Source organism: Bos javanicus, chromosome 5 (genome assembly GCF_032452875.1).
Source record: "Bos javanicus breed banteng chromosome 5, ARS-OSU_banteng_1.0, whole genome shotgun sequence".
Lineage (NCBI taxonomy): Eukaryota > Metazoa > Chordata > Mammalia > Artiodactyla > Bovidae > Bos > Bos javanicus.
In genome coordinates, this window is record NC_083872.1 from 100,146,271 (window position 1) to 100,217,324 (window position 71,054).

Here is a 71,054-nt window from a genome sequence, read left to right on the forward strand (position 1 = left end):
TTGGGCTATGTTTTATTAGCTCTGCACCTCCCTCATTGAAGAGCAACAGCAGATGTTCATCTTCAGTTTTTACATTTATATGTTGTCTAAATATATACATAGAATCAGGCAATAATTAGATTTATAAAAAATTGAATGTCTCTTAACTAACAGGTCAGAATCGACACACCTGTCTTAGTAGCATGGAAACTGGATCAGTGAGAATATCTAATGAGAACAAGACATACAGAATATAGAAAAATAGCAGCACAGAGTTAAATTAGAGGATAATACAAATGTAGATTGTTTTGCCTTCAAAACTAATTTCTAACTGATACTCATCAGATGATTCTTCTCTGCCCTTCTTCAAGGTGCTAAATATGAGGTGTCAAAAGTCAATAGCTTTGGAATTCTCTGGTGGGCCAATGGTGAAGATTCCACCTGCCAGTGAAGGCAACAAGGGTTTGATCCCTAGGTTGGGAAGAGTCCACATGCCTCAGGACAACTAACCCTTGAGCCACGACTACTAAGCCTGCCCATCCCAGAGCCCATACCTGAAACATCAGAGGCCACCACAGTGAAAAGTCTATGAACTGCAACTGGAGAGAAGCCCACACTTGCTGCAACTTGAGAAAAGCCTGCACACAGCAATGAAAGCCCAGGACGGCCATAAATAAACCAATGAATCAAAATAATCTCATTAAAATGTGAATTTTTTGAGAAGAATTTTTTTTTAAGTCAGTAGCCTCAAGTGTCTGATTCTGTTTCTTGTTAGATTTGTAAACTTGAGTAGGTTACAAAACCCCTTTAATATTCATTTCCATCATCTGAAAAGGTGAAACATAATTATAAGTAGTTTTTTAGAAATGCTGTCTGGATTCTGACATGACCCTGCCCTCTTGGTCAGACCTCAGTCATCAGCTCAGTGTGCTCCATGTGTATACAGGTGTCCTGGACAGTACAGAATATTTCCAAGCTCAGACTTGCTGATGCTCGACATTGCACTTAACACCTACAGTAGGCATGATATGATCATACAGTCCTGGTGATGAGACGAGTGGATGTGGAGCTTATCTGTTAAGAAAAAAATAAGAAGCTACTATTAAAAATAGTGGGAATTGAAGCAGTTCATCTGGTCAAGGAACAGACTATAAGGCATAAGGAGGAGAAGAGAACAAAAGTGAGGTTTACAAGCCTAGATGTGGTGATCGTTATCACTTGAACTGCGTCACTATCATTCCGACAAATATGACCACAGGAAATAGCACTGAGTTCAGAATCATAACAGCATTTACCAAGAGAGGAGGAGGTAAGAGCCAAACACACACACACACACAAACATGAGGATCATAAAGCATCAATTGATTAGAGCGTAAATACTAGACTTGTATTTTACATAAAAATTTTTAACCTGAATTTTCTTCTGATAGAGTCAATAAAAGTATTTTGTAGATGGAAATAATGAACAAGTAAAGACACAAAAGAATAACTCTGAAGCTGCTTATGGGCAAAGGTGTTAATACCGTACAGACATAATTGGGGGTTCCTGTTTATACACAACTTTGTAACAGGAATTGTTTCTCCCTAACTTCCTCCAAGTGATGAAGAACTAAAGAGCCTTATGATGAATGTGAAAGAGGAGAGTGAAAAAGTTGGCTTAAAGCTCAACATTCAGAAAACTAAGATCATGGCATCCAGTCCCATTACTTTATGGCAAATAGATGGGAAAACAGTGGAAACAGTGTCAGACTTTATTTTTAGGGGCTCCAAAATCACTGCATATGGTGATCGCAGCCATGAAATTAAAAGACACTTACTCCTTGGAAGGAAAGTTATGACCAACCTAGACAGCATATTAAAAAGCAGAGACATTACTTTGTCAACAAAGGTCCGTCTAGTCAAGGCTATAGTTTTTCCAGTAGTCATGTATGGATGTGAGTTGGACTATAAAGAAAGCTGAGTGCTGAAGAATTGATGCTTTTGAACTGTGGTGTTGGAGAAGACTCCTGAGAGTCCCTTGGACTGCAAGGAGATCCAACCAGTCCATCCTAAAGGAAATCAGTCCTGAATATTCATTGGAAGGACTGGATGCTGAAGCTGAAACTCCAATATTTTGGCCACCTGATGCAAAGAACTGACTCACTGGAAAAGACCCTGATTCTGGGAAAGATTGAAGGCAGGAGGAGAAGGGGTGACAGAGGATGAGATGGTTGGATGCCATCACCAACTCGATGGCCATGAGTTTGAGTAAGCTCCAGGAGTTGGTGATGGACAAAGAGGCCTGGCATGCTGCGGTCCATGGGGTCACAAAGAATCAGACCCGACTAAGTGACTGAACTAAACTGAACTTCCTCCTGAACTAGTATTATGACAGAACAGTGAGGAGAACAGAAAGTCTTCAAGACAGCCAATTCACATGAGAGGAAAAAAAAGCAGGGATGTGGCAAAAATAATTTCAGAAGAAAATGTGAATCAAACAGTCATGATTTAAAAGCCACCTATTCTTAGCAAGACTATACTGTATTAAATGTCAGTTTTAGCAGGAACACAATCTGAAGTGAAAACTTATTTTACAAATAACAGTAAGGTGCTTTTAAAAATAAAGAAATGTTATTCTAATCCAGGTTAACATTAAATATCACCAGTATGGTTAAGCAGGTGACACCAATAGAAACCAAAGAGAGAAAAAGATAGACAGAGACAGGAAAATCAAGCAGAACACATGAGAGATTGTTCTTTTATATGATGTTTTCTTGCCATTTCTTTAAAGAGTTAAAATGGAAAATTAAATGCTATTTAAGATATAAATATAGTCTCTAATTTTGTATCCAAAATCCTTGGGGAGAAGTATAATTTAAGATTCACAGTTTTGCACTTTAAAATATAGTATGTACATATACATATATAAATTAACAATGCCAATGGAATTTGGTGGTTCACCTTATAACCAAGCACATCAATATTTCCTCAGAAAAATGCATCAAACAAAAAACATACTTAGTTCATATTTTGGCACCAAACTTGTAAAAATATTTTGCTTTATAAATATGTTGGTTTTAAGCATTGCAGAGGGCTTCCCTGGTGGCTCAGTGGTAAAGAATCTGCCTGCAAAGCAGGAGACATAGGTTTGATCCCTGAGTCAGGAAGATCCTCTGGAGGAGGGCATGGCAGCCCACTCCAGTATTCTTGCCTGGAGAATCCCATGGACAGAGGAGCCTGGTGGGTTACAGTCCATAGGGTCACACAGAGTCAGACATGACTGAAGCAACTTAATATGCACACATTGTAGATAAGTGATTAGAGACTTGTATCTCTCATGTCAGTATACTGAATAAATTATTCCCAATTCTTTCTTTACAAGACATGTTTGCAAACCCACCTCCTAATTATTGAACCCTTCTACACATGGTTCCATATTGATAATTAATCCGAGTGACCTTACCCACATTTACAGTAAAGAAGCTGACATATAGATTAGACAAGACAGGTTCAGTGAATCTCTGTTAAGTCATACTTCCATTTGGGTATAAGAAGCATCTCTTGCAAAACACTCTGGTCCTATGTCCTTGGAAGACCTGGTTTCTTTTATCCTGCATCAGTCACTATCCCTTTTCATCCTCCTTAGCCTTCCCCATGCTTTGCTCCTAACTCAGGTGCTGATTCTTGCAACATACGTTTCACGGTTTCCATGTGAACCAGCTTCCAGTTCAATCAATGGGAGGAATTGGCTTGATATTTGGAAGGTGAGAAGTGGGGGAGAAGCCTGGTGTTTTTGCTTTTCTCTCTTTGCTTCAGGCTACATCTCCTGCAGTGGCTACACCTGTCATGTGGCTTTAACTCCTGCAAACAGCAACAGCTTCCCACCAGATAGTGTCCACTGTGGTCTCAGGTCTCCTCAAGTGGCTCTGGGGGCACACCTGCTCCCTTGGCTCCTTCAGCCCTGGGAATGGTCCCATCTTTCTGTTTTACTCATCTCTGGACTGTCTTTCTCCTGTTTGTCTTTCAACCCTGCAACTGCTTTGTAACTATTTCTCTGCATTAAGTTCACTCTATTGAATGATCTGGCCTGGGCTTTGTTTATCTGCCTAGACCCTGACCAGTATTGCAAGGCACACAAAATCTTCCCCATGAAACTTCTAGTATTCTGCCACCAGAAGCTATGGTTCTAACATCTTTTTTCAGAACACCCCTTCCACATCCATTTCCAAGCATCTTTGCTGTACTCTGTGCCCCTGGAAGCTAAAGTCTAAAAATTACATCATTCAGGCTTTCTTGCCTTCTGGTTTCTGGCTGGTTTAAGCTCTTGGAAGATATTACCAAGAGATCAGAAGGTGAGAGGGAAAAAAACAGACAAATTATTTAATATTTTCCTTCTTGATGGATAAGTCCCAGCAATGCGTACAATCTGTCCCTTTAAATGCTTGGTCTTTTCTGACCGTTAACAGTGGAACACAATGTGGATCATATCCTGCTACTCTACACAGTGTTACCTAGGATATAGATAGCTTAAAAAATTTATTCATTAAGACATAAAGGGACTTCCCTGGTGGCTCAGTAGGAAAGAATCTGCAGGCCAACGCAGGAGACACAAGTAAAACCCTAATCCAGGAAGATCCTACATGCCTAGAAACGACAAAGGCCATGCGCCGGAACTGCTGAGCCTGTGCTCTAGAACCCAGAGCCACAACTTCTGAAGCCCGCCTGCCCTAGAGCCTGTGCTCCGCAACAAGAGAAGCCACCGCGATGAGAAGCCTGAACACTGCAACGAAGAGTAGTCCCCGCTCGCCGCCATTAGAGAAAAGCCCGCAGAGCAACAAACACTCAGCGCAGCCAAAAATAAACAAATAAACATTTTAAATATAAATTTTTAAGACATAAAAACTGAGTTCTGATAAAGTGCTCTCTGGAAGTCTTTTTTTCTTTTGACTGCTAAAAAAATTTGCTATGTAATTATTAAATAAATAAACCATCTGCATTCTGATATGACACATGTATTTTTTTTTTTTTCTGAAAGATTACTGGATTTTTTTCTGTGGTTATTTTTAATTTAAGTGTCACACATCTGGTCAACACACTCTAAATATATAAAGGTGTCGCTAACATATTCACTCACTGTACACCCCTCTGAACAGAATTTTCCAACCACAGCGTGACCAGCACTTGCCAGGGCTTTTAACACCTCGACCACTCTTGATGTTATTGTATTGCTTCTTGGGTAGTCTAAAAGGGCTTTAGGGAAAGGAGAAAGAAATTTCTGGAAAAAGGTAAGATTCTACTGCAGAAGATATTGAAAGGAAAAGCTGTAAGGATCTATGAAATTGGCCAAGAAGCAGTGTATTTAGCTTAAAGGTAGAGAAGCAAACCAGAATGGAAATTTACAAACTTGGACATGGGGATAACTGTCACTTTAACTGTCACATTAGTACTGTTATTCATTGGACATGCATCATCACAGTTAGCAACAATGGCTTTAGAATTAAGACTACATTTTCTTTTGAAGAGGAAGCAGGGAGAAATGAAGTAACACAAATGCAAGTATGACTATATAAATGTTACAGTCATGTTCTAAATGTGTACTTCTTGGAGATTTCTTCTCAATTAGGTATATTAAGGTAACATAGTTTGTAAAGAGAAATATTGGGCAACTAAATGCATATATAAAAACCTGTCATACTGTTTATGCAAAACAAAATATTTTGCAATTTTGAACTTCTGAAAAAAATAAAATGGGATGAGGTGAAAGAACATTTTAAGAAAACAAATTCAGGCATTCATATTATAGAAACAGAGAGCTAAACCATGATAAAATAATTCCTGAAATTATAAGTAAATTAAACAGCCATGATTTACAGAATGTATTGGAAAAAGTAATTTACTTTTGGCAATCAGTGGCAGAAACTGTACCCTTAAGTGGCAGTTTCAGGAAGAATATAGTTTAAAGCTAAGGAATTATTTTGTAAATATTACTAGGTGGGGTTTAAATTCATGGAATAGCCTATATGGGATACACAAGAGAGTAACTACAAGAAAATAAAAAGGAATCAAGACAGCACCAGTTCAGGAATTATTCTTAAGTACATGCTGAATGGAACAAGAGGAAGTGAGAAAGGTAGGGTCAAACATTTCTTTTGTGTATTTTTGAGGCGGTCATACCAAAGGCCAACAATACCAGGCACCTAGGTGTGGTTGGACGTGTGGAGATCCATCATATACTTTAAATATTAGCCACTTTGAATGGTTTTTCTTTCAATATAATGTGCACCAGCATCAGATTGCAAATGTTCTGGAAAGCTAAAAATTTGACAGGTTATTCTTGTGGAGACAAATTGGTATACTTAGAGATACTTGCTGTTGTATCTACCAAACTAAAGCCAATGATTTTAAAGGGACTACAAATATTTGAATATTAAGATTTTTAATACATGCAGGAATCCACATCAAGTAGGTATTTGCTACAGTATTTGCTATACATAGACATGTGAGTTTTGTAATATTTCATTTACTTATTTTTTTCTAATTTTTATTTTTATTTGATTTTGGTTTTAGTATGAATACAAATTTACTTAATTAGTATTATAAATTGGGCAGAAAATGTTTAGATTTGCATTAATTATATAAAAAAAGAAGTTATGTAAGAGTAGGCCTGCCCTTCCCAGGTGTCTCAGTAATAAAGAATCTGCCTGCCAATGTAGGAGATGCCGGTTTGATCCCTGGGTCAGGAAGATCTCCTGAAAAAGTATGGCAACCCACTCCACTATGCTTGCTTGGAGAATCCCACAGACAGAGGAGCAAGGCAGGCTATGGTACATGGTGTTGCAAAAGAGTAGGCACAACTTAGAGGCTAAACAACAACAACAAACAACAATAGGCACAGAAATGGGAGCCTAAAGGCATAGAACTGAATAGTTTTGTAAAGCATATTTTGATAGTCGAATTACATTTCTATTAAAGCTAAAAGACTGTATGGTGGCTAAGAAGTGCTTGGCATGATTTCTTGTGATCTGGATTCAAATTACCATTGACAGAGCAAAGGAGGTGGTTAGAGAAATATGTTCTTGAGTACAAAAATATCCAATTAGTGTGAACTATGTAATTAGACTAGGATTATACAACATTTTCTCAATATATGTAAACCAAAGAACTGTGTATCACAGAGTCACCAACAAAGCAAGTTAACAATTTGTATTAAACTTTGGATGACCACTTTATCTTCATTCCAGTCTTTTTTAAAGAGTAATCAGTAAAACGCCCACCTCAATATCACCTACTATACTTGCTTCTACTCCAGATTCCTCAGTTTCAGCCCAGATGTTGATTCACAGTTTCTCTAGTAGAACATGAGAATCTGAATTTTGGAAATTCTTAAGAATAATTAATACTGAAAAGCACTCTCTGCCTCCATAAACTTCTACCTGAGCTCCTTTAATTTAAATTTAAATTTTCTAACATAAGCCCATTCAGGTTTACCAGAGAAGTACAAAGTCAGTTGCAAAAGAATCAACAAAATAGCCATGTCAACATCTTGCCTTTGCCACTCTGCTTGTATCTCTAGTTCTCTTTCTGTGGAATCCCTTATTGACTGAGGACCATTCACATAGTCCTTCACATATTCAGTTTATTGCTTTAATTCTCTTACCTTCCTCCACCTTTCTGCTCTATTTCCAGAGTCTCACTGTCAAATTCTGCTGATAAGATCTGGTTTTCTATGACTGTTTAACTTGTAAAGAGATCCAGAATGTTAAGATTTCCTCCTGTACCAAACCAGGGCAAATGCCACTGCAGTGGAAAAATCAATTGAAATCCATAAAGATGGCAGAGATGAAGTCATCACAGCTAGAAATATGGCCCTGGAAACAGAGCTGCCAGAGGAGGTCCTAAGTAACCAGAAACAAAACACTGACCAAAATCAATACCTTTTACAAGAATGACAGTGAGGTTCTGGACAAAATTTTTCATCACTGCCTTAAAAAGATTCCCAAGTGACTGAGCCAGCAGGGGAGCCCAATTCTAGAAACAGAAATGCTTTTTTAAAATCATTTTAGTAACATTATATTTAAAAAGGCAAGTTATGATTACATTATGAATTAGAAATTAAAACATTTATTTATATTTTCCCTTAAATCACAGATTTCTGTAGGGATAATTTATTTTAGTCTCTTAAAAACTGTGGAATTATATAGGCATCTTTAATAGAAATCTACTTCTATGTTGTTAATTTATAGTTAGGTTAGTTACACTAAAGTATCTATTAAATTAGAACATAAGATACTTCATGGAAAGACCATGTCTTATTCATATTTATATCTTCTATAACATAAATTTTTGGCCTTTTCATACTGTCCATGGAGTTTTCAGGCAAGAATACTGGAGTGGGTTGCCATTTACTTCTCCCGTGGACCATGTTTTGTCAAAACTCTTCACTATAACCCGTCTATCTAGGATGGCCCTGAATGACATGGATCAGAGTTTCATTGAGTGATGCAAGCCCCTTCACCACAATAAGTCTGTGATCCATGAAGGGGAAATGAAGATTGTATAGGGTAGTTGCTGTTTTTGTTGTTGTTTAGTCACTAAGACTTGTCCACCTCTTTTGAGACCCCATAGACAGTAGCCCTCCAGTTCCTCTGTCCATATAATTTCCTCGGCCAGAATACTGGAATAGGTTGCCATTTCCTTCTCCAGGGGATCTTCCTGACCCAGGGATCAAACTCATGTCTCCTGCATCTCCTGCATTGGCAGGCAGATTCTTTACCACTGAGCAACCTAATGGCAGAAAGTAAAGAGGACCTAAAGAGCCACTTGATGAGAGTGAAAAAGCTAGCTTAAAACTTAACACTAAAAAAACTAAGATCATGGAATCCAGTTCCATCATTTCATGGCAAATAGAGGGCAAAAAGTGAGAGCAGTAACAGATTTTATTTTCTTGGGCTCCAAACTTGCTCCTCAGAAGGAAAGCCATGACAAAGCTAGACATCATATTAAAAAGCAGATACATCACTTTGCTGACAAAGGTCTATATAGTCAAAGCTATGGCTTTTCTAGTAATCATGTACAGATGTGAGAGCTGGACCACAAAGAAGGCCAAGTGCTGAAGAATAGATACTTTTAAATTATGGCACTGGAGAAGACTCTTGAGAGTTCCTTGGACTGCATGGAGATCAAACCAATCGATCCTAAAGGAAGTTAGTCCTTAATATTCATTGGAAGCTCTATTGAAGAAGCTGAAGTTCTAATATTTTGGCCACTGACTCATTAAAAAGACCATGATTCTGGGAAAGATTGAAGGCAGGAAGAAAAGGGGACGACAGAGGATGAGATGGTTGGATGGCATCACTGATTCAATGGACATGAATTTGAGCAAACTCAGAAGATAGTGGAAGACAGAGAAGCCTGATATCTACAGTCCATAGAGTCACAGAGTCGGACTCAACAACATATGCTAGAGTACCTTTCCCATGGAAGAGTTTATATTTGTAGAGTTGATATAAATAATGAAGGTCTTTGTATTTTAGGTATCAAGGTATAAAACCATTGCTTGCTTTTTGCAAAATTGTGAGAGAAGTTTATTTAGACTATGCTACAAAAATAGATACCATAATTAGATCATGTGAAAGTGTTAGTCGCTCAATCGTGTCTGACTCTGTGTGAACCCATGGAGCCATCACGCTCCTCTGTCCGTGGGATTCTCCAGGCAAGAACTCTGGAGTAGTTTTCCATTCCCTTCTCCAGGGGATTTTCCCCACCCAGGGTGCATGCTTGCCTGCTAAGTTGCTTCAGTCTCATTCAACTCTATGTGACCCTATGGACTGTAGCTCCCCAAGCTCCTCTGTCCATGGGATTCTCCAGGCAAGAATACTGGAGTGGGTTCCCATACCCTCCTCCAGGGGATCTTCCCGACCCATGGATCAAGCCCAGGTCTGTTATGTCTCCTGCATTGGCAGGTGGGTTCTTTACTACTAGTGTCACCTGGGAAGCCCTGACTCAGGGTGAAAGTGAAGTCGCTCAGTCATGTCTGACTCTCTGCAACCCCATGGACTATAGCCTACCAGGTTCCTCCATCCATGGGATTTTCCAGGCAAGAATACCGGAGTGGGTTTCCATTTCCTTCTCCTGGAGATCTTCCCAACCCAGGGATTGAACCTGGGTCTCCCGCATTGTAAGTAGATGCTTTACCATCTGAGCCACCAGGGAAGTCTATTGACCTGACTCAGGGTACTTTAAGCTAAATAGCAGAATAAAATACTATGTTGTATGGGAGTAAATAATCAAAAAAGTAAAGAAGAGAAATTTAAAAAAATTTTTTTAATTGGAATATAATTTCTTTATAATGTTGCTAGTTTCTGCTGTACAACATGAATCAGCTATATGTATAAACACATCCCCTCCCTCTTGAGCCCCTGTCCCACCCCTCCCCACACCACTCCTCTTGGTCATCACAGAGCACTGACATAGAGCTCCCTCCTTCCCCCCACCTCCATGTCCACAAGTTTATTCTCTACTTCTTTGCCTCTATTCCTGCCCTGTCAATAGATTCATCAGCACCATTTTTCTAGATTCTATGCACGCACACTTAGTCACTCACTCCTGTCCAACTCTTTGAGACCCCATGGACTTTAACCCACTAGACTCATCTGTCCATGAGTTTCTCAGTCAAGATTACTGGAGAGGGCTGCCATTTCCTTTTCCAAGGAATCTTCCCCACCCAGGGATGGATCTTGCATTGACTGTGTCTCCTGCATTGCAGGCAAATTCTTTCCATATATACGCATTAAAATACAATGTTTGCTTTTCTCTTTTTGACTTACTTCACTCTGTATGACAGATTCTAGGTTCATCCACATCACTATAAATGATCCAGTTTCTTTCCTTTTTTGGCTGAATAATATTTCATTGTATATATGTACTACATCTTCTTTATCCAAAAGACAACATTTTTGATAAGGTATCTAGTTACCACATTCTGTTAATTAAATAATGGTCTGAAGGGGAAGATAATTCATGTTACTCCAAATGGCTATGGACATCAGAAAAAGGCACCGGATGCTCAGTACCCCAGAAATAAGTCTCCACAGAAGAGGTGAGAACTCTCCTGAGAGGGAACTAAAAGCATAGGTAGAATCATAAGAGAGGCACCCCTACAAACAGAGACAGCTGTTCTTTGACCAAACAACAAAGGCCATTCAAAGGGGAAAGAGGCTTTTCAACAAATGGAGCTGAAACAACTGGACATCCAAATGAAAATACATAAATCTAAACACAGACTTTAAACCTTTCCAAAAAATTGCCTCAAAATGAATCCTAGACCTAAATGTATAACAGATTTGGCAATAATTTTTAGGTACACCACCAAAGCACAATACACACATACACACACACACCAAAAAAAAATCAATGAGCTGGACTTTATTAAAAACTAGACTGTGAAAGATGCAAGAGAATGAGAAAGATAAAGTGCAGAATGGAAGAAAAAAGTTTCAAAGCACATATTTAGTAAAGGAGCTGTGTTCAAAATATACAAAGAACTCTTAGAACCCAAGATAAGAAAATACGTAATCCAATTTTTTTTTAATTTTTTTTTAATACACACAGATTTCTTTTATTTAAAAATTCCAAAAAACCACAAAAATAAATTTTTAACAATATATATTACTTAATATATTATAGTGTATACTTATAACAATAATTATTCCGTTGTTTCCAATATTACAAAAAGAGGAAGAAAAATACAAGGGAAGCAGATGACCCAATATATATAAATACTATAAAATCTATTAGAATAAATAAAGTCGTCATAAATAAGGGGCCCAAAGGCGGGGGTGGGAGAGCCGGGCGTTGGCAATGGCTTTGGCTACTTGCTTTTGGAGGGAAGTTTGAGCACCAGGATTCCCTTTCAGGTGAGGCTCCAATCACCAGACACTGGAGCCTCAGGATCTAGGAAGAACTGGAAGGGGGCATTGGGGGCTTAATATTCACAGCATTGGGCAGGGGTGAAGTTTGAGAAGAGGCTTACTACCTCCCTCAAACTTGCTACATTTTTTTAAAAGACCCCATAAAACACTCCTTCCCGAACAGCCTGCACGCTGAGGACCTGCCCCAGCTCGGGGGTCAGGGGAGTGAGTTAATGCACTTTGGAAGGTGGGGAGAAATACATGATTACGAGTCCCTCAGTTCCCTACAGCCCCGGGACCCCTTGTGGAACCCACGCACGAGAAATGGCCCCCCTTAAGATCCAGCTGATCTGTACTAGGCAGGCATTTGTCACCCCGAAACGGAGATACGATTGAAGATGGGAAGTCGCCGGGGGGCGGCAGGTGGCTGAGGTGGCCCAAAAACCCCAGCCTCAAAGACAGGTGAGTCGGATCCCCCCAGGCTGCTGCCGCTGCTGGCATATTCGTCGGGATCAGATCCCAGGGAGTGTGCAGAAGGGCTCCGAGCTAGGCCACCCACAGGCCCCCAGACGCTGTTGGGGGTGGCCCTTCGGCAGGAATTTTTAATGAGCAAAATATCTGAACTGACCTCTAGAGTAAAGATATACACATGGCAAATATATATAAAAAAAGTGTTCAACATCAGATGTCTTTGTTGTTGTTTAGTCCCTCAGTCGTGTCCAACTCTTTTGACTCCATGGACTATAGCACGCCAGACTTCCCTGTCCTTCACTATCTCCTGGAGCTTGCTCAAATTCATCTCCACTGAGTCTGTGATGCCATCCAACCATCTCATCCTCTGTCATCCCCTTATCCTCCCGCCCTTAATCTTTTCTAGCATCAGAGTCTTTTCCAATGGGTCAGCTCTTCACATCAGGTGGCCAAAGTACCACAGATTCAGCCTTAGCCTCAGTCCTTCCAATGAATATTCTGGGTTGGAAATTCCAAATAACAGCAACAATGAACAATCATTACACGATTATTAGAATGACTCAAATCCAAATTACTGACAGCATCCAGTGCTGATGAGGGTGTGGAAATACAGGCACTCTAGTTCATAGATGGTAGGAATGCAAAAAGGTACTTTAGAAGACAGTTAAACAGCTTTTTAAAATTTAAGCAACCTCAGCATATAATACAATGATTACACCCCTTGATTCACTCATCTAAATGACTTGATAACTTATGTCCATAAAAAATGCACTAATAAACATTTATAGCAACTTTATTCATAATTCCTGAAACTCAGAAGTCTAGATGAGATATATGGGAACTATCTGCACTTTCTGTTCAATTTTTCTATCACTTAAAGCTACTCTAAAAAAATAAAGTATATGAATTTTTAAAAAAAAGCAGAAGAAATAGAGCAAGATCATAGGACAAGTAATTAATACAATGTTTATAGAACATTCTACAGTTAAATTATATTCAAATAATTTTAAAATATTTATTTGGCTGTGTTGGGTCTTAGTTTTGGCACAAGAGATCTTCTGTTGCAGCCCACAGGCTCAGTAGTTGTGGCAAAGAGGCTTAGTTGCTCTGTGGCATGTGGGATCTTAGTTCCCTGACCAGGAATCAAACCCATGTCCCCTGCAGTGCAAGGTGGATTCTTAATCACTGGACTACCAGGGAAGTCCCTCAAATACTTTTCAATTCTCACAGTCAGCCCATAAAATATTTTAATCTAATTTTAGACAATAATTAAGTGTGAAAAAATATTATTTCTATATAGATTGTTGGTGAATATCAAATAATAAATTAATGGCAAATTGTGTTCATAATTTATGAATTAAAATTCAGCTTCCAATTCTTCCTGTCTTTCAGTCTTTTCTTACTGTCTTTTCATTTCATAAAGTTGAAAGATAATAATGAGATGAGTTAAAAATTAATTTTTAAACTGCACTAAGTCAAAATAGCAGTTGATATAATGAACTCTTCCCTGCAATAAAAATAACAGTGAATATATTAATTAGGATATATAAAGACTTCTGCTTATTTTTCTCTCCTTCTTCCCTCCCTTCCCTAACCTAACTCAATGAACATATTTTAGAGTTCTCAATGTGCCATACAAGGATGAGAATTAAGAGTAAAAGTACAGAAAAATGTATCTCAGCCTCAGTTCAGTTCAGTTCAGTCACTCAGTCATGTCTGACTCTTTGCATTCCCATGTACTGCAGCACACCAGGTCTTCCTGTCCATCACCAACTCCTGGAGCTTACTCAAACTCATGTTCATTGAGTCAGTGATACCATCCAACCTTCTCATCCTCTGTCATCCCCTTCTCCTCCCACCTTCAATCTTTCTCAACATTAGGGTCTTTACAAACGAATCAGTTCTCACATCAGGTGGCCAAAGTATTGGAGTTTCAGCTTCAGCATCAGTCCTTCCAATGAATATTCAGGACTGATTTCCTTTAGGATGGACTGGTTGGATCTCTGTGAAGTCCAAGGGACTCTCAAGAGCCTTCTCCAACACCACAGTTCAAAAGCATCAATTCTTCAGCCCTCAGCTTTCTTTATAGTCCAACTCTGGCATCCATACATGACTATTGGAAAAACCATAGCTTTGACTAGACGGGCCTTTTTTGGCAAAGTAATGTTTCTGCTTTTTAACACTCTGTCTAGGTTGGTCATAACTTTTTTTCCAAGGAGCAAGCAAGCGTCTTTTAATTTTATGACTGCAGTCAACATCTGCAGTGATTTTGGAGCCCAAGAAAATAAAGTCTGTCATTGTTTCCATCATTTCCCCATCTATTTCCCATGAAGTGAAGGGACCAGATGCCACAATCTTAGTTTTCTGCATGTTGAGCTTTAAGCTAACCTTTTCACTCTTCTCTTTCACTTTCATCAAGAGGCTGTTTAGTTCTTCACTTTCTCCCATAAGGGGGGTGTTATCTACATATCTGAGGTTATTGATATTTCTCCCAGCAATCTTGATTCCAGCTTGTGCTTCATCCAGTCCAGCACTTTCATGATCTCAGTCTCAAGGGGTCTATAAATTTGAGACAGAAAATCAGAAGCAACTCCATTTTTGGAACGTTAAATATCAAAAAAATCTGTGAGGATAACATTATCTGTTCTATTAACTTTATTCATCCCACTGAATTTCTTCTGGAATATCATTAAGGCACTTATCTCTGGACCTTTACTTTTTTCCTTAGTCATCACTTCTGCAATGATTTAATCACACCTTATGGTGAATGATTTCATTGCCACTAACTTCTTATTTTTCCAGAGCATATACCTAATTAACTGTTCCATTCAACTGATTAAATTTCATCTTCTTTCTTTCTGCATTGAGTTGCATATATCTCATGTAGGGAGTCAAACTATCTGATGCTAATTTGCATCAGGATCTCTAATCTCACTTCAATTCTTAGTGTCTTTTAATAAATTTATATTACTTATTCTTTGTATTTTTAAATTATACTTGATTTACAATGTAATATTAATTTCAGGTGTACAATATAGTGATTCAGTATTTTTGCAGATTATATTCCATTGAAAGTTATTAAAGATAATGGCTATAATTCACTGTTTTATACAATATATCCTTACTCCTTATCTATTTTATAGAGTAGCTTGTAACTCTTAATCCCATACACTGAATTTGACCCTCCCCCTTCCCTCTCCCCTTTGGTAACCACAGTTTGTTTTTTATATCTATGAGTGTTTCTGTATTGCATATACTTTCAGTTGTATTAATTTTAGATTCTACATATAATTAATATAATACATTATAGTGCTCTGATTTACTTTAGTAAGCATAATATTCTCTACATCCATCCATGTTGCTGCAAATGGCAGAATTTCATTATTTTATACAACTCAATATCCTCAAAAATCCAATCAATAAATAAGCAGAAGACCTGAATGGAAACTTTTCCAAAGAAGACATACAGATGTCTAACAGGTACATGAAAAGGTGCTCAATATCAGTAATTATTAGAGAAATGCAAATTAAAACAACAAAGATATCACCTCACACCTGGTCAGAATGGCCATCAAGAGCAAGTCTACAAGTCACAAATATTGGAGAGGATGTGGAGAAAAGGGAACACTTGTACATTGGTGCTGGGAAAATAAATTGATGCAACCACTGTGGAAAACAGTATGGAGATTCCTCAAAATAAAAATAGGACTATTATATGCTACTGATTTTTATATGCTAATTTTGTATTCTGCAGCTTTACTAAATTCATTAATTAGGCCTAGTAGGTTTTTGGTTGAGTCTTAAGGATTTTCTTTTTGTAAAATTATGTCATTTTACTTTTGCTTTCCAATTCTGACATCTTTTTAAAAATAAATTAATTTGTTTTAATTGGAGGCTACTATACAATATTGTGGTGGGTTTTGCCATACATCAACATGAAGCAGCCATGGGTGTACATGTGTCCCACCATCCTGAACCTCCTCCCACCTCCTTCCCCACCCCATCCCTCTGGGTTGTCCCAGAGCACCAGCTTTGAGTGCTGTGCTTCATGCATTGAACTTGCACTAGTCATCTATTTTACATATGGTAATCGTCCTGGGTGTTCTTTGGAAGGGCTGATGCTAAAGCTGAATCTCCACTTGGCCACCTCATATGAAGAGTTGACTCATTGGAAAAGACCCTGGTGCTGGGAGAGATTGGGGGCAGGAGGAGAAGGGGATGACAGAGGATGAGATGGCTGGATGGCATCACCAACTGGATGGACGTGAGTTTGAGTAAACTCAGGGGGTTGGTGATGGACAGGGAGGCCTGGCGTGCTACAATTCATGGGGTTGCAAAGAGTTGGACACAACTGAGTGACTGAACTGAACTGAACTGAATATACATGTTTCAATGCCATTCTCTCATATCGTCCCACCCTCGCCTTCTCCCGCATAGTCCAAAAGTCTGTTCTTTAAATCTGTGTCTCTTTGGCTGTCTTGCATATAGGGTCGTTGTTACCATCTTTCTAAATTCCATATATATGCATTCATATACTGTATTGGTGTTTCTCTTTCTGGCTTACTTCACTCTGTATAATAGGCTCTAGTTTCATCCATCTCACTAGAACTGATTCAAAGATGTTCTTTTTTGTAGCTGAGTATATATGTACCATTCCATTGTGTATACGTACCACTATTTCTTTATCCATTCACCTGCCGATGGACGTCTTGGTTGCTTCTATGTCCTAGCTATTGTAAATAGTGCTGCAATTAAGATTGGGGTACATGTGTCTCTTTCAATTCTGGTTTCCTCACTGTATATGCCCAACAGTGGGATTGCTGGGTCATATGACAGTTCTATTTCCAGTTTAAAGAATTTCCACATTGTTCTCCACAGTGGCTGTACTAGTTTGCATTCCCACCAACAGCGTAAGAGGGTTCCCTTTTCTCCACACCCTGTCCAATATTTATTGTTTGTAGACTTTTTGATAGCAGCCATTCTGACTGGCGTGAGATGGTACTTCATTGTGGTTTTGATTTGCATTTCTCTGATAATGAGAGATGTTGAGCATTTTGTCATGTATTTATTAGCCATCTGTATGTCTTCTTTGGAGAAATGTCTGTTTAGTTCTTTGGCCCATTTTTTATTGTGTCATTTATTTTTCTAGTATTGAGCTGCATGAGCTGCTCAATGCCTTTTATATCCTTTTCTGGCCTTATCACCCTAACTAGGACTTTCAGTACTATGTTGAATATAAGTAGTAAGAGTGAGCATCGTTTTGTTACTTGGGTTAGAAGAACATTTTTCAGCCTTTCACCATTGAGTATGATGTGAGCTTGTCATATAAAGCCTTTATATACTGAGGTAGGGCTTCCCTGGTGGCTCACATGGAAGCGTCTGCAATTCATGAGACCCATGTTTGATCCCTGGGTCTGGAAGATACCCTGCAGAAGGGAATGGCTACCTGCCCCAGTATTCTAGCCTGGAAAATCCCATGAACAGAGGAGCCTGATGGGCTACAGTCCGTGGGGTCCCCAAAAGTCAGACACAACTAAGTGACTAAGCACACATACACATGTTCTTTCTATACATAAATTGTTTAGAGTTTTATCATAAATTGATAAAGAATTTTGTCAGATCTTTTCTTGTGTTTTTTTGAGATTATCATAATATTTTTGTCATTGTAATAACGGGGTTTATCACATCTACTGTGGTCAGAATGTAGCCATTCCTTTTACCCTTCAAACATAGTCCTTCTTTGTCTCTGTAGTCCAAGGGAGAATTTCACCCTCACCCGCATATTCTAGGATTTTCACAACATGTCTTATCTGTGGATAGTTGCTAGTTGTCTTCTTTGAGGGTGACTGGAATCAGAAAAGATCTATGTTTCCATTTTGGTGGTATCACTCCTCCAAGATTTTTCTTTTAAAGGTGTTCAAAATTAATGATGTTTCTATTACTATGTCACCTAGCAAAAGAAAATGCAAAGATTCTCTAGCACAACTCTTTCATATCAAGTTTAATAAGCTCTCATAAATAAATTAGTGAAAAAAATGAAAATCTCAGAGTCAAAAGCAAACAAACTAAAAACTACGCACACAAGTAAGCAAGGGACCTTAGACGGAAGCGGCAGGAATAAAAATAATAGCAGAAAATATTTACAGAATTATTACTGTAATAATCAGGGACATATAAATTAATTGTATTTACTGTGTTCAAAGAAATATAAGACAAAATGGGCAATGTGTTTAGAGAACAAGAAACTTAACATGATCAAGAAGATTTGAAAAAACACTAAATAGAATTACTAATAAAACAGAATATTGGATAAGTTTACCTCTAATTTGACACAGATGAGGAGAAAATTAGTGAACTGAAAAATGTTTCTGAAGCCACTGTTTAAAATGCTGGAGAGGGTGTGGAGAAAAGGCAACCCTCTTACACGGTTGGTGGGAACGCAAACTAGTACAGCCACTATGGAGAACAGTGTGGAGAGTCCTTAAAAAACTAGAAATAGAACTGCCATACGACCCAGCAATCCCACTGCTGGGCATACACACTGAGGAAACCAGAATTGAAAGAGACACGTGTACCTCAATGTTCATCACAGCACTATTTATAATAGCCAGGACATGGAAGCAACCTAGATGTCCATCAGCAGATGAATGGATAAGAAAGCTGTGGTACATATACACAATGGAGTATTACTCAGCCATTAAAAAGAATACATTTGAATCAGTTCTAATGAGGTGAATGAAACTGAAACCTATTATACAGAGTTAAGTAAGCCAGAAAGAAAAACACCAATACAGTATACTAACACATATATATGGAATTTAGAAAGATGGCAACAATAACCCTGTATACGAGACAGCAAAAGAGACACTGATGTATAGAACAGTCTTTTGGACTCTGTGGGAGAGGGAGAGGGTGGAATGATTTGGGAGAATGGCATTGAAACATGTGTAACATAATATATGAAACGAATCGCCAGTCCAGGTTCGATGCATGCTACTGGATGCTTGGGGCTGGTGCACTGGGACGACCCAGAGGGATGGTACAGGGAGGGAGGAGGGAGGAGGGTTCACGATGGGGAACACGTGTATACCTGTGGCGGATTCATGTTGATATATGGCAAAACCAATACAATATTGTAAAGATTAAAAATAAAATAAAAAAATACAGTACATAAGACAAAAAGATAGAAATTATGAAAAAATAAATTAAAGATGTAGCAAGCAGCATTTTAGAAAGAGTGAAGAAAGAGGCAGATGTGCCTTCTGTAAAATTAATAGCAAAGACTTTTTCAACCCAGTAATAATGAGAGACCAACCCATAGATTTATGAAGCCTACTTAACTTTAATCAAACAAAAGAGAGAAATAGTTCTCTCTTTTGTTTGATTAGTTCATAAAAACTATTTTGTTAAATAGTTCATAAAAATCACATTATAATAAAAACTGAAGAAGATCAAGAACAATGATACATTTCCAAAAGCAGCACTAGGAAGTCATCTTGAATGCATTGTTTATTCCCCTTCTGAATATGCATGTCATTTATCCTGGCTACATTTTGAAGTTATATTTAAAAATTATATTAAAATTATATTACTATTGAATTGAAACTTTTAATTGTTATTAAAAACCCACCTTAAATACTATATTTTGCATTAGAGTGTATTTTGTCAGGTATCAAGAGCTTTTATTTGATCAGTGTTTGCATTATTTATTTTTATTTTCAACCATCGTGCATCCTTATCTACTAGGTATGATTTCTGTAAATAACACATAACACTTAAATTTTTTTTAATTTACACAATAGTTTTTATCTTTTAATCAGGACATTTAGAGCATCCACATTTACTTTAGAAGCACTTTATCTTTTTAATCAATATCATAATTTTGTGCTTTCTATTTGTCCTGTCTATTGTTTTATTTTTCTGGGCTCCAAAATCACTGCAGATGGTGACTGCAGCCATGAAATTAAAAGACGCTTACTCCTTGGAAGGAAAGTTATGACTAACCTAGACAGCATATTCAAAAGCAGAGACATTACTTTACCAACAAAGGTGCGTCTAGTCAAGGCTATGGTTTTTCCTGTGGTCATGTATGGATGTGAGAGTTGGACTGTGAAGAAGGCTGAGCGCTGAAGAATTGATGCTTTTGAACTGTGGTGTTGGAGAAGACTCTTGCGAGTCCCTTGGACTGCAAGGAGATCCAACCAGTGCATTCTAAAGGAGATCAACCCTGGGATTTCTTTGGAAGGAATGAGGCTAAAGCTGAAACTCCAGTACTTTGGCCACCTCATGCGAAGAGTTGACTCATTGGAAAAGACTCTGATGCTGGGAGGGATTGGGGGCAAGAGGAGAAGGGAACGACAGAGGATGAGATGGCTGGATGGCATCACTGACTTGATGGACATGAGTCTGAGTGAACTCCGGGAGTTGGTGATGGACAGGGAAGCCTGGTGTGCTGCGATTAATGGGGTCGCAAAGAGTCGGACGTGACTAAGCAACTGATCTGATCTGATCTGATCTGATTGTTTTATTTTCCCTCTATCTTTTCTTGTGCATTTATTTTTCTCAATTTATGTTTCCCTCTATAATTTTTGAAATTATTATTTCTTTTCTTCTTTTTAGCCTTTACTCAAATTTAAAGTACATGTACTTAAATCATTAATGTCTATAAATGATCATTATCTTTACTCACTTCCAAAACAAAACAAGACCCAAGAACATTCATAGTCTCCCTGTCAAATTACATTCTTGTGCTGTGAAGTTCATTTCTATTGATCAAAGGTGAGGACAGAGGCCTCTGTGGTCACTGTGGTGTGTATATCTCAGAGCACACATTAGGCTGAGAATGAAATTTCACATGTACATACTTTAATTTTTTCAATGATAAAAAATATGTTCATTAAAAGTAGCAACACAAAAATGGAAAACTACATATGTAAAATTAAGACTTACCAAGTTAGTCACTTAAATATTATTATATCAATCTTAAAGTACCAGGTTAGACACATATTATTAAACTGTGAGCACATGGATAACAACAGATATTTTTTCTACCAAATATAATAGAGCTTGCAATAATTTGAACCTTTTTTCTATTTATCACAGAACATTCATACCAATATTTGTAGAACTGTCTCATTTATACTTAATGACTGTGAAAGTTTTATGGTAGGAATACATTATAATTTATCTCATTATTTAACTTATTGATAGTTACATTGTTCTTTTTACTTCTTTAAACAAAACATCAATTTGTCACTTGAAAAACAAAGAAAAGTTATGAATAATTATTTCAACAGAAGTTGTGTTGCGGGAACGGAGTTTTATGTCATTTTCATTTCCTCTAAGGCACCTTTTAACAATGATTATGAATATTTATAACCACAAAAAAGATATTTTAAAAAATGAGTATTTGTTACATTTTATTGTTCATTTATTATTTTTGAAAAATAACGGCAGAGAAAAGATCATTATAGTTAATATAATTTTAAAGTTTATCTTTGGAAATAAAGAAGAGCTTCATTACACATGGAAGACTAACAAAGTTAATCTATTGGAGCTGAATTACATTGCCTTTTATTTTCTTAAGTGTAAAAAGTACTTTACATATTAAATTTAGAGTAAACATCCTGTCTGATGTCGCGTATGAACAGATCTGTTTCCTTGATCCTGTTTCATTCTGACCCTCTGCTAAGCATCTGATCCATGCAATCTGCATTCAACTATGGAACCAAAGACACCAGCATTGTCCAGCCCCTGTCCTGGTCGTCAACGTTTGCCAGAGGAATTGAATGAACTAAATACAGGTAATGCTGCTATTGCTAAGTAATTCCTCTATTTACTGAGAAAATAATATTATAAATAACTAAGTCCATAGCTAGCTACTTTTAGAAGAAGGGTTTAAAACCTTTTGTTCTTGCAAATGAATTTTAGATTTTCCAATGGAAGGGAATTTAAAATACAATCACTGTCTGAGAAGTAAATATTTATAATGGATTAAGATTTAATATTATTTGGAAAAATATTATTGACTTGGTGGCTGTGAATTCTGCTTTTCTTGCACTGAAAGAGTACATATTGCTAGGAAAATTTATCTACCTAGCAAGAATTAGATGATTTTGTTTCTCACACTCTTTTCATTAACATTAAATTCAACTGTAAGAAGGAGCATTTGTAGACATTTAAATTATAGGTACTTAAACTAATTCTTAAATTTCTATTCTTTCTGCAACTGGTATTACTTCAGATGCTATTGTCCATTATATTCTTATAATTACTATTCTAACTACTACTATGACTATTTTTATAATAATAAAACTTATTGAATGTTTATTGCTTCAAGCACCATGCTATTGACTTTATATACATTAGCTTAATCTCCACAATATATATATGGATAAATATTACTGTTATTCTTATTTTATATAAGAAACTAAGGATAAAAAAAAGCTTGCCAAAATTCACAAAGCAACTGCCTAACTGAGCCAATTTTTAAAACTTTGTTATAAGTCTAAAATAGGGACAATTTATGTTTCTAACATGCTTTTAATTCTGTGTCATTATAAATATATGTATATATACATGTGTATATATAAAATTATAATTGTTTATTGCATGCATTTTTCTAACATACTTTCTAGAGTTTTGTGATGAAAGTGTAACATACTCCGAACTCAAACTTCGTGATTCTTCAAATATTCAGAAGAGAAAACTAACTAGGATTTGGAAAGCAAAAGGTAAAAAATGTAAAACTCTAGGCTCCTTTTTTTGCCTTCATATTTTAATGAGAAGTCATGAAAATAAAAGGACTAATCTTTCAAATGGAAATCATCCCTCATACACTTTTAAGCAGGTCATAAGGACCCAAAGTCTAGTGTTTAGAGCAAATGGAAATGAACAATGAACAACTGATCATTTTGCTCTGAATAATCAACCATGGCTTAAAATGATGTACCATGCCATAGAATGAAGAATGTTTCTAGATATTTTGGGGGTTGATATTTTAGCTTTGCAAAAGGTAAGTGCTCCTTTTATGCTACAATATTTCTAAAAATGAAATGGACTGTGGGAGGTATATCATAGTAGCCAGATTTTATCAAAACTATCACAGAGTATCTGTCAAGGTCAACAGCTAATGCAGAAGTTTTATTCTTAGTTCTGCTACAAAGATGGGGGAAAAAATTGTTCAATTAAAGGAAGGTGATAAATTAAATCCCTTGTAGGATTTCTGAAGTTCTCTTTTTGATCGTAAAATGTCTTTACTAGAGCAACTTGTTACTTCAACATTCCTACATAAAAATATTCATATTTCCTTAGCTATATCCAAATCTTCAAAATAGTTTTTAAAGTTTTCCTTGCAGAGTGGGAATACCAATGATGCAGCACTCCTCTGGATTTAGATTTCATTCAAATTCTAATAGGGTGAATATTCCTAGCCAAAATTCCTTCTAATCCCAACTCCTAATCTTGTTTCCATTGATCATCATGGTGAACTACTTCTTTTTCTCTTTGGGCAGAGTCTCCATGGTGCATTGCTACAGTGATATTTGCCTTGCTTTATTTAATTGTTCTTGCACTAGCTGCATTTATGATAGCTAAGGGTAAGTATTTTTCAGGTTTTCATTAACGTGTTAAAAGTTACTAGAATAGAATTTTGAAGCATTTGAAATTAATTCTAAGGCTTTACTAAAGTTATTTTCCTCATTTGTTATTTTAGTTGCATAAAAGTAATTTTACCAATTCAGTTTTTGAATTATCAACAATAGCTTTGTCCCAGGTGAGCTTATCAAAGATGTTGGTGGATAGCTGTGTATTTTGAAAAAAAATGAAAAATAATAGCAATGTTCTTTATGTTATTGTATTTTTACTGACATTAGACTTAGCAACTGTGAGATGTAAGAAAACTTGGAGATATTTATAGAATTTATTATTTGGGCAGTTAAAAACTAACTGTAAGGACATCAAGTCAGGAATTTGAAAGAAATAATCTAATAGAAGAAATAAAATGATAATGGGCAGAGATTCATCAAAAAAATGAAAAAAAAATATTATCAGGATTTTGGACCAAGTCTATATATTGCTTGAACTCAGTGTCTTAATATTAGAAAATATATTAGCTTTTAAAATTATAGACTCATAAATGGTACTATCTGCAAACCAGAAACATGAAAATTCTTTCAAAAATAGAAAGTAAGGTAATTTATGCTTACAAAGCAGAGAAAACAACAGCACAAAACATATGAAGGATAAATTTATTCAAAAGTTATAAGTAGATCTAAATCAGTAGAATATAGTATAATATATAATTTTCAGAAATAGAACTGCCATACAACCCAGCAATCCCACTGCTGGGCATACACACCAAGGAAACCAGAATTGAAAGAGACACGTGTACCTCAATGTTCATCACAGCACTGTTTATAATAGCCAGGACATGGAAGCAACCTAGATGTCCATCAGCAGATGAATGGATAAGAAAGCTGTGGTACATATACACAATGGAGTATTACTCAGCCATTAAAAAGAATACATTTGAATCAGTTCTAATGAGGTGGGTGAAACTGGAGCCTATTATACAGAGTGAAGTAAGCCAGAAAGAAAAACACCAATACAGTATACTAACGCATATATATGGAATTTAGAAAGATGGTAACGACAACCCTGTATGAGAGACAGCAAAAGAGACACAGGTGTATAGAACAGTCTTTTGGACTCTGTGGGAGAGGGAGGCGGGAAATGATTTGGGAGAATGGCATTGAAACATGTATAATATCATATAAGAAACGAATTGCCAGTCCAGGTTCGATGCATGCTACTGGATGCTTGGGGCTGGTGCACTGGGATGACCCAGAGGGATGGTATGGGGAGGGAGATGGGAGGGGGGTTCAGGATGGGGAACACGTGTACACCCGTGGCGGATGCATGTTGATATGTGGCGAAACCAATACAATATTGTAAAGTAAAAAAATAATAATAATAAAAAAATTTAAAAAAAAGAAATAAACATAAAAACTTTGTGTACAATTCCAAACAAAGACATATATGATAATAAATGACAATGTAGAGAAATTGAATAAATATAGCTATATTCTATAGATAAATAAATATCTATTTGGATGCACAAAAATGGTAATTTTTAAGAATGAACTTGAAAAGATCTTAATAACAAAACATGCTGCTGCTGCTGATAAGTCGCTTCAGTCGTATCCGACTCTGTGCGACCCCATAGATGGCAGCCCACCAGGCTCCCCCGTCCCTGGGATTCTCCAGGCAAGAACACTGGAGTGGGTTGCCATTGCCTTCTCCAATGCATGAAAATGAAAAGTGAAAGTGAAGTCACTCAGTCATGTCCGACTCTTAGTGATCCCATGGACTGCAGCCCACCAGGCTCCTCTGTCCCTGGGATTCTCCAGGCAAGAGTACTGGAGTGGGGTGCCATTGCCTTCTCCGAACAAAACATGACTCCTAGACAAACTGTTTAGTAGCTAGCAAAAGATCAAAGAGTCCCATTCAAATTCATAAGGCAAGCGTGTGCTGTGCTATGCTTAGTCACCCAGTCATGTCTGCCTCTTTGGGACCCCATGGACTTCAAGCACACCAGGCTTCCCTGTCCTTCACTATCTTCCAGAGTCTGCTCAAATTCATGTCCATCGAGTTGGTGATGCCATCAAACCATCTAGTCCTCTGTCGTCCCCTTCTCCTCCTGCCTTCAATCTTTCCCAGCATCAATGTCTTTTCCACTGAGTCAGTTCTTCGCATCAGGCAGCCAAAGTATTGGAGTTTCAGCTTCAGCATCTGTCCTTGCATTGAATATTCAGGGTTGATTTCCTTTAGGATGGACTGGTTGGATCTCCTTCCAGTCCAAGGGACTCTCGAGTGTCTTCTCCAGCACCACAGTTCGAAAGCATCAATTCTTTGGCACTTAGCCTTCTTTATGGCCCCACTCTCACATCCATACACGACTACTGGAAAAACCATAGCTTTGACTAGACAGACCTTTGTAGGCAAAGCAATGCCTCTGCTTTTTAATATGCTTCCAAGGAGCAAGCGTCTTTTAATTTTATGGCTGTAGTCATCTTCCACAGTGATCTTGGAGCCCAAGAAAGTAAAATCTGTCACCGTTTCCATTGTTTCCCCGTCTATATGCCATGAAGTGATGAGACCAGATGCCATGATCTTAGTTTTTTTAATGTTGCTTTAAGCCAGATTTTTCACTTTCCTCTTTCACCTTCATCAAGTCTCTCTTTGCTTTTTGCCATAAGGATGGTGTTATCTGCATATCTGAGGCTGCTATTTCTCTCAGCAATCTTGATTCCAGCTTGTAATCCTTCCAGCCTTGCATTTCACAAGATGTACTCTGCATAGAAGTTAAATAAGCAGGATGACACTATACAACCTTGATATACTCCTTTCCCAATTTTGAACCAGTCTATTGTTCCATGTTCAGTTCTAACTGTTGCTTCTTGACATGCACACAGGTTTATAATTGCTATTATTCTTTTGGATTTGATGGGCAAAGAAATTGATGTGGGAAAACCTTTTTAGATACAAATATTTGAAATTAAATACTGAAATTATCAGAGAAGGAAATGGCAACCCACTCCAGTATACTTGCCTGGAAAATTCCACAGACAGAGGAGACTGGTGGGCTACAGTCCAAGGGGTTGCAGAGTTGGACACGTCTGAACAGATACAAACACACACACTGAAAGTATATGTGGATGATGTGCTTTCTAACGTAGATATACCAAGAAAATCTACTGAAAAAAAATTCATAATAAAGACACTTCAATAACAATGCTTGAAACAAAGTTAACAGAGTTTCATTATATACCATCTAGAGCTAACATCCAATATTCAGGTCCACATATTAAGCCTCTCACTTTGCATTTCTTCTTTGATATCTTGAAAAACACTTAGCCTACAATATTTTTAAATAGACTTGCTGCCCAGCCATGATCTTACTGGCATCAGTGGGAAAGAAGTACTTTAATACTGTTGTCTCTCTTGGCACCTGTCTAGTGAGACAAGCCTAGGAATCATCTGCGTTGTTTAACTGCCACTGATTATTCCAATTTAGTGAATAAATACACTTCTCTACAGTTGCATTATTACCCATCTAATCTAAGCAATTCTTTCTCTCTCTTTCTCTCTCTTCCTTAGTCTAGGCTATAAACCTCCTAAAGGTCTAACTGCAATTCACCCTTGACCTCCTCCATTAAATTTCCACAGTAACCTCTTCAAAATATAATTTTTTTCTTTTTTTAAATTTTATTTTATTTTTTAACTTTACAATATTGTATTGGTTTTGCCATATATCAAAATAAATCTGCCACAAGTATATACGTGTTCCCCATCCTGAACCCTCCTCCTTCTTCCCTCCCCATACCATCCCTCTGGGTTGTCCCAGTGCACCAGCCCCAAGCATCCAGTAGCATGCATCGAACCTGGACTGGCGATTCATTTCATATATGACATTATACATGTTTCAATGCCATTCTCCCAAATCACCCCACCCTCTCCCTCTCCCACAGAGTCCATAAGACTGTTCTATACATCAGTGTCTCTTTTGCTGTCTCGTATACAGGGTTATTGTTACCATCATTCTAAATTCCATATATATGCGTTAGTATACTGTATTGGTGTTTTTCTTTCTGGCTTACTTCACTCTGTATAATAGGCTCCAGTTTCATCCACCTCATTAGAACTGATTCAAATGTATTCTTTTTAATGGCTGAGTAATACTCCATTGTGTATATGTACCACAGCTTTCTTTATCCATTCATCTGCTGATGGACATCTAGGTTGTTTCCATGTCCTGGCTATTATAAACAGTGCTGTGATGAACATTGAGGTACACGTGTCTCTTTCAATTCTGGTTTCCTCGGTGTGTATGCCCAACAGTGGGATTGCTGGGACATAAGGCAGTTTGATTTCCAGGTTTTTAAGGAATCTCCACACTGTTCTCCATAATGGCTGTACTAGTTTGCATTCCCACCAACAGTGTAAGAGGGTTCCCCAATCAAAAAAATGGGCCAAAGAACTAGACATTTCTCCAAAGAAGACATACAGATGGCTAACAAACACATGAAATGATGCTCAACATCACTCATTATCAGAGAAATGCAAATCAAAATATAAATTTTATAAACCCACCAGACTTAGCCTATTAATACTCTAAATTCAATATAAATTTTAAAATCTTTAACATGGTGTATGAAGTCCTTCCTTACTTGGTCCATGGTTTCTATCCCAGCTAGTATTACACACTTTCTCACTCTATGGGTTCCAGTCACAGGTATATTTTAGTTCCCTGAATGACTCATAGTTAGTATTACCATGTAGCATTAAAAAAACAAGGATCATTTTAATAATGAAAATAGATGATGCTAATAATTACACTAGGACAACAAGCATAAATCAGGACTTCTCTGGGTAGACTGATATTAACCATAACTATCTGTAATCCTTCTTGCTACAAAGCATATGCATAGACTGCTTTGTTTTTTTGCCTGAAACAGCCTTTCTTCTACATTTCTTCTAAATAGCTAATCCTTAGTAGAGTAATCAATTAACACTATCCATTTATAATTAAGCCAGATTTCTCTGTTACAATATCTTAATAGTGATTCATTTGTAGTACCTTTCACAATTTCACCTGTGTAATTATTTGTGTGATTATTTACTTAAGATCTGTCTCTCCCACTAGCTCGTTAGCTTCTTTAGAAAGAACCCACGTATATATTTGCTCTACATTTTAACCTTTGCTTTTGAAAACTATGTTGTCACATTAGAGGTACTTGGTGAATTTTTTATTAAATAAATTAATACACCTAATAAATGCATATGGCTTATGTAAAAGAGATTGTAATCCTTTTAATATTAAAAGACATAAAGAAATACATCTAATGAACTCAGTATATATTAAGTGTACCTTGGTGGGAAGACTAATACTGTGTAGATAATTAAACAATTCTAGATTTATTTAAGATTTATATGATCCCAATACATGTGTATCTTCATTACAAGTATGTTAATTATAAATTATGTTGTTGTTGTTCAGTCACTATGTCATGTCCAACTCTTTGTGACCTGCAGCACACAAGGCTTCTTTGTCCTTCACTCTCTCCCGGAATTTGCTCAAATTCGTGTCCATTGAGTTGGTGATGCTATCTAACATCTCATCCTCTGCAGCCCTCTTCTCCTTTGCCTTCAATCTTTCCCAGCATCAGGGTATTTTCCAATGAGTCAGCTCTTCACATCAGATGGCCAAAGTATTGGAGCTTCAGCTTTAGCATCCAGTCCTTCCAATGAATATTCAGGGTTGATTTCCTTTAAGTTTAAGTCCCATGGAAGTAAAAAAAAGGATTAGCAAAATACATACTGAAATATATTAACAAGAGCGATAGCAATCTAGTCTTTTCAGGTACCAAAACAGTCTATAAAGCTAAAGATAATTTAACATTATAGTATTGGTATTAAATAAATATATTCAAAATAGGAAAAATGAAACAGCTTAATCATAAAATCATATGAATATGTATACCTATGGTATAGATATATTTAGCATTTTAGTTTGCTTGTTTTTTAATTGACATCCTGGCTTAAGTGATACTCAATCCTTACTATACATTTGCCTTTTCTGTTGGGATTTTCTCTTCTCTGTAGACTCTTTTTTTTTTTTTTTCCATTTAGAGAAAACCCTTTAACATTCTTTTAGGGTAAGTTTAGTGCTGCTGAATTCTTTTAGTTTTTGTTTGTCTAAGATGTCTTTATCTCTCCTGCTTCACTCAATGATAATCTTGCTGAATATAGTATCCTAGGTTGCAGGGTTTTCCCATTCAGACCTTTGACTATATCACCCCATTCCCTTCCAGCCTCTAACTATGCAAAGAAATCAGCTCATAGCCTCATGGGTGTCCCCTTGTGACTGACTTTTTGTTTCTTTCTGCCTTTAGAATCCTCTATCTTTAAATTTCACCATTTTAATTGTGACATGTCTTAGTATAGGTCTGTTTGGTTTCATCTTATTTGAAACCCTGTGTGCTTTGTGTACCTGGACATCTGTTTCCTTCTTTAAGTTTAGGAAATGTTCAGCCATATTTTCTCCAAATACATTCAAAAAAAATTTTATTGGAGCATAATTTTACATTGTAACATCAGTTTCTGCTCTACAGTAAAGTAAATCAGTTATATGTACACATATATCTACTCATTTTTAGATTTCTTTCCCATTTAGGTCACCACGGAACATTGTGTTAAATAGTAGGGTCTCATTAGTTATCTATGTTATAGATGGCATGCAGTGAGTGAGGAATCTAGGAGCACAGTGAGGCAGCAGCTGCTACATCAGACCTCTTTCTGCTTTGTTTGAAGGCACTTGGCAGGCAAGCCAGCATCTGCCTTACGAGTGGAGTTTAAGCTTCTTCAGCCCCTCTCTCCATCCCAAATCTTCTCCAACAAGCCTAGGGGGCTTGCATCCTCCATGTAGGACCCCTGGACTGGGACACCTGGGCTGTGGCACAACCGTCTCATGTCCCAGGGCGAGTGTTCACCTGTACAATCTCCCTTTTGCTCTTAGTCTCCTCCAAGGATACAGGTTCTGCTTTTTTTTCCAGTCTTACCCAATTACATGTGTGTCATTCTTGTAGTCTTGGTTGCATAGGAGTACTTCTGCCAGTTTCCAGTTCATTTTCCATGACAATTATTCCACAGGTAGTTGCATTTTTGATGTGTGTAGGGGGTGGTGAATTCCATGTCTTCTTACTCTGCCTTTTTGATCCTCTTCTAGTACATTTATTCTTATGAGTCCAGCAATGCATCTGAGACTCAAACTGCGCTACTATGGTCAAGAGAATTTAAAGTCTCCCTCATATGAGCCTGCACTTGGCTGATTGAAACTTTATGTCCAACAAGTTACATGATCTTGTAGTTGGACTAGGATCAGATCTTTAAAAAGTAGGCATGCAGAAAGATTTTCTTTACAATTTGTGTGAAGTCTCCAAATTATCTTAGAAGCAACCATAGGCCATTCAGACTAAATAAAATAAATTCAAGCTAGGAGCGTTCCAGTCACTCTATTTTTTTCAAATCAAGTTTAGCCAATGAGAGGGCCAGATTCTCCAAAACAAAACAAAATACATCATGTGAAATGATGAGGGTTAAAGGTTTCATATTTGAAAATAGAAATATGGATGTTAAGAAAAAATGACATAATTTTAGAAATTGTTTATTTTAATGAGCTTGAAATTTAAAATATAAATAATTGATAGCTTGAAGATATTTGAAAGGGTAGCATTAGTAAAGCTGTGTAATGGGGGTGTCAATTTTAGAGGCATCTTGAGAAAAACAGTGGATAGTGATAGAGAGTTTGTAGAATATTATAAAAGTTCCACATAAAAATAATGAAAATCTGAATGGGGAAAAGGTTATGGTGCTGTGAAAAAGTAAATAGATATGTGAAGCACTGTAGTAATAGAATAAATAGTACTTTGTGACTAACTGGATGTGTGCTATGTCAAAGGCATTTGCTTCAGAGGCAACTTTGGTCATTATGTCCTAATTGGGTTTACTAATTGCTTAGAATAGCATCAATCAGATGTGGAAATCTGCAATGATTAAAGCATGGGTCATTACCTCATAAACGTCTGTCATAAGAAAAATGTTTTATATTTAATGTCAGTTATTTGCAAGTGATAATTCCAATTTACTCCACAGCTAATCATTTAAAAAATAAATGGATAAGTTATATTTAAACTTTTCTGAATTTCTATTTTATTTGCATTCTTAAAGGTTTAAAAGTGATAAATCTTAAAATGTATTTTCATTTGTAAATTTTACAAATTCCAGTTAATTGTCTAGAAGGAATTCTGAATACATATCAAAACAATACGTCAAATGTGCCTGGACGCTGCAACACAATATAGCAAAACCGAGGTAAGTATTGAATTGCAATGAGAATCTTGCTATCAATGTAAGTTGTTTAAATTTAGATGCATATATACAATTAATAAATACAAAATCAAAGTTAGTAACTATGGCTCACTTTTCAGAAAAATTCTTAAATATCATGGGCTTCCCTTGAAGTTAGGGAGGATAATTAAAAACAATAATACAAAAATTATGATACACAGAGTTAGCATGGGTGACAGTTATCCTCATGGATGCATTTTTTGTTGTCAAGGTAACTGGTCCTTCTCTGAAGAAAACTGATATCTTATTTCTGCTGAAAATAAGATCTTGGCAGCAAGGAAATTGTCCTGAAGCCCTGAGCTCCAGTCTTATCAAGAAATATAACAAAGAAGAATTGGAAATGTATGGCACAATAACCCTTCCCACATTTTCTTATACGGAAGATAATTATAGAGACATTTTAACATTATGTGTTCATTCAAGCATGCTAAACTCAACATATTGTAATAATTGATTGGAGATCTCTTAATCAAACCCAAACATCAAAATATGGGCTTAAATGGTTATGTGATTTTTAAATTTTAAATATATTTGTACATAGAAGTAAATGCTAATATATTAAAATCTCAGACCCTGGTAAATAAATAAGAGGAAACCACATGGCACGTATACACTAAGGAGCGTTTAGTCACAATCAGCACTTAAAAAATACCTAACATTTATTGATTGCTTCTAATGTTCCCAATACTACTTCAATGTATCACATATTAGATCATGCACTGCCCCAATAATTCCTACAAAACTGTACTATTTTTATGGCTGTCATATTAATAAAGAAACTGAGACCCAGAAAGAATGAGGAATTTTCCAAAGTTGTATAGCTAGTAAAAAATAGAAACATAATTTAAGCCAAGATAGGTTTAGTCTAGAGATTACACATGGAACAATTATGCTATGCTGACCTCAGAACAGTAAGTCATGTCAGATCAAGATGTAAAAATATTGCTTCTTCAGAAATAGTGAGGGCTGCAGATTTACATTTTCCCTACCTGGCTGTATCTTTCAGAGAGAAACAAATGAGAAAAATAACTTTCAAGAATGAAATATTATACTAGCTCTTTATAAAGAGTATTTTATGAATATTTTATACTAATCATTCTCTGGAATATGGAAGAAAGAGACTAATAGAAGTGATATTTTTCACCTTAGTAGACTCCAGCAAGCTTAAAGAATATAGGTCTCCTTTATTTTTAGTTCTCATCTACTATGCAACTGTATATTATTTCTTTTTTTATTGCATTCAAGTTCTGTTATTGCCTTTAATAAAGACTTCAGTCTATAGCATGATGATAAGTTGTGGCATATATGCTGACAATTTCCATATGATGCCTTTGGGAGACACACCTCATAATTTCAGCATTCCTCCCTGCCAAGGCTGGCCTCTGCTCTAAATAATTCCTGACAATCTTTCCCAGTTGCACTGCTACCATCTCAATCACACAAAATGCTCTAAATTGAACATGTATATACAGATCATTGGGCTTCCCGGGGCTCAATGATAAAGAATCTACCTGCCAATGTAGGAGACGCAGGAGACATGATCCCTGGATTGGGAAGATGCCTTGGGGGAGAAAAGACAACTCACTCCAGTATGCTTGCCCGAAAAATCCTATGGACAGAGGAGTCTAATGGGCTATAGTCTATAGAGTTGCAAAGAGTCAGACACCACTGAGTGACTGAGCATGCATACATATCAATAGTGAACTCTTTCCTCTTTCAGGAAAAACGATTTTTTTTTAAATTTTATTTTATTTTTAAAGTTTACATAATTGTATTAGTTTTGCCAAATATCAAAATGAATCCACCACAGGCATACATGTGTTCCCCATCCTGAACCCTCCTCCCTCCTCCCTCCCCACACCATCCCTCTGGGTCGTCCCAGTGCATCAGCCCCAAGCATCCAGTATCGCGCATCGAACCTGGACTGGCAACTCGTTTCTTACATGATATTCTACATGTTTCAATGTCACTCTCCCAAATCTTCCCACCCTCTCCCTCTCCCACAGAGTCCATAAGACTGTTCTATACATCAGTGTCTCTTTTGCTGTCTCGTACACCGGGTTATTGTTACCATCTTTCTAAATTCCATATATATGCGTTAGTATACTGTATTTATGTTTTTCCTTCTGGCTTACTTCACTCTGTATAATAGGCTCCAGTTTCATCCACCTCATTAAAACTGATTCAAATGTATTCTTTTTAATGAAAAAGAAGAAAAAAAGAAAAAAACAAATGTATTCTTTTTAATGGCTGAGTAATACTCCATTGTGTATATGTACCACTGCTTTCTTATCCATTCATCTGCTGATGGACATCTAGGTTGCTTCCATGTCCTGGCTATTATAAACAGTGCTGCGATGAACATTGGGGTACACGTGTCTCTTTCCCTTCTGGTTTCCTCAGTGTGTATGCCCAGCAGTGGGATTGCTGGATCATAAGGCAGTTCTATTTCCAGTTTTTTAAGGAATCTCCACACTGTTCTCCATAGTGGCTGTACTAGTTTGCATTCCCACCAACAGTGTAAGAGGGTTCCCTTTTCTCCACACCCTCTCCAGCATTTATTATTTGTAGACTTTTGGATCGCAGACATTCTGACTGGTGTGATATCTACCACGCGAAAAGCCAGTCCTAACCTAAGGAAAAACAATTTTTTAAATGTATATACAAAGTAACACATTTGTTAAGGCAGTGTCTCCTAATGATCTCTTACCTCAAAATGTGATTTTGTAAATACAGGTTACCCATAACTTACAGTGGAATAGCTAATATCTGTGAATATTCCAAAACTGATAGAAGACATCAAACTACATAATGCCAGAGCATTCTGAATTCCTATCGGGTGAACAAAATAAAGACAGTGTTACATATATCATATTTAATTGCTGAAAACCAAAGATAAATGGAAGCTGAAAGGCAGGCAGTAAAATACAGAATATTTGTATTTGTATATAAATATACAAAATATATATTTGTATATTTATTTTTTAATGCTTTTTTTTTTTTTTGTCTTTATTGAGTTTGTCACAACATTGCTTCTGTTTTCTGTTTTGATTTTTTGCCCATGAGGCACACGGGATCTCAGCTCCCTGACCAGGGATTAAACCCACATCCTCTGCATTGTAAAGTCGAGTCTTAACCACTGGACAACCGGGGAAGTCCAGAATTTACTTTTAAAGAAGTAATCAGTAGCTAATATTGGAGAAGGCAATGGCACCCCACTCCAGTACTCTTGTCTGGAAAATCCCATGGAAGGAGGGGCCTGGAGGGCTGCAGTCCATGGGGTCGCAAAGAGTCGGACACAACTGAGTGACTTCACTTTATTTTTTCACTTTCATGCATTGGAGAAGGAAATGGCAACCCACTCCAGTGTTCTTGCCTGGAGAATCCCAGGGACGGGGGAGCCTGGTGGGCTGCCATCTATGGGGTCGCACAGAGTCGGACACGACTGAAGTGACTTAGCAGCAGCAGCAGTAGCTAATATATAAAAAGAAAAAAGAAAGCATGGAAGTATTGAAAGACAATTGTTATACAAAACTCTATCCCCAGAGAAAAGATAATTATATGAGAATCATACGAAGATATAATTATATTCCATAAGTGAAATAAAGATAATTTAAGATAGGTAGAGAAAAATTGTCATTACCTTAGGTCTATGCTAAGGATATACTATAATGTCCATTAGAAAATAATCCCAAATGGAACCTCTAAGATTCAGGATAAAGGGCAATGAAATAGGGAAATGCAGGTGTAATTCTAAATGAATAGTGATTATATAAAACCATATTAGTGTCTCTAGTTTAAAATTGCATAAGCTTGAACTACACTGCAAAGGACCTAAGGCTATGGCCCAGAGAGTAAAGAATCTGCCTGAAATGTAGGACATGCAGGTTAAATCTCTGGGTCAGGAAGATCCCCTGGAAATATTGCTTGGGAAATCCTATGGACAGAGGAGACTGGGGAACTACAGTACACGTGATCACAAAAGAGTTGGATGTGACAGCAAAAACAACAAGAAGGCTATTAAAATGTCTAAGAAGAGGTAAAAGAATTATTTATCTTAGTCATTACTAGGTCAAGAATGCATGTTGAAATTTTTAGTTATTTAGAATAACTGCTAAAATAATAAAATATTATGTAGTTATGAAGCTAATGTGGAGAAAGCAATGGCACCCCACTCTAGTACTCTTGCCTGGAAAATCCCACGTACGGAGGAGCCTGGTGGGCTGCAGTCCATGGGGTCGCAAAGAGTCGGATACGACTGAGCGACTTCACTTTCACTTTTCACTTTCATGCATTGGAGAAGGAAATGGCAACCCACTCCAGTGCTCTTGCCTGGAGAATCCCAGGGACAGAGGAGCCTAGTGGGCTGCCGTCAATGGGGTCACACAGAGTCAGACACGACTGAAGCAACTTAGCAGTAGCAGAAGCTAATGAAGGAATTAATTAATGGAATGATAATAATTTAGTGGATAATTCTTTTTCCTTAATTTATTTATTTGTTTATTCATGTTTGGCTGTGCTAGGTCTTCCTTGCTGAGTGCAGGCTCTAGAGCTGAGGCTCATTAGTTGTGGCACACAGGCCTAGCTGCCCTGCATGTGAAATCTTCCCAGACCAGAGACTAAACCAGTGTCCTCCACATTGGCAGGCAGATTCTTAACTACTGGACCACCAGGGAAGTCCAAACAGCTAATTCTTAATTAACAGATAATACTCCACGAAATCAATGAAGTAGAAGATTTCATATCAGAATCATTCTTAGACAAAGACAATCAATCTGAGGGTTGCAGGAGTTAAAGCAAGAATTTCAACCTTATCCTTTCTGGGTATTCAGGGGCCCATAAAGTATTGAGGGTGGATATTGGAGTATGAGAATGAATAATTCTAATCTCAAAAATGGAAGTAAGCTCAAATGCCTCCAAGTCAGAGTTTTCTTGTATTCTCCTTTTCCTATCAACTACTTTCACTTGCAGACTAATTTTATTTACTTCTGTCAATTGGTCATTTATTTAAAAACTACTTCAGCTCGCTTGACTTCTTCACAGTTCTTAACAGATTCATTTATCTCAGATGAATATATATAGTTTAGCAGCCCATAATGTAATTTTCTCAGCCTCTTTTTCTAGAAAAAGAACCATGTGGTTTTGTGTGAGGAAGCCACACTAAGGAACTTCATCTTTGTGTAATCTAACTCCCCATTTATTTCAGCTTCAAGTAATGGCCTAATATAAATTTTCAAGGTCCTTTCTGCTCTATTTCTCTCCCTTAACATGTGTTTCTGTAAGAACTAGTTTATTATCTTCATGAGGAACTGATGGTAACTGATTCTTCAAATCATTTTAATAGCTGAGGCTCCAAATATACTTACTATTTTAATTTCTACTTTCAGTGAATTTTCTGCACTAGGATTTTACAGTCTCCAGATATAATTCCCGTGATTGTCTTATTACTGACTACTCTATTTAGGTTGAATGCCTCATCATTGTTCTCTCAAGAGAAAATGTGTGTATCTCACCCTAAGTTTGTTGTAAAGAATATGCTCCACTTCCAAAAGGCCATTATCTTGGGAAAGAGTAGTTTATAATGTTGATAATAGTAATAAACATGGCAGACACTGGAGGTAAAAGCTGAAGGACTCTACAGACCTATATATACTGGAGCAAGAGGTTAGAGGAAGAGACATACAACAGATCATCTAAAGGCTCTGAGAACAAGCTGAGAAGTTAGGACATTTAAAAGCAGCCATATATGTGAGGGCAGAGAAGCCAATGGCACCCCACTCCAGTACTCTTGCTTGGAAAATCCCATGGAAGGAGAAGCATGTTAGGCTGCAATCCATGGGGTTGCTAAGAGTCAGACACGACTGAGTGACTTCACTTTCACTTTTCACTTTCATGCATTGGATAAGGAAATGGCAACCCACTCCAGTGTTCTTGCCTGGAGAATCCCAGGGACAGGGGAGCCTGGTGGGCTGCCTTCTCTGGGGTCGCAGAGAGTCAGACACGACTGAAGTGACTTAGCATAGCATATATGTGAGGGAATAAAAATCTACACAGAGACTCAGGCAAGATGCAAGTTCAAAAAGGCCTGAGAACCCTGTTTGAGAAAAGCACGTTAGGAACTTGTTCGGAAACCAGTGATCTTTAACAAACAGCTGCTCTTATCTACTGATCTTGGACTTAAGCTGCAACATACAGCTCTTTAAGGATACCTGGCAACCCCTTAGAAATTTATTTTTCATAGCATTGGTGAAAGGTATATCTTCTGGATCACCTCCCACATGTGTATGAGAGGGCCTTGAATGACAAATCCACTTTAATGTTTCTTATCTCCTTAAGCCATTGATATTCCTTCCTCTACATTAAACCAAGGCAGGCCCAGCATTCAAGCTCACTCAGCATGGACTGTTTGTCGAATCTTTGTGTTGTACACCCCAAACTAATATATTGTATGTCAGTTATATCTCAGTGTAAACAAGATCTGTTGAAACTAATAAACTAAATCAGCAAAGTTTCAGGATACAAATCAACACACAAAAATCAACTGCGTTTATATACACTAAAAATGAGCTAGTGAATTATGAAAAAATTAAACAATCCCATTTATAATAGCATCAAAAAATAATAAAACACTTAATGATAAACTTAACCAAGGAGTTGAAAAACTTGTACACTGACAACAAATCATTAATGGAAGAAATTAAGAAAGACACAAATGAATGAAAAGACAATCTATGTTTATGGATTGGAAGATTTAATATTGTGGAAATGTCCAAATACTGGGCTTCCCAGGTGGCGCTAATGGTAAAGAACCCACCTGCCGATGCAGGGGACATAAGAGACATGGGTTCAATCTCTGGGTCGGGAAGATACCCTGGGGAGAAGGGAATGGCAACCCACTCCGGCATTCTTACCTGAAAAATCTCCATGGACAGAGGAGCCTGGCGGGCTTTAAGCCATATAGGGTCACAGAGTTGGACACTACTGAAGCAACTTAACATGCACACACAGATGTCCATATTATTCAAACTGATCTGCAGATACAATGCAATTTCTATCAAAACCCGAATGGCCTTTCTTTTTAACAAAAAAATAAATAAACTGAATACTAAAATATGCATAGAACTGCAAGATATCCTGAATAATCTAAGCAATTTTGAGCAAGAAGAACCAGCCTGAAGGTATCACACTCTTTGATTTCAAAACATATTACAAGGCTACAGTAGTCAAAATAATATGATACTGGCATATGCAACAACACAGATAAGCCTGGAAGACACAATAAGAGAAAGAAGCCAGACAGAAGGCCAAATACACATGATTCCACTTACATGAGGTAATGAAAAGAGTCAAATTCATAGAAACAGAGAACAGAATAGTGGTTACCAGAGACTGAGAATGGAGGAAACGGGGAGCTGCTGCTCAATCAGTATAAAATTTTAGTTTTGCAATACAAATAAGTTCTAGAAATCTATTGCAGAGCATTGTCACTATACTTTAAAATTTTTTAAGAGTGTGAATATCATGTCATGTTCTTATCACAATAAAAATAAATAAAAATGTTCAGAGTGGTTAAAAAAAAAAGACAAGTTACTACACCCTATACTGTGATTAACTGAATTTCTATTACTATAGTTCTGTATGGTTAGAATGTATGGAGAAGAGAGGAAAAACCACATGCATATTACTGAAATTCTGACTCCAAAATAATGTCCACTTTGTCACTATCTATTTCTGTCAACCCTTTAGAAAAAATGACTTCAGAAAACAGATTTTATCAGTTCTTTTTACTTCTGTTAAGTGACACTCCCATAACCATGTCTAAACCATTGCACTTTTTTTTTTTTTTGTATTATCTCTTCAATGAATGAATGCATGCATGAATGTACAAATGGAGCCTGGAGAGAAATAGCATTCTAAAATTGAGTAACTTTTAAGAACCAACCAAGATCTTGGGGAGTAGGAAGAAGAGAGGAGTAAGATAGAGAGAGGGAATTAAGTGATACAAATTACTATGTATAAAATAAATAGACTACAAGGATATATAGTAGAGCACAGGGAGTATAGCTGATATTTTATAATAACTATAAATGAAATCTAACCCTTAAAAATTGTGAATCACTATGCTATATACCTGAAGCCTATATAATATTGTAAATCAACTATACCTCAATGAAAAAATAAATGCAAAGAATGTATTTTTATAAAAGAGGAAGAAAAGAATCAACTATGAACGGGTTCAACACCAATGTGAGAGTTGTTGTTGTTACTGTTAAAGCACTAAGTCGTGTCCGACTCTTTACAAACTCATGAAATGCAGCACGCCAGGCTTCCTTGCCCTTCACCATCTCCCAGAATTTGTTCACACTCATGTCCATTGAGTTGATGATGCCATCCAATCATTTCATTCTCTGTCGCCCTGTTCTCCTCTTGTCTTCAATCTTTCCCAGTATCTTTTCTAATGAGTTGGCTCTTCGCATCATGTGGCCAAAATGTTGGAGCTTCAGCTTCAGCATCAGTCCTTCCAATGAATAGTCAGGATTGATTTCTCATAGGATCGACTACTATGTAGGAAAGGAAAACTGAATTGAATAGATTTATTTTAAAATGATTATAATCTTTCCAATTTATCGACTGAGTGGGGTAATCTAATGAGAAAAAGTACAGAGTATCTAGAAAAGTAGCAGCACAAAGCTAAATGATATGACAACAGAATATTGTCATGACAACAGAATGATATGACAAGCTGTTTAGCATTCAAATCTAATTTTTTTAAACTTTTTACTTGGTATAACCAATTAACAATGTTGTGATAGTTGCAGGTAAACAGCCAAGGGACTCAGTCATACACATACATGTATCCATTCTCCCCCAAACTCCCTCCCATCCAGGCTGCCACATAACATTGGGCAGAGTTCCCTGTGCTATAGAGTAGGTCCTTGTTGGCTATCCGCTGGAGTTTGAGATGGACAAATCTAATTTTAATTGATCCAAATTGGGTGGACATTCTCTTCCTTTCCTTCTTCAACCTGCTGAACAAGAGATGTCAAACGTCAGTTGTTTCGAGTGCCTGATTCTGTTAAGTGTTAGATCTATAAACTTGAATAATATTCACAATCTCTAGAAGATTAATTCTCATCATCTGAAAAAATGTAAAACTAAACTGAATAGAAATATGTCCTGAGAACAGTTCAATGTATAAACATATAAAAGTATTAACATATACCTAGCAACTACTAATACTAATAATAATTAGAATAAAAAACATGTATGTTGGGGCTCACAGGACAGAGGGTGATATTTAGAGTAAGCTTGGAAATTAAATTTTAACTAAAGAACCTGCACCCTGATATGGCACAATGCCGAAATTTTCAGAAATGCTACAAACATAGTCTTTATCAATGAACCTGTCTTCTTTGTTCACACCTTTATGCATCAGTTGAATACGCTCTTACCAGTTCAATAGTTTATACATGTGTGGCTGAAACATCACACTGTACAGTACAGAATATTTCCAACCACAGACTTGTTGCTGCTCAAAACAACAGTTAACACTTACACTTGTCTTGATGTGACTATACAGTTCCGGGGAAGAGTTGGAAGGGTCATGGAAAACATGAAAACAGCATGGTTGATTAAAAGAACAAGCAGCAGCTGCAAAATATATTAGGAATCAAAGCAGTGTACCTGGCCAAGGAGTAGAGGATGAAGTTTAAAGAGGAGAGAAAGAGACCAAAAGTGAGGTGCACGACCCTGGATGTGCATGATCACTGTCACTTTAACATCATTGTTTGTGTTGTTATCATTCAGGCAGGCAAGTGTGATCACAGGAAATCACACTAGATTCAGAATCATAACAGTCTTTACCCACTAAAAGAGTAGGGTGAAAGAATAAATACCCAAACAAAAGAAAAATAAATAAATAAGTAAAGATGATAATCATAAAGCATTGAATGGCCTGTGGATACTCTAACCACATTTTACATGAGATCTATTTTAACCTAAAAATTCATTTTAATATAATAGAGTGCATGCTGCTGCTGCTGCTGCTGCTAAGTCGCTTCAGTTGTGTCCGACTCTGTGCGACCCCATAGACAGTAGCCCACCAGGCTTCCCTGTCCCTGGGATTCTCCAAGCAAGAACACTGGAGTGGGTTGCCATTTCCTTCTCCAACGCGTGAAAGTGAAAAGTGAAAGGGAAGTCACTCAGTCGTGTCCGACTCTTAGCGACCCCACGGACTGCAGCCTACCAGGCTCCTCTGTCCATGGGATTTTCTAGGCAAAAGTACTGGAGTGGGGTGCCATTGCCTTCTCCAAATAGAATGCATAGAGGTAGCATATTCTATAGATGGAAATACTGGAAAATAAAGACACATCAGGAACACCTAAATTGCCATGGGGAAGGGTCTCAATAATACCAAACAAAAGTTATTCTGGTTGCTATTAAATACGATTTTAAAAAAATATTTACCTTAGTAAAAATCTTTATTGTCTGTGTCAATTTCCTCAGCACCACTGAAAAGTGATTGCACTCAATTGAAAGTTTTCAGAACAGGCAACTCACACTAGAAGAAAAGAAAGCTATCATATGACAAAAATTATTCCTGAGATAAAAAGTGAATCACACAACCATGGTTTTGCAGAATATATTAAGAGAATCAACCTATTCTTAGAAATCAGTTGCAAGACTGTGTAGTTAAATGTCAGTTTTAGCAAGAACACAATCTAAAATTTAAAGCTTATTTTACAAATAGAAGTCAAATTTCTAAATTAAAAACATGTTATTCTAATCCAGAGTGACATGAGACATAGCCAACATGAATCACACATAACATCCAACAGAGTCAGAAAATAAAGACAAATCAAACGACAAACAGTGATTGTTCTCTTACAGACAGTGCTTTCTCATCATTTCTTTAAAGGAAATATAATGTGTAAAGTCCATGATATCATATGTAAAGCCTGTGAAGAGAAAAGAATTTTAAGATTAATACTTTTTATTAATAAGCATTACATATGAATACATAAATGAATTAGTTCCCAGTGAGGTCATTTGAAAATCAAGTATAATAATATTTGTTCAGCAAAATGTAAAATGGGAAATCTATAATTAGCTTAGTTCAGGCCCTGGAGCCAAACAGATAAAAATGTTTTACTTTACAAAGATATAGATTTTGGCATTGTGGATAAGGGATAAGACACTTGTATCTCTCATGTCAGTATATCAAATAAAGTATTCTCAATTCTTTTTTTGCCAAACATGTTTTCAATACAACACCCCTTCCCACCATTCCTGAACCCTTCTACACATGGTTCCATATTGATAATTTATCTTAGTGATCTTACCCACGTGTCACAATAAAGAAGCTGACATGCAGATTAGACAAGATAGGTTTAATGAATCTCTTCACAAAATAACTGTGTTAACAAGTCACACTTGTGATTGGGTACAAGAAATATCTCTCCCAAAACACTGTGGTCCTTTGTCCTTGGGAGACCTGCTTTCTTCCACCCTGTGTCAGTCACTACCCTTTTTGTCCCCCTCCACTTCCCCTGCTCTGCTCCTAACTCAGGTGCTGTTTCCCACAAAATATATGTCAATTTTCACGCCAACCAAATCCGGTCCAATTCAGTCAGTGGGAGCAAGTGGCTCGACATTTGAAAGGTGGGAAGTGGTGAGAAGCCTGGTGTTCTTGCATCTCTCTCTCTGCTTCAGGCTACATCTCCCACCATGGCTACATCTCCCACCATGGTTACACCAAATGGATTTAACTCCTGCCAAACAGCAACTGCCTCTGCTTCCCAGCCTCCACCAGACACCATCCCACCAACTGGAACTGTGGTCCTGGTTCCCACTAAATGGCTTTGGAGACCCACCTGCTCCCTCATCTCCTCCAGCCCTGAGAATGGTCCCCACTTTCTGTTTTGCTCATCTCTGGGCTGTCTTCTTTCTCCCTGTCTTTTCAGATCTATAACTGCTTTGGAAATATTTTCCTGTATTAAATTCCCTCCATTTAATGATCTGGCCTGGGCTTAGTGTACCTTACTGGACCCTTACCAGTGCTGCTCCCTTCTTCAGATAAGATCCAAACTAATCGACACATCCTTGCTTGCCTGACTAGTCCTCCAGTCTCATTTCCTATCCCTCTTCTCTTCATTCACTCAGCTCTGGTCACAATGCCTTCTTGCTGTTCCTCAAACAAACCATGCCATCTTGCATCTGAAAGCCTTTGCATTGTTTTCATGGCTCCTCCCCAAAATGTTTTGGAGGCTTGCTCCTTCATTTCGTTTATATTTTGTGCAGGTTTTATTCCTGGAAAATCCTCATGGAGCCCTGTACCTATAGTTGTCCTCACTGGGGCAGTGAACTTGCACCGATTTATTTTCCAATCATGACCATCCCCTCAAATCAGACATCCTGTGTCCCACACCTTCTGTTTGAGCTCTATATTTAAAAAATATATATTTATGTATTTATTTGGCTGTATCAGGTCTTTTTTGCAGCACAAGTCATCTTTGTTGTATCATGCAGGGTCTTTGATCGTGGTGCACCAGTTCTCTAGTCGTGACACACATGCTCCAGAGTGTGCAGACCGAGGAACGCCATGGCATGTAGGACCTTTGCTCCCTGACCAGAGACTGAACCCAGCCCCCTGCAAGACCCTCAGGGAAGTCTGGTTGAGCTCTATATTTGACGAGACAATATTCTTACATAGTTGGAGAAGGGAATGCAACTCACTCCAGTATTCTTGCCTTGAAAATCCCATGGACAGAGGAGCCTGACAAGCTACAGTCCATGGGGTCACAAAGAGTCCGACATGACTGAGTGACTGCGCACATTCTTATATAGTATCTATATTTGTTTGCTATTGCTACAGCAACGAATCACTACAATCTTAGTAAGTAAATGAAAACAACAAAAATTTATTCATAGTTTTAGAGGCTAGAAATCTAAATGAGGGCCAGTGTTAAGATTTCATCAGGACTGGTTTCATCTTCAAGCTTAAAGTCTCATCCTTGTCTCACCCAGCTTTTGTGGCTGCCAGCATTTCTTGAATCGTGGCCACATCACTCCAGTCTCTGTTTCTGCAGCCACATCACTTTCCCCCCTCTCAATGATCACCTGTCAAGGCGCACTCTACTTCCATCCTGAAAGGACACTTGTGATTACATTTAGGACACACCTGGATAATCGAGAATAATCTTCCTATCTCAGGATTCTTAATTTGCAAGCTTAGAGGTGTGGGAACATGGACATTAGCATTATCAGTTGGGCATACATTATCACAAGTAATAGAATTAGCTTCAAAATCATGATTGCTTTTATTTGGAAGAGGAAGGAAGGAGGAAGAAGAGACAGAAAAAAAATGTGAAATAATATGAGGCTGGAAAAGTCTTTAATGAAAGTTAGAATTATATTAGGATGGAGAAATCATTAATGCAAGTCATATATATGATGATATAAATGTTACAATCATATTCTAAATGATATATTTATTCCCCAGAGATTTCTTTTCAAGTGAGTGCATTGAGCAGCATATTTTTTAGAAGAAAATACTGGGAAATAAAATGCATTAACAGGAAAAGCTCCCAAATACCTGGCATACTTTCCACTTCTATTAAAAAAAATAAAATGTTTTGAAAACTTGAATTATTCCCCCTTAGGGAACTAAATTGTAGTTGGACAAGAAAGTTATAAGAACAGATATATAGATATTCATGCTAAGCAAAACAGAAAACTAGACTAAGCAACCATGGTAAAAATAATTCCTAAAATAATAAGTGAATGAGACAGGCATGAGTTACAGAACATGTGGAAGGAAACAATCCATTCCTAGCAACCAGCTCTAAAACCTCTGTATTTAAATGGAAGTTTTAGGAAGATTATAGAAAGCTAAGAATTTAAAGCAATAAGATTTTAAAATCCATGTTTGTTATGAGATAAAACCTTAAGAGATGAATAAGAAAACTAACAGACAATAAAAAGGGTTAAAGACAGCACCAGTTCAGGGATTGTGTTAAGTACAAGATACGGTCACACTACTTCTTTTCTCTCTCTCTCTCTCTGTAGATTTATTTAGAGAGAAACACATTCCACAGACAGAGAGTAGCCATCTCAGAAGGCAAGAGGTCCCAAACTATGGGGTGATTAATTTTTATGGACTGGGTAATTTCAGTGCTTCCCTGATGGCTCAGCAGATAAAGAATCTGCCTGCAAAGCAAGAGACCTGAGTTTGATCCCTAGGTCAGGAAGACCCCCTGAAGGAGGAAATAGCAACGCATTCCAGTTTTTTTGCCTGAAAAAAACCCATGGACAGGGGAACCTGGTGGGCTACCGTCCAAATAGTCGTAAAGAGTCAGACACAACTGAATGACCAAGCACACACAATGAATAGGAGAATTTTTCCAACATTTTGGGGAAGGGGCAGGGATTTCCAGGACTTGGTCCAGTGCTCACTTTGTTTCCTTTTATGATCAGCTTCAGAACTGTCATGGTGCCTGTGGGTATGCCCTTTAGCTTATGCTAATGAATTATAATGAGCATATAAAGAGGCTCAAGGTCTACTGAAAGTTAAATGTTCCACCATCTTGGACCTGGTTGGTTCTAACTACATTTTCTTTTTCCAGTAATAGAACTAGATATAGATGCCAAATCCCTTATATGTTTTATTTTTGGTTGAAAATACACACACACACACACACACACACACGCATGTATCTTTCTGGGGAAAGCCTCATTCAGTGATCAAATTGCTTTACTAAGAAGAAGGAAAGTAGAGTCTTTCTTTCATTTCTTTCATAAATTTTTGAAGAAGCCATACTAAAAATCAAAAACAACTAGATGCCCAAGAATGATATGGGTCATGGTGATCTGTTAAACACCTTAACTATTACCATTTTGAGTGGCTTTATATGAAAACAATCACAATGGTCAGAATATAAATAATCTCAAAAACTGAGGGCCTGGTACAGAGTAAAGTCGTGTTGCTGGAATTGGTTGAGTAAGGTGAAATAGAAACACTATTGCTTAGAAAAGTGCTGACAACAGTGAGGCATCATGGGTAACTCCAAGAAGGGGTCAAGCATCTGATGTAATTAATCTACCAGGAGTAGGAAGGGAGAAATGCCCAGTGCTCTGTGGTCTCCTCCACCAGGAAACAATGGAGTCAACTTTAAGAATCAAAAGTCTGGTACGTAGTAGAAGCCTATGCAATCAGAAGCAATCCAATACTTTGTGCTAATCTGTGATAACACTGCACCAAAACCCGACTGAATTCCATGAAGATGGTGAAAATGAAGTCATCATTTCTGGAAGTATGACTATAAAAGTAAGGCTGCCAAAGGAGCTCTAAGGTGCAAATATAAAACCTTGCCCACCTTAAGAAAAAAAAATCAGTGGAAATTAATATCAATTTTTGTGTGAAATCTGAACATCACATATAATAACATAGATGAATCACACAAATATTACACTGAAAGAAAAAATGTTTTATACAAAACATAACAAAACAGAATTTGAAATAATTCTTGAAAAAATATATACAAAATATACAAGAGAAATATCAGAATAGTGGTCGACTTTAAAGAGTGGGTAGGGATCTATTGGAATGAACTTGAGGGAATCTTCTGGGAAAGAGTAATAATCTTCACCTTTTTAGAAAATAATTTAATTTATTCATTTGTTTATTTTTGGCTGCACTGAGTCTTTGTTGCTACGAGCAGACTTTCTCTAGTTGCAGCGAGCAGGGGCTACTTTCTGGTTGCGGTGCAAGGCTTCTCATTGCGGTGGCTTCTCTTGTCATGGAGCACAGGCTGTAGGGCAAGCAGGCTCAGCAGTTGTGAGCCTTATGGACTTAGTTGCCCTATGGCATGTGGAATCTTCCCAGACCAGCAATCGAACCTGTGTCCCCTACATTGGTAGGATTCTTAACCCCTGGACCACCAGTGAAGACCAATACTCTGCATCTTGATCAGAATTTGCAGCAGACTGTATGATAAACGTATTGAATAGTAACACTAAAATCTGTGCACTTATTGTATGCAAATTATAATTCAAAAGAACAAGAGAATTGTAAACAAATATTGAACTCTAGTGAGTGATATACATGCTATAGTACTCAGGAGGGAAGTGTGCTGATATCTGGAAATTATTTTGAAATGTATAAAAAATAAGGTGTATCAAGGTGGATAAAAGCATAGGAGACAGATAGGTAATGGAGAAAATATACTCAAATATTAATGGTACAATCTGGGTGATGAATATATCTATGCTTGCTATAAAATTCTATCACCAGTTCTGTTAGTAAATTTTCACAATGTAACAATGATATGAATGGCAGTGCTTAATTTATTCTGTGGTTCAACAGCTTTTCAGGTTCTTCTTCAAAGGATAACGTTAATATATAGTTCAGGGATATTTGGGGGAAATGTCTATAAATTATCTATGATATTTGCCTGTTTACACTAATAATTCAGTTATATTATTCACTGATTTCTAAACAAGATGAGCTGTAACACGGCACGTCAATGCTTCAGATATTGCCCTTCAACAGTAGGTAATAAAACCATGTATTGTAGCACATGGGCTGCGTTGTTGTAAGTAATTATATAACTTTAAGGGAATCAAGTTGAAGGCATAGGCAGAGCACTCTCTGACATAAATCACAGAAAGATATTTTTGATCCACCTCCTAGAATAATAAAAATAAAAATAAACAAATGGGACCTAATTAAACTTAAAAGCTTTTACAAAGCAAAGGAAGCCATAAAGAAGATGAAAGACAACCCACGGAATGGGCGAAAATATTTGCAATGAAGTGACGCACAAGGGATTTATCTCCAAAATATACAAACAGCTCATGCAGCTCAATATCAAAAGAACAAACAATCCAATCAAAAAAATGGGTGGAAGATTTAAACAGATCTGCCAAAAAAAAAACACATGAAAAGATGCTCAACATGAATTATCACTGTTATTCAATTCAATTGTGTCCAACTCTTTTCAAACCCATGGACTGTAGTGCGCCAGGCTTCTCTGTCCTTCACTATCTCTTGAAGTTTGCTCAAACTTATGTCCATTGAGTGGATGATGCCATCCAACCATGTCATCCTCTGTAGCCCCCACTCCTCCTGCCCTCATTCTTTCCCAGCACTAATTATTAGAGAAACGCAAATCAAAACACCAATGAGATATTACTTCACACCAATCAGAATAGCCATCACTAAAAATTTTACAAACAGTAAGTGCTGGAGAGGGTGTGGAGAAAAGCAAACCCTCCTATACTGCTGCTGGGAAGGTAAATTGGTGCAGCCACTACGGAGGGTAGTCTGGAGGTTCCTTAAAAAGCTAAATATAGAACTACCATCTGCTCCTACAATGTCACACCTTGCCATATATCAGAGAAAACCATAACTCAAAAAGGAAACTTTAAAAAAAATCCTCATGAAACTACATACCAGAGTACAAAGCTAATAAACTCTGAAAAGTTGCTCTGATCTGCTTTTTTGCTTAGAATGACCATCTAGGAAAGAAATTTTTTGCTTAAAATGACCATCTAGGAAGGGAAATTTTTTTGCTTAGAATGACCATCTAGAAAGGGAAATATTTAAAGAATAAAAGCATAGTCAAGTAAGTATGGAGGAGTGGAAGAAACCGACAAAAGGAGTTTTGACTTATTGAGGGATGCGGAAGTTATTCTGGCTTATGCATAAGTTAACTTGAATTTTATATTAAAGTGAAAGTGTTAGTTGTTCAGACATGTCTGACTCTTTGTGACCCTATGAATTGCAGCCTTCCAGGCTCCTCTGTCCATGGAATTATCCAAGCAAGAATACTGCAATGGGTTGCCATTCCCTGTCCAGGAGATCTTCCAGACAGATCAGGGATCGAACCCAGGTCTCCCACATTGCAGGCAGATTATTTGCCATCTGAGCCTCCAAGGAAACTAACACCCTATTGGTGGCCTATCAAACATACACTGTACATCTGCTTTAATTATTAAAGAAAAGGACACATTGATCAAAAGTAAAGAATGTCCATGTTAAAAACAAAGATTAAATGCTCCCTTCTGGGGATGCCAATGCTGATCCTCTTTTGATAATAAGACTCTCTTCCTAGGTGCCACAGCCACACTGACCCTCTGCATACATGCTACTCTTTTTTCTTTTTTTGTGAATCCTTGAAGGAACGCTGGGCTTCCCTGGTGGCTCAGAGGGTAAAGCGTCTGCCTGCAATGCAGGAGACCTGGGTTTGATCCCTGGGTTGGGAAGATCCCCTGGAGAAGGAAATGGCAACCCACTCTGGCACTCTTGCCTGGAAAATCCCATGGATGGAAAAGCCTGGTAGGCTACAGTCCATGGGGTCGCAAAGAGCCAGACACAACTGAGCAACTTCACTTTCACTTTGAAGGAATGTATCCCTGACTTGCTTGTTGTTCTTTGTTCTAACAAGATATGAAACGATGCTGAAAATCCTGCTTCTCCAGAGAAGTTATTGGAGAGTCTGCCATCCAGATTATAGTCCTCAGTTTGCCTCAAATAAAGCTCTTTTCTGCTCCTATTAGAGATTGTTTATTGGTTATTTTCATCAATGGAAATGCTTGGATTAAGAACAAATACAGCACAGTTGGACCTCTGCACCATGGGTTTTGCATCTTCCAATTCAACTAATCATGAATTTTTAAAAAGCTAGAAATTTCTGAAAAGCAAATCTTGAATTTGCCACACCCAGGCGACTATCTACATAGTGCTTACATTGTATTAACAACAACTTATATAGTATTTACATTGTATTAGGTATAAATAACCTAGATAGGACTTATATGTACATTTGTTATATGTAAATAATACACCAAGGTTATTTTTTGTACATAAGCCATACATTTATATGGAGAAGGCAATGGCACCCCACTCCAGTACTCTTGCTTGGAAAATCCCATGGGTGGAGGAGCCTGGTAGGCTGCAGTCCATGGGGTCGCTTGGAGTCGGAGTCGGACACGACTGAGTGACTTCACTTTCACTTTTCACTTGCATGCATTGGAGAAGGAAATGGCAACCCACTCCAGTGTTCTTGCCTGGAGAATCCCAGGGACGGGGGAGCCTGGTGGGCTACCGTCTATGGGGTCACACAGAGTCGGACACGACTGAAGCAACTTAGCAGCTATACAAATATTGTAAAATATATGCTAATATTTTATATGAGGACCTTGACACATCTACACAGTTTGGCACCCACCAAGGGTCCTGGGAGCAATCTCCTGTAGATATCAAGGGACGATTATATCTAATTCTGTCATTATCACGTTGCTTCTGCTCTAGTGAAATAAGAACTTTGGTAAAGCATAACTTTTGCTCTTTGCATATAATTTTAGACCAAATCTTATTAAATAAACATAAAAGGGAGCTTATTGTGTCTGTATGTGTAAAAGGTATAGAGGGTTTTAAGACTAAGAGAAGACGAACCACAGCTTGTCATCACTGTTGTTTTAATAATTCTAAAGGCTTTGATACAATTAAAATGAAATAAATACTAATCATTTATTTTTTTAAAATACTATGCAACAGAATAACTTAAAGGAATGAACATTTCACAATTGAGACTTTAAAGCAAAATCCTTTTAAACCACATTGTCACCTGTGGGTCTAATTAGCTATCTCAGAGTCACCATGTTACCAAATAAATTGGACTTTTGGGTAGTAATCAAGCTGAAAACTAATTTTGAAAAAATTATGGAACAATTCTATTTCTTGTGCAGTTATACTAATCTCTACATCTGGTCGTGTTCTATCGCTTAACAATATATTTTGACAATTTTATAGACAAAAAAAAGCAATACATATATCAGTGACAATAGTGTAAGTTTACATAAGACAACTGTTTAATGTCCAACACAGTCTAACCTTGTCTCATTAACTTTATCTCATAGCGTAATTCAGAAAATATTTAAGGCAATGTCTCCGAAAGTGCATTGGCATATATATTCTAAGTATTACCACAGTGTTATTTCATGAAAAGTCATATAAATGAAAGTATATCCACTCAACAAAATTATAGTACATTTATAAAATAGCATTGCAGTATATTTTGAGAACATTCCATTTTTACTAAAGGTGTTCATTTACATATTTTCTCTATAGACCAAGATAGTGACCATTGGTGATTCTATCAAGGTGTAGAATTAGATAAGTGTAATGCTCATCTTTTCTGTGAATTTACAGAATAAATAAGGTGATTCTATTTTTTATTTCTTATTGGAGTATAATTGCTTTACAACAATAGGTCACCATAGAGCATTGAGTAGAGTTCCCTGTGCTGGATAGTAGGTTCTCATTAGTTATCTATTTTATATATGGCAGTGTATATAGGTCAATCCCAATCTCCCAATCCATCCCACTCCCCCTTTCCACCCATCTTGGGGTCCACAGATTTGTTCTCTACCTCTGTGTCTCTAGCTTTGATAATAGGTTTGCAAGTAGGTTCATCTGGACCATTTTTCTAGATTCCACCCACATATATGTATCAAAAAATAAGGTGATTCTTACAAATGTAAGTCTGTTTAATTTCACAGCTTTCACTTAGATAAACTTCTCTTGATTTGTAAGATAGACAGTTATGTCTTAATACAGGTGTAGGAAGAGAAAACCTAAAACAGAAGAAATGGCATAGTCTTCGTGAAATTGTATAACAAGTAAATACCAGAGAAAAGAAATATAAAACTTTTATTTCATATATAAACACTTAAAACACAATGTACATATAATATAATTGAATCAAATTGAATTTCTATCAGTAGCACAGATAACTAAGATTTTTACAAATTTAAAAGTTATTGATAGATTACTACTACTGCTAAGCCACTTGAGTCCTGTCCGACTCTGTGCAACCCCATAGATGGCAGCCCACCAGGCTCCCCCGTCCCTGGGATCCTCCAGGCAAAAACACTGGAGTGGGTTGCCATTTCCTTCTCCAATGCATGAAAGTGAAAAGTGAAAGGGAAGTCACTCAGTCGTGTCCGACTCTTAGCGACCCCATGGACTGCAGCCTTCCAGGCTCCTCCATCCATGGGATTTTCCAGGCAAGAGTACTGGAGCGGGGTGCCATTGCCTTCTCTGTATTGATAGATTACAGAACCTTAAATATTTCATAAAAACTCAAGTAAGGATGTAAGCATCTGAGAGGATGGAGAGCAGGCTGATTATCATTGCTTATAGAAGTAGACAGACAACTTAAAAGAGTGAAAAGCCTATGAATAACAGGTATCATCACATTTTTCTAGTGAGGAAAATAAACATTTTTAGTGTCCATAGTGTTTCGGCAGATGGTGGGTAGAATGTAAAAATGCAGGGAGATTTTAAAGCTATATTAATGACCTGGAAGTTGGGTCTTATCGAGCACTATGGTTAGTGAAGAAGTAAGATTTTAATCCATGATCTGTGTTATGAGCTGAATTGTGTCCCATTAAAAATGCATACATTGGGATCCTACCCTCCATTACCCTAGAATATGAGTGTAGATAAGGTATTTCAAGAATTATTTCAGTTAAAAGAGGTCATTAGGGTGGGCCCTAATCCAATATTGCTGCTGTCCTTACAAGGGGAAATTTGCACATAAACAGGTATAGGGGGAAGACCACCTGTACACCCACAGAGTAGACAGTCAAGGAGAGAGGCCTCAGAAGAAACCAAAGTGCCAACACCTTGGCCTTGGACTTCTATCCTCTGCATTCAAGAAAATAAATTTCTGCTGTTTAAGCTACTCCATCTGCAGTGCTTTGTTATGAGAGCCCTAGCAAACAGATGATGTGTAAGAAAAATTCTCAGGAGAGGACTTATTAAGGAACTGAGTTATGTTATCTGCTTCTGGAGGCTACAATTCTGAACATGGGATTGGATTTAAGTTACTGTCTCTTTTCCCAATTACCTAAATGTCCTTGAAATTGTGTCTCGGGCACCCTTTATTGCAGCAATTAAACCAAGGGCAAAGAAGATTGCATTATGTCAGATAGATACTTACATATCATAAGGCAGAAGTGAATCATTTTCCCACAGCCAGTGCCTGCCAGTTTCATTATAGTAGACTCCAATCCAAAAGAAAGACTTTAAGGAGAAGAAATGCTAGTGATAAACAAATACATGCAAATACAAAGTTCTCGTTATTATCTTTTCATCAACTGCATGAGAGTCCTCTTTAAAAAATTCAACACCGTGTTTATCTTTACTCAATTCATCCTGTCCACAAACTCATTATCATATGCTATATTCCAAAACCATTTTGAGATTTAGCTAATGATACAGCAAGAAACAAAACAAAATTCCCAGTTCTTATGGGAGACATGGAAAATAAATAAATATGAGTAAAAAGATAGTGTGGGTTTGGCGAATAAGGGAGTAAGGTTTTTAAAGGAATGGCATCAAGGTCTATAAGCAAGACCTTTATAGATGTCTTGAAGATTAATTTTACCCCCAATGTCCAACTCCTGTCTCTTCAGGTGCAGAATGGAGAAAACATCCTCTATCAGAAGAATTCTTATAGTGGATGCTTTAACCCGATGCTGATGTCCATTGGAAGAGTGAGGGAAAGCTCCTCCATCTCCTTGCATCCTGTTCTAGATTGTGAGGCACTGCTCACACATTGCCATTAACTTTCGGACCACAAAGGCTATACTATCTGGTTGTTGGGCTATATACCAGGTTCTTTTTCCTCTGATTGGGATAGTTCTTGTAATAACTGTCTCCTTCAAAATTCATTCAACATGCATATTTTCTAAATGTCTTTTTTTGAGGGGGGTAGAATTCACCTGGGCTAGGAAGCTCCCCTGGAGAAGGGCATGGCAACCCCCTCCAGTATTCTTGCCTAGAGAATCCCATGGACAGAGAAGCCTGGTGGGTTACAGTCCATGGAGTCACAAAGAGTCAGACACAACTGAGCGATTAACATGTTCACATAACGTAAAATATATGATTTGAACTATATTTAACTGTACAGTTAATGATGGCACTAAGTACATTCACATTGTTATGAAACTCTCAACCTTCATCTGTCTCCAGAGTTTTGCACCTTCCTAAACCAAAGCAATCAATACAAAGAAATACAGGAAAACAAAGAATGGGAAAGACTAGAGATCTCTTCAAGAAAATTAGAGATACCAAGGGAACATTTCATGCAAGATGGGCTCGATAAAGGACAGAAATGGTATGGACCTAACAGAAGCACAAGATATTAAGAAGAGATGGCAAGAATACACAGAAGAACTGTACAAAAAAGATCTTCATGACCCAGATAATCACGATGGTGTGAACACTCACCTAGAGCCAGACACGCTGGAATGTGAAGTTAAGTGGGCCTTAGAAAGCATCACTACGAACAAAGCTAGTGGAGGTGATGGAATTCCAGTTGAGCTATTTCAAATCCTGAAAGATGATGCTGTGAAAGTGCTGCATTCAATATGCCAGCAAATTTGGAAAACTCTTCAGTGGCCACAGGACTGGAAAAGTTCAGTTTTCATTCCAATCCCAAAGAAAGGCAATGCCAAAGAATGCTCAAACTACCGCACAATTGCACTCATCTCACACGCTAGTAAAGTAATGCTCAAAATTCTCCAAGCCAGGCTTCAGCAATACATGAACTGTGAACTTCCAGATGTTCAAGTTGGTTTTAGAAAAGGCAGAGGAACCAGAGATCATATTGCCAACATCCGCTGGATCATGTAAAAAGCAAGAGAGTTCCAGAAAAACATCTATTTCTGCTTTATTGCCTATGCCAAAGCCTTTGACTGTGTGGATCACAATAAACTGTGGAAAATTCTGAAAGAGATGGGAATACCAGACCACCTGACCTGCCTCTAGAGAAACCTGTATGGCAGGTCAGGAAGCAACAGTTAGAACTGGACATGGAACAACAGACTGGTCCAAATAGGGAAAGGAGTACGTCAAGGATGTATATTGTCACCCTGATTATTTAACATATATGCAGAGTACATCATGAGAAACACTGGGCTGGAAGAAGCACAAGCTGGAATCAAGATTGCCGGGAGAAATATCAATAACCTCAGATATGCAAATGACACCACTTTTATGGCAGAAAGTGAAGAGGAACTAAAAAGCCTCTTGATGAAAGTGAAGGAGGAGAATGAAAAAGTTGGTTTAAAGCTCAACATTCAGAAAACTAAGATCATGGCATCTGGTCCCATCACTTCATGGGAAATAGATGGGGAAATAGTGGAAACAGTGTCAGACTTTATTTTGGGAGGCTCCAAAATCACTGCAGATGGTGATTGCAGCCATGAAACTAAAAGACGCTTACTCTTTGGAAGGAAAGTTATGACTAACCTAGACAGCATATTCAAAATCAGAGTCATTACTTTGCCAACAAAGGTCTGTCTAGTCAAGGCTATGGTTTTTCCTGTGGTCATGTATGGATGTGAGAGCTGGACTGTGAAGAAGGCTGAGCGCTGAAGAATTGATGCTTTAGAACTGTGGTGTTGGAGAAGACTCTTAAGAGTCCCTTGGACTGCAAGGAGATCCAACCAGTCCATTCTAAAGGAAATCAGTCCTGGGTGTTCTTTGGAAGGAATGATGCTAAAGCTGAAAGTCTGGTACTTTGGCCACCTCATGCGAAGAGCTGACTCATTGGAAAATACTCTGATGCTGGGAGGGATTGGGGGCAGGAGGAGAAGGGGACGACAGAGGGTGAGATGGCTGGATGGCATCACCAGCTCGATGGATGTGAGTTTAAGTGAACTCCGGGAGTTGGTGATGGACAGGGAGGCCTGGCATGCTGCAATTCATGGGGTTGCAAAGAGTCAGACAAGACTGAGCGACTGAACTGAACTGAAACCAAAACTCTGTCCCCACTATACAATAACTCCCCTTTACCCCTCCCCCGCAATGTACTCCCCTGCCGCTAGCATCTACCAATGTACTTTCTGACTCTGAGTTTGACTATTCTAGGTGCCTTGTGTAAGGCGATTCTAACAGTATCTGTCTGTACATGAAGGTCTTTCTACTTATTATTTCAAAACATCTCTCCCCTTTACATAAGAGCCTGGTCCAGTGGCACATTTTGCATATGAAAATGTAAACAAAAGATAAACTAGTCATATCCTTCAGCCATTTGTCTAGTGCTGAGGTCAGGTAAGTGCAAATAATTCTCAGCTTAATCCACTCAATCGACTTCACATATTTCACATACCATTATGATGCTCTGTTTCACAACTTACCATCTCCTCCTTGTTTATCTTGATGAGACTGGAATTTAGAGATGAACAGGCACTTTGACTCTCTATCCAAGTTAACATTTCCTTGGAAAAGTAGTAACAGCTGCATCTGAACCAAACCCAATTCTCTGGACAAGAATGACATTGAGGTCCAAGACACAGGTTCTCTATGATTGCATTGGGGAAAAAAAAAAAATCACAAAGCCTGACTTTATTATTTCTTAGATACGCCTTGTGAACAGAAGTACACCTTTGTCATGAGAGTAACATTTCATAAACACAAAAATTACTCAAAATAAAATTATGAATTGGAATGAAAATTTTTCTTTTTCTCTCACTTCTGAGACGTGTTGTACCCTTCATATAGTATATGATACTGGTGACCTAGAATCTATTCATGTTCTTATCTCCATACTTTGATATTACAGCATTTCAGGGCTAGAATGTCTTCACATTACATCTCCATTAGATTAATGTTTGTTAATATTTTGCCCCTGTAATATAAACTCTACTTCTCCAAAATTTGTTCTCATTACAAGTATTTCTATTCCCCTACAAACATATGAAGTCTTACAACAATTTCTTAAAACATCCCAGCAAACCTTACCCCTGTCTTCCTGTATTTCAGTTAATTATACACAAACCTCAGTTTCACAAGACTGTAAGTTATTTGATGGCCGGAATTATGTCTTATATTTTCTATTACACATCCTAGAGTAACTTGCCCAGAGAAATCTCTGTGTGTGTGGATAGACAGTGATAGTGTTAGTCGCTTAGTCATGTCCGACTCTTTGCGACCCCGTGAGCTGTATCACCCGCCAGACTTCTCTGTCCATGGAATTCTTCAAGGCAAGAATACTGGAGTGGGTACCCATTCACTTCTCCAGGGACCCAGGGATAGAACCTGGGTCTCTGACCAGCACAATAATACTTTTAAATCAGTTTAAGAAATCAGTCTGTAAAACCTACCTTTCTGCTGGATTTTGAGAGGTGATTTTTTGGAAGATGCTGCAAAAACAGTCAAATATCATGAGCAGTTCTTATTTTAAATTGAAACCTCAAAAAATGAGATACTCAAAGACTATATTTCATAAAAATAAATCAGCAATTTTCAAGAAAATAAAAAAGGAAGAATTTTGGTAAGCTAAAATTATTCTCAGCCTGTTTTGGCTTATCATATTCCATGAAATGAAACAGCGCTCCTGAGGGGAACACAATTTGGAAGTTTCTGTATTTACTTACAGTTTGCAGTAACAACAGCTACCACCATGGCCATGGCCATTAGGAGAAGGCACAAGACACCCAGGATTTTAGAAATGAGCCTCCATGGAAGAGGCAAGACATCTCCTGAGAGGATTGAAAACACAAGCAGAATCAAAATTAGATGAAGCAATATGACTGGATGAATAAACACAATGCTGAAAGAGTAGTTTACAGTTAAGAACACATCAAATACATGTCAATTCTTGATTCTCACAACAGGCCTGCAAAATATTTTCAAACAGTTTTAGATAATACTGAAATAGAAGTTTTAAAAAATCTCATTTTTTTCCATAGGCTTTTTGTCTAATATAACACAATCAATTCACAGCAAAACAGAGTCCCTAATTCACTAATGCTGCCTCCAAAGCTTACCATCACTTTTCTCCCCACCCCAAAAAAAGAAAAGAAAGATAAGCTGAGCAAGAAAACTGCAGAATGCCAATTGATTCATTTAGGCACTGAGCAGTTTTCCAACATGAAAAGTTAAAAGAGGCTACAATTTAGATTAGGAAGTCAACAAATACTGTTTGTTTATTCTTCTGTCATATATTAAGGTTCATAGTGTTTCATGCAAGTATAGAACCAGTGATGGTGTTATGGTAAGAATAAGAAGCTAGGGACTTCTCTGATGGCCCAGCGGTTAAGACTTTGCCTCCTAATACAGGGGCTGTGGGTTTGAGACCTGGTTGGGGAGTTAAGATCCCACATACCTCACGTCTAAAAAGCCAAAACATAAAACAGAAATAATATTGTAACAAATTCCATAAAGACTTTAAAAATGGTCCACATCAGGAAAAAAAAAAAAATCTTTAAGAAAAAAAAAAGCTGCCAGCATCCTTGATGGACCTATATTTCACCAGTTGGAAGATCAAAAGCTATACAAGGCAGGCTTATTTTTGTCATTCAACTCGGGGACATTTAATATGTAAAAAAAAAATAATTTTTGAGTATCACCTTTATCTTTCATATCAACTTCCTTCCTCCCACTGAATTTCTTCCCCAATATGATTGTCAAGCATCTCTTACAGTCTCTTCATTAGTTATCACCACCATGCCTTAATCACCCAACTTAGACCTAGTGATGGGTCACCTGAGTGATTGCACTGATGCCAACTGCTCATTTTCCATGTTATACACCTTGTGCACTGTTACAGATATCTGATGAAGGAAGTCAAACAGCTTGCTGCTAATTCACATCAGGATCCCAAACTTCACCTGGATTCTCAGTGGCACTTGACAATGATTTACCCAATCTATTTTGTGCTCCAAATTTAAAAGAAATACATTTATGTTCTGCTTATGTAAATAGTTACATCAAAGATTATGGCACAAAGTATACAACACTCTAGCCCAGAGATCAATCAGTCGAAAATATTTATTTCTCACACTATACAACTTCTGGCTTCCAATCAAGGTATCTAACTCAATCCTCTCAAACAGCCACAGCTAGTCATTGTCCTTCATTTACCATTGTTGTCTCAAGGGAATTACTTTCCAACGCTTTTCTATTCAAATCATATTCTTCCTCTAAAGTCTAAATAAACTCCCACTTTAGCAGTGAAATTTCTAAACTATCCAAGGTATCTTTTAAATTATTTACAGCATTTAACATTTGGCCTTTAGCGTTATCTGCACTAAATTAACATTTACATTTTTGCTTGTACATTTTCATTTTCTAACTAAATTTAGAAACTGTTGTATTTTTGTATCCCCCAGTGCATAGCATGTCAGTATACAATTTTAGGCATTCTCTACATGTTTACTGAATACTCTGTTTTAATGTAGCTTACCTTCATCATTGACATCTTCTGCTATATTTTTGTGCTGTCTTTTACAAGGTTTCTGGTGTTTCAGCTTCTTCTTGGTTAATGGCAATTCATTAGGATCCAATTTATGCTTAATATTTTTTGGTGTATGCCTCTGCTGAAAATCCTGGTTTAGAGTAGTAATACTATAAATTATGGGTTCTTCATCCATCTTTATGTAGGAAAAAAACTGTAAGGGATAAAGTGCTCAAATATCAGTATATCCTTCTATAATTTGGGAAGGCATATTATAATATAGAAAAATGAAACAATAATATAAAATCTGAGTTGTGGGAAATTCCCCAACAGTCCAGTGGTTAGGACTCTTAACTTGCACTCTGAGGTCACAGGTTCAATCCCTGGTCAGGGAACTAAGATCCTGCAAGCCACGTGACATGGCCAAAATAAAATAAAATGAAATAAAATCTGAGTTTATAAATAGATACATCTATTACACTTCCCGGAAGCATGTTCTCAACAGTTTGAAGCCCTGAGTACAGGAAAAAAAATGTCACCGAGAACATAAAAGTAAAGGAAATAGAACCCTACAAAAGTTTAGCTGTCTTAATTCTTAACCAGTTCTTATATAAAAAGTAATCATTGCTTTTAGTACAGAATTTAAAATTTAAAAATTCTAGGTCTGCAATGAAGTCACCCAAAAACCCAAGCCTGTTTCTAACATAGTTCCAGTTTGCCTCATGGAACTGAGTAGTAAAAGACAGAGCTGGTGTTCTGCTATTATTAGGATTTGAAATATGCTTATTAGCTGTGATTCTCGGAGGCATTGCACAATTTACGGTTAGAACACAAAGTTAACCATTTCACTTTTCCTAAGTGACTCTATGATTAACAACACGACTTATGAACAATATCTTTTGTATTATTTTGTAACTGAAATAAGACACCCCATAAGTGGACCTAATAGCTTGTTTCTACATTTTATATAAATTCTCTTTATTGTTAAAAAAATAAACAAAATAGGTTAAGTATCCAAATAGCTAAACTTCAAAAGTGTGAAGAATTTTGTTGTGAACACGGGCTATCAGATTCATCGCTGGCAAAACACTAAATGGGATGAAGTCCCTTACTTGTCAGGGTTCTAAATACCTTCAGTTTAAACTTCTCAGAGAAACTTTATTTAAAAAAGATTACTGGACATACATCAAAGACTTGAACATAGTCAAATAAAGCAAAATACAATATGTTGAAGCAGAAAAAAAATATTATACTTTATGTTTTAATTTATTTAAAATGTTTAAAACCAGAAACTGCACAAAGAAGAACTGTCTAGTGGTCACATCTTTCAGGAATTAGAGGAGGAGGGATTAGAAAAGAGCCAGAAACAGGAAAACATACCTGAAATGAGGAGGGAATTCCTTGTGCTACAAATTAGTTTGTGTAAGTCTGAGGAAGCAGGACCTGGTAAGTTGGCACAGAATCAGAAACTGGGCCTCAGTAGAAAAACTACTTATTGTGCAAGGTTTTATAATTAACCAACAGGAAGCTTTATTCTTTTTTTTTTTTTTTCTGCATTTGTCCTTAGCACCCACAATATTGCTGATATAATCTTATTTCTTGTAACTTAGGCCAAAGTTATAAAAAAATATTACATGCATTTTATTCTCAGCCATACTAAATAATAATGTTTGTGAACTGAAAAGAAAACATCACTCCTCTATATTATTTACTATACTGCATTATAATTTTGTGTTTGTGTATCAGTCATTCCACTGGACTAAAGTCCTGAGAGAGACCATATATTTTGATAATTTTACCTCTAGGTAATTTTATGTTTATGAGAACATAGTAGACATAAAATTCATCTATAGTGGATAAAGAAATTCCTTGCAATTTCTTCATTCAGGCTACATAGACGACTTTGCACTGACATCTTTCCCATCATTTCTCTTCACACATTCATACACAGAGAGAAATTTAAAAAGGTAGGAACAATTTGCAAGTTAGAGGGGAAGATTACCTTTAAATAAATCTCAAGGAAATCACAGTATTGGCTCTCTCAATGACAATATGATAATAAAATGAAGTTTATTATATCAAAAAGTATCACAAAATCCTAGAATAAACAAAGGGAGAGTGAGCTATTTTTTATGTCAATATATGCTCTAGGATTCTTGCCTGAAGAGTCCCATGGACAGAGGAGCCTGGCAGGCTACAGTCCATGGGCTCACATAGAGTCGGACACGGCCTAGGGACTAAACCACCACCACCACCGTGCTTCTTAATGGACAGAACACGGGGAAAGAAAAACACTAGGAAATAAGGCACTTCATGGAAGCATGCCAAAATTCCTCAAACTACTCTGCTTATGACAAAATTGACAATATACCCCAAAATTTATGTTTTGGCTCAATGAAGATGGGTAGATAGTATGCAGTCAAGTGCTATATACAGCAATTAATGATTAAATAATCAAGGCACATGTAACACGTGCATGCCTGTTGACAAAGCTAAATTTAAGCTACAAAATAACTAGGGTAAATTACATAAAAAAATACTTTCTGTATGCTTATCTCTCTGAAGTGAGACAAGCCTTTTTTAGGCTATTAGTTCTTTTTTTTAATTTTATTGACTTATTTATTTTTGGCTGCAGTGGATCTTTGTTGCTGCACACAGGCTTTCTCTAGTTGTGGTGAGCAGAGGCTACTCTTGCTGTGGTGCTCAGGACTCTTATTGCAGTGGCTTCTCGTTGCTGAGCACAGACTCTAGGGTAACCGGGCTTCACTAGCTGTGGCTCGTGGGCTCTAGAGCGCAGGCTCAGTAGTTGTGGCCCATTGGCTTAGATGCTCCCATGCATGTGGGATCATGCCAGACCAGGGATCGAACTTGTGTCCCCTGAATTGGCACACGGATTCTTAACCAATAGACCATCAGGGAAGCCCTGTTACCAGTCTTTTCCCCGTGCTCAGCCATTGGCCCAGGATTCAGTATCTAATCTCCCTATACTGAAGAAATATCTTTAGGTCTTTGGAGTCTTTCTTATTAAACTGTTAATAAATCAGTTGAGTAACTAGCCACAACAAAAACCAGCATAAGGTAACAGGAAAAACTTTGGTGAACGTCAGGCTTCCCAGTCAAGACTTGCAGAATTTCTGAGCTTCTAGAACAATTTAGTAATAATTAAGTGGCTGCCCAAGAAAAGTGGGGGGTGGCAGTGCAGTAGGAGGGAAATCCAAGAGGGAGGGCATATGTGTGTGTATATAGTCGAAGAATTGATCCTTTTGAACTGCAGTGTTGGAGAAGACACTTGAGAATCCCTTGGACTCCAAGGAGATCCAACCAGTCAATCCTAAAGGAAATCAGTCTTGAATATTCATTGGAAGGACTGGATGCTGAAGCTGAAACTCCAATATTTTGGCCACCTGATGAGAAGAACTGACTCATTGGAAAAGTCCCTGATGCTGGGAAAGATTGAAGGCAGGAGAAGAAGGGGACAACAGAAGATGAGATGGTTGGATGGCATCACTGACTCGATGGACATGAGTTTGAGAAAGCTCTGGGAGTTGGTGATGGACAGGGAAGCCTGGAGTGCTGCAGTCCATGGGGTTGCAAAGAGTCGGACACGACTGAGCAACTGAACTGAAATGAACTGATAGCTGATTCACTTTATTGTACAGCAGAAACTAACACAACATTGTGAAGCAATTATCCTCTAACAAAAAAATTAAAATAATTGCAATTTTTTTAAAAAAAAGCTTTGAAAGTCTGACTGAGTAGATGGATGAACTGGAAAAATCACAGGTCAGAGACCACAAACACCACCTTAAACTCACATTGTTATCCTTCTTCAGATCAGAGTTACACAATCCTAATGAAAGGAAGGTCACAGTAACCACAGGTTAAAGTTGAAACATCACGCTAATTTAGACCCTAAATGGGCTGGCTTTGTCTCATTTCACCAAATTTCAATTCATCACTTTGTTCAACTAATATTGTATGTTCAATTATTTAGGTTACATAGTTCTGGTTCTGTGATATGTGTTCCACATATATAAATTTTTAGGTTAGTGATGCACTTTTCTCTTATATATCTTAATAGGTGTATATATCACATTACTTCCTTACTGATATGGAAATAGGATCATGTGCTTATTTCAATTTCTGAACTTCTGAAAAGTTCAAGAGTTTGGACTTTTACTACTTGCTTCTCTTTATTTGTATATAGAAAATTTAAAGGAGAGAGGGTTCCCTCTAAAGAGAAACTGTTATTCATTTAACAGTTATTGAGTGCCTAATGCTATACTACCTGATAAAGAGCAGACACACAGTGGGCTTCCCTGGTGGCTCAATCTGCCTGCAATGCAGGAGACCTAGGTTCCATCCTTGGGTTGGGAAGATCCCTGGAGGAGGGCATGGCAACCCACTCCAGTACTCTTGCCTGGATAATTCTATGGACAGGGGAGCCTGGCAGGTTACAGTCCATGGGATCACCAAGAGTCAGACATGACTGAGAGACTTACACATACACACACACACACACACACATTAAATATTTAAGTGACAAAATTATGGAATAATTAAAAAACAGACATGGTCTCTGTTGGTCTCAGGATCTCCATGGTCTCTGGACTCATGGAGATTATACTCTTCCTAATAAGAGAAATTTTAAAATCTAAGTAAAAAGGCAAATTTAAAAAATGCAAGTTCCAGACTTCCCTGGTGGTGTAGCAGATAAAAATCTGCTTGCCAGTGCACGGGACATGGGTTCAATCCCTGGTCCAGGAAGATCCCGCATGCCACAGCACAACCAAACCAGTGCATCACAACTACTCAGCCCAGGCTCCTAGAGTCTGTGCTCTGCAACAAGAGAAGCCCAAGAACCACAACAAAGAGTAGGCGCGGATCGCTGCAATTAGGGGAAGCCTGCACAAAGCTATGAAGCCAAAGATACAATAAAAAATACAAGTTCCAATTCCTGTTACAAATGAAACAAAAAAGGGTTTGAGATTCAGAGCAATAGTGAAGTGGGCCTATAATCTCTAACATGGTGATCAGAGATTATAAAATTTAAGCGAAAACAAAGTATAGGAATGAGCTGGACATACAGAGTGAAGGAAGGAGCAATTCAACAGAACATGCGAGCATGAACACAGCCCTCAAATAGGAAACTGCTTAGTGTAGTTCCCCAAAGAAATAAAGGACTGGTGCAGTTCAAGATTAATTAGTGAGAGGGCAATTGACAAGTAGCGGTTGAGCCTGCAGAGATAAGCCGAGGACTACTGTATATGTGTGTGTGTGTGTGTGTGTGTGTGTGTGTATGTATATATATATACATAAAATCTCTTTAGATCTGAACATTATAAACAAACTGAGGACTGTATTTTCCTAGCTTCAGAGGTTCTTTTTTTTTTTCTTTTTTCTGCTTGCCTTTTTTCTAAGGAAGTACCAAAATGTAGTTCTAGTCTTTTATTCTTGAAAGCTTGCATGCATGCATGCTAAGTCACCTCAGTCGTGTCCAAGTCTTTGCGACCCCATGAACTGTAGCCCACCAGGCTCCCCTGTCCATGTGATTCTCCAGGCAAGAATACTAGAGTGGGTTGCCCTGTGCTCCTCCAGGAGAGCTTCCTGACGCAGGAATCAAACCTGAGTCTCTTATGCTTCCAGCACTGGCAGGAGGGTTCTTTACCACTAGTGCCACCTGGCAAGCCCCCCAGTGAAAGGTTAGTCTCCTAAACATGAGGAGTAGAGCACATGTGGAAAAAGATGCCCGAAAGTGTTCAGTTCCTGCCTCATCTTCCTCTATCACCTACCACAGGAGGAAGTTCTTCATTAATTGGTAACACTGAAGCAATGAGACCAAAGTCAGTTTTGAGAGACATTTAAAGGAATTTATCATTGATACCTACTTTTTGGATTGTAATGATGGTCTGTTAACAAAACTTCACCTTTTCCAGAGCAAATACTCTCAGAGGTGGGAAAACAGAGACAAAGCATACAGCATTTTGCTTCCCTGCGCTGCCCCCCACCCCCATAAAATCTTTACTTGGGCTTTGCTCTTTTTTTCAACTTTTTAGGTAACTCAGACAAAACAAATAGGGGATCAGGTCTCTAGCTGTATTACAGATGTTGCATTCTTCACAAATTGAAGATCCGTGGCCAACCTTCACCAAGTCTGTCGGCATCACTTTTTCCAAGACCATCTGCTCACTTCATATCTGTGTCACATGTGGTAATTCTCACAGTATTCAAACTTGCTTATTATTATTCTGTTTATCATAGTGACCTGCGATTAGTGATCCTGCAAAGATTATAGCTCACTGAAGGCTCAGGTGATGGCTAGCATTTTTTACTAATATATTTTTAATTAAAGTATACACATTTGAACAAAATGTCATTCTACTCAGTAGGCTACAGTATAATACAAACATAGCTTTTATATGCCCTCAGAAACCAAAAGAAACTTGTGACTCACTTTATTGCAACATTCATTTTATTGCTGTCGTCTAGAACCAAACCCACAATATGCCACAATAAAATTACAGGTATGCCTGTAATTGCATTCCTAGATTTCCATCACTGTTAACTCTTTGAACAGAGACATTTCCATGTATCTGAAATAAGAGTGTTAGTGTTTTTCTTAGATTCTGGAAGGGACTCTGGAAGATCAGAATAACAATTTAAAATGTGTAAGCAACCTCCCTACTTTGGAAGATATTAAAAGACAATCAATGATCAGGATCATCTCATATTTCTGTCTAGTTCTAAGATTCTGTACTCTTCATTTGTAGAAGGGTGATACATTCTTATTAATAACAAATGGGAAAAAGATCATTGCTGCTGGTGGCAACTGAAGCTAATGAAATTGTCTGGCCTGCCACCTTGTGGCCATTAAGTGAAATAACATAATTTTTTTTTTTCCCCCCGAAAACCTAGTTGTGACTGAGTACGAAAGAGTCAGGTCTTGAGGGGGTGTCTTGCTCATCAAAGTCTTTCAATCCGATCAAAACAGCAACAGGGTTACTGCGGAAAGACAGGTGGCTTGTTTTCTTAAAGATGTGTGAGAAGCCTTGTAACGCCTACTCATATGTAGCAGAAATCTAGTTCATGGTATTGTCTTAGATTCTGCAGCCCTGCAAGGATTAATGGAGAAGGAAATACAGATCTGGCAAGAATTATTCTAGGACTAGGAAAATGATGCTTGAACTTTGGTGTTGGAGAAGACTCTTGAGAGTCGCTTGGACTGCAAGGAGATCAAAGCAGCTAATCTTAAAGGAAATCAGTCTTGACTATTCATTGGAAGGACTGATGCTGAAGCTGAAGCTCCAATACTTTGGCCATCTGATGAACTGATTCACTGGAAAAGACCTTGATGCTGGGAAAGATTGAAGGCAGGAGGAGAAGGGGATAACAGAGGATGAGATGGTTGGATGGCATCACAGACTCAATGGATACGAGTTTGAGCAACCTCTGGGAGTTGGTGATGGACAGGGAAGCCTGGCGTGCTGCAGTCCATGGGGTTGTAAAGACTCGGACACAACTGTGTGACTAAACTGAGCTGAAGGAAAATGAAGTAAAGTCAGAAGAAAAGCCATTTTCAGAACTGGTACCAATGAGTTTGTTAGACAAAAAGCATCCAGTTAAGTTGTTCAGAACCCTGGCTGCAGAGATTCCTTGAGAGGTTTGTGTAAACGTAAAGATGCCATGACCCCGCTATGTCCTGATGCTAAAGTGGGGCCCTGGTTGGTATCAGTGGTTTTTTAAAATGTACCACTGATGCCACGCAGCTGAACCTGGAAATACATACCTTAAACCCATTCAGTGGGCTGTTGGTAGTTTTTTTTTTTTTTTTTTTATCTATTTTTGGCTGCATCAGGTCCTCATCGCTGTCCCTGGGCTTCTCTAGCTGTGGTGCACTGGCTTCTCACTGTGGTGGCTTCTCTCGTTACAGAGCATGGACTCTAGGGCATGAAGGCTTCAGCAGCTGCGGCTCCTGGGCTCTAGAGCACAGGCTCAGTAGTTTGGGCATAAGGGCTTAGTTGCTCTGAGGCATGTGAAATCTTCCTGGACCAGGGATCAAACCCATGACCCCTGCATTAGCAAATGGACTCTTAACCACTAGACCACCAGGGAAGTCTCAGATGGTTGGAAATTTTAATTGAGTGTGGTTATAAAATACAGGTTATTCTGTTCAAGAACAAAACTCCCTACCTTACAGCAAGTCACATGCAGATGATAACACAGCAATATTATCTGAATTTTTAGAATGATTATATGAAAAGAAACCCCAAATCTTTCTAGAATGGGCTCAATAAAATTCATATATCCCAAACGGTAGTCTGGTTTTCATTCCTTTTTTCCATTCCTTTTTAAGTCTGATGCATTTTAGTGTGGCCATTCCTATGTTGTGAGTTTCTGTCATTGTTTGGCAAGTATTAACATTCTCCCTAGTAAGTCTCAAGATTCCATCTGTTTAGGTAAAGCCTTGCTTAAAAATCAGTTTCTTTTATTTACCCCTCAGAAGTTCACATGACTAACTTTGAAGGGGTGAGTAGAAATCTCCTACATTTAGCCACCAATCCAGGCAAGTCAGATGCTAGTGATTTTCCTTTATGTTCTTTTTCCATAGCAATACATTTAAATCCGATTTTTTTTTAATCATTGTAATCAGATAACTGCTTTACAATGTTGTGTTTCTGCAGTACATGAATCAAAGGTAAGTATACATACATCCGCCCACTCTTGAGCCTCCCTCTCCCCACCCCACCTCCAGCCCACCCCTCTAGGTCATCACAGAGCACCAGGCTGAGCTTCCTATGCTACACAGCGATTTCCCACTAGCTATCTATTTTACACATGGTAGTGTATATGATTAATTGTACTGTATGTTCTCATCAGTAATAAAGTTTTGAACCAGGATAATGGCCACCTAGGATAGAGACTAAATTTTACCAATTCTATTTACAAGTAGGAGTGGCTGTGTTACTCAATTCCAGCCAGTAGAGGTCAGTGGTGCTGTCCTTAGTATGTGTAGGGAGCTTTCCTTCAGAGAGCTGGCCAGTATGCTGTCCTCTTCTGGGTCTCTTCCTCCATCTGATTACAAGAAGTAGATCTTGTGTCTGACTTTCAGGATGAGGATTACACCCAATTGATGTGGAAGAGAGGGCAGAAGTAGCCTGGGCCTCAAGAGGCAGTTTGTTGTGACCCACAGAGTCAAAGGCTTTAGCATAGTCAATGAAACAGAAGTCAATGCTTTTTTGGAATTCCTTTGCTTTTTCTATGATCCAATGGCCGTTGGCAATTTGATTTCTTGTTCCTCTGCCTTTTCTAAATCCATCTTTAACATCTGGAAGTTCTCGGTTCACATACTGTTGAACCCTAGCTTGAAGGATTTTGAGCATTACCTTGCCAGCATGTGAAATGAGCCCAATTGTCAGGTAGTCTGAACATTCTTTAGAATTGCCTTTCTTTGGGATTGGAATGAAAACTGACCTTTTCCAGTCCTGGGGCCACTGCTGAGTTTTCCAAATTTGCCGTCATATTGAATGAAGCACTTTAAAAGCATCATCTTTTAGGATTTAAACAGCTTAGCCAGAATTCCATCACCCCCACTAGCTTTGTTAGAAGTAATGCTTCTAAGGCCTACTTGATTTCAAAATCCAGGATGTCTGGCTCAAGGTGAGTGACCACACCATCATGGTTATCCTGGTCATTAAGACCTTTTTTGTGTAGTTCTTCTGTGTGCATTCTGTGTATTCTTTCGTGATGTGAAAAGCCGACTCATTGGCAAAAGACCCTGATGCGGGGAAAGATTGACAGCAAGAGAAGAAGGGGGTGATGGAAGATGAGATGGTTGGAGCGCACCACGGACTCCGGCAGATAGTGAAGGCCAGGGAAGCCTGGCATGCTACAGTCCATGGGGTCACAAAGTGTCGAACACAACTTGGTGACTGAACAACAGGAGGCAGAGTCATTATGTCAAACCTGGACATTTTTACACAAGAATGGAGTCGATGTCTTGTGCATGTATTTTAATTATACAAATACTTGTGTATTTAAATTTTAATATACAAATATTTGTGTATTTTAAACATATGTGCTTTAAATATTTTTTAAATACTTATATATTTCCAATATTTTCACATATTCATGCTGGTTCTAGCCTGACAAAGCTCTGAAATGTTCTAGCTACTCTGTCCCACATCTAGGTTTTACCTGCACCCGAGGAAAAGGAGACCAGGCAAGATCATCTTCAAAGATGATGATCAGCTATTTCCATCAAGAAAATCAATCCTCAAGGAGAGTTTACTAACCAAAAGAAGGAGAGCCTTCTCAGCTGTATTTCCCATCAAGTCTGAAAACTGTTTTTAGAGACACCCAGCTCAACATATGCTACACTTCCCCTGACTCATGCCATATCCTGTATTTTCCAAATAGATGCAGGATTTATTATAATAAATGTCCTGCAATATTCAGTCAGTTCAGTCACTCAGTTGTGCCCGACTCTTTGTGACCC

At 37.7% G+C, this 71,054-nt stretch overlaps 2 protein-coding genes across 8 annotated transcripts; one reads left to right on the forward strand and one right to left on the reverse strand.

Moving 5' to 3' along the window:
* The first annotated feature begins 21,988 nt into the window (after window positions 1-21,988).
* LOC133248129 (uncharacterized) lies at window positions 21,989-33,593 on the forward strand. Of its 3 annotated transcripts, none has more exons than XR_009736622.1 (5): window positions 21,989-22,141; window positions 22,976-23,071; window positions 23,185-23,935; window positions 32,184-32,270; window positions 32,518-33,593. XR_009736622.1 is itself a non-coding variant. In XM_061417889.1 (5 exons), the coding sequence occupies exons 1-4, from the start codon at window positions 22,060-22,062 to the stop codon at window positions 32,258-32,260; spliced, it is 339 nt and encodes a 112-aa protein (XP_061273873.1). In that variant the 5' UTR covers window positions 21,997-22,059; the 3' UTR covers window positions 32,261-32,270; window positions 32,518-33,593. The 3 variants fall into 3 exon arrangements, 1 of the variants encoding a protein (XP_061273873.1); XR_009736621.1 differs by having other exon boundaries at window positions 23,188-23,935; XM_061417889.1 differs by having other exon boundaries at window positions 21,997-22,141; window positions 23,852-23,935.
* A 7,474-nt stretch (window positions 33,594-41,067) lies between these two features.
* Window positions 41,068-63,512, reverse strand: LOC133248131 (killer cell lectin-like receptor subfamily E member 1). Of its 5 annotated transcripts, none has more exons than XM_061417893.1 (10): window positions 61,940-63,512; window positions 60,569-60,773; window positions 58,758-58,871; window positions 58,485-58,523; window positions 57,519-57,682; window positions 54,314-54,396; window positions 52,843-52,943; window positions 43,195-43,264; window positions 42,774-42,867; window positions 41,068-41,335 (listed from the first exon to the last, which is right to left on the reverse strand). In XM_061417893.1, the coding sequence occupies exons 2-9, from the start codon at window positions 60,753-60,755 to the stop codon at window positions 42,849-42,851; spliced, it is 777 nt and encodes a 258-aa protein (XP_061273877.1). In that variant the 5' UTR covers window positions 60,756-60,773; window positions 61,940-63,512; the 3' UTR covers window positions 41,068-41,335; window positions 42,774-42,848. The 5 variants fall into 5 exon arrangements, with proteins under 5 accessions (XP_061273877.1, XP_061273875.1, XP_061273874.1 ...); XM_061417891.1 differs by having other exon boundaries at window positions 41,068-41,332; window positions 54,314-54,414; window positions 61,940-63,501; XM_061417890.1 differs by having other exon boundaries at window positions 54,314-54,414; window positions 61,940-63,501.
* Between the last annotated feature and the right edge of the window lie 7,542 nt (window positions 63,513-71,054).

What these genes read in the sequence shown, in the direction of transcription:
- LOC133248129 (XM_061417889.1), top strand. Translation starts at nt 22,060, where the DNA reads ATGGAACCAAAGACACCAGCATTGTCCAGCCCCTGTCCTGGTCGTCAA. An exon ending in ATTGAATGAACTAAATACAG is followed by an intron (nt 22,142 to 22,975) that starts GTAATGCTGCTA and finishes CATACTTTCTAG; the next exon opens with AGTTTTGTGATGAAAGTGTA. An exon ending in TAGGATTTGGAAAGCAAAAG is followed by an intron (nt 23,072 to 23,851) that starts GTAAAAAATGTA and finishes CTCTTTGGGCAG; the next exon opens with AGTCTCCATGGTGCATTGCT.
- LOC133248131 (XM_061417891.1), bottom strand. Translation starts at nt 60,755, where the DNA reads ATGGATGAAGAACCCATAATTTATAGTATTACTACTCTAAACCAGGAT. An exon ending in AGAAGATGTCAATGATGAAG is followed by an intron (nt 58,872 to 60,568) that starts GTAAGCTACATT and finishes TTGTGTTTTCAA; the next exon opens with TCCTCTCAGGAGATGTCTTG. An exon ending in TCTCAAAATCCAGCAGAAAG is followed by an intron (nt 57,683 to 58,484) that starts GTAGGTTTTACA and finishes ATGCAATCATAG; the next exon opens with AGAACCTGTGTCTTGGACCT.